Genomic DNA, 72,089 nt, shown 5'->3' with positions numbered 1-72,089 from the left:
GCTCTTTTAAATTCCGATTCTAATACTGGATCCCCTATCTCTTCTAAATCGACTCCTGTTTCTTCTTCTATCACATCAGACAAATCTTCACCTTCATAGAGGCTTTCAATGTATTCTTTCCACCTATCTGCTCTCTCCTCTGCATTTAACAGTGGAATTCCCGTTGCGCTCTTAATGTTACCACCGTTGCTTTTAATGTCACCAAAGGTTGTTTTGACTTTCCTGTATGCTGAGTCTGTCCTTCCGACAATCATATCTTTTTCGATGTCTTCACATATAGCGATTTGATGACTGCTCTTGCTGTACACACATCAGCCAGAACTTTATGACCACGTACTTAATACCCGGTACGTCCACCTTCGGCACAGATAACGGCAGCGACGCGCTCTGGCATGGAAGCAATGAGGCCCATGTAGGTCGCTGGAAGGAGTTGTCACCACATCTGCACACACAAGTCACTTAATTACCGTAAATCCAGGGGACGTGGGCGACGAGCTCTAACGCCACTTTCAGTCACATGGATAGTCACATCGATCGAGTTGGCGGGGGTACGGGGCGGCAGCGCATCAACTGGAACTCGCCACTGTGTTCCTGGAACCACTCCATCACACTCCTGGCCTTGTGACAAGGCGTATTATGTTGTTGAAATATGCTACTGCCATCGGGAAACATGAGAGTTGTGAAGGGGTGTACGTGGTCTGCAACCAGCGCACGATACTCTTTGGCCGTGATGGTGCCTTGCGCGAGCTCCACTGGACCCATGGATGTCAGCGTTCCTCACAAGGGAACCTCCCCATCGCACCCCCCTCAGATTTAGTTTTAAGTTGGCACAGTGGATAGGCCTTGAAAACCTGAACACAGATCAATCGAGAAAACAGGAAGAAGTTGTGTGGAACTATGAAAAAAATAAGCAAAATATACAAAGTGAGTAGTCCATGCGCAAGATAGGCAACATCATGGATTTTTTGAGCTCAGCAGCGCCGTGGTCCCGTGGTTAGCGTGAGCAGCTGCGGAACGTGAGGCCCTTGGTTCAAGTCTTCCCTCGAGTGAAAATTTTATTTTCGCAAAGTTATGATCTGTCTGTTCGTTCATTGACGTTCACTGTAGCAAGCTTAGTGTCTGTGTTTTGCGACCGCACCACAAAACCGTGCTATTAGTAGACGAAAGGAGGTGCCTCTCCAATGGGAATCGAAAACATTTGATCGTAAGGTCATAGGTCAACCGATTCCTCCACAGGAAAACACGTCTGATACATTCTATACGACACTGGTGACGGCATGTGCGTTACATGACAGGAATATGTTGTCGACCCACCTAACTTGTACACTTGGCGAATGGGTTTTACCTTGCCCGATTTAGGTTTTCTTGTGCATGTGACAATCACTCCCAAAAAAGTGGGGAAAAACATAAGAGTGTGTCACATAAACTGCAACAAATGAATGCAACAGTTTCACAGTCGCACAGTTTTCCCTGTGCTCTGTCAAAACATACGTTTTTAACGGTTTTTAAAGTTTTCAAATTTTTGCTTGTGTAACCGACAAATCCTGCATATGTCCAAGCAAATCTGAACATGTCCTGGAATTTTGGAGAGCGAAGTTGATTATGTGTGAGTGCCTGAACTTTGATAATTGTCTGAAAATAAAATGTTAATCTTTTCACTCGAGGGAAGACTTGAACCAAGGACCTCTCACTCCATAGCTACTCATGCTAACCACGGGACCACGGCGCTTCTGGGCTTAGACTTGTCCCTGATGTTGCCTATGTTGCGCATGGACTACTCAGTTTGTATATTTTGCTTATTTTTTTCATAGTTCCACACAACTTCTTCCCGTTTTCTCGATTGATCTGTGTTCAGTTTTTCAAGGCCTATCCACTGTGCCAACTTATAACTAAATCTGAGGGGGGTGCGATGGGGAGGTTCCCTTGTCAGAGGATATTGGAGACCCAGCCAGCTTGTCCCCTACCCAAAGTATAGGTGTCAAAGGAGCTGTCCCCCTGGAAGACGACGCATTCGCGCCCTCCCATCGGCATGATGCAGAAGGTATCGAGATTCATCGTTCCTGCAACGCTCTGGCACTGTGCCAACTTATAACTAAATCTGAGGGGGGTGCGATGGGGAGGTTCCCTTGTCAGAGGATATTGGAGCCCCCGCCAGCTTGTCCCCTACCCACAGTACAGGTGTCAAAGGAGCTGTTCCCCTGGAAGACGACGCATTCGCGTCCTCCCATCGGCATGATGGAGAAGGTATCGAGATTCATCGGTCCTGCAACGCTCTGGCACTGTGCCAACTTATAACTAAATCTGAGGGGGGTGCGATGGGGAGGTTGCCTTGTCAGAGGATATTGGAGCCCCCGCCAGCTTGTCCCCTACCCACAGTACAGGTGTCAAAGGAGCTGCTCCCCTGGAAGACGACGCATTCGCGCCCTCCCATCGGCATGATGGAGAAGGTATCGAGATTCATCGGTCCTGCAACGCTCTGGCACTGCGCCATCGTCCAGTGCCGATTTCAGTCACAGGTGCCGGCGTCACGGTGATGACGTTGGCACATACGTGGCTCGTCGGCTGCGTAGGAACAGCGTTAGAAACGTTCATTGCACTGTGTGTTCAGACAACGCTAAATTCTGACGTTGGTTCTGCCACAGTTCGCTGCCTGTCCTCCCAGTCTGCCCAGCCGACGACGTCCGACATCTGTAATGACGGGTAGCTGCCCAACCTCACGACGTCTGGACGTGTTTCCACCCTGGTTTCGTCACGTGTTGAAGACACTCCTCGAGCACCCGACAAATCGTTCAGATTTCGAAATGCTCGTGCCGAGGCCCCGGGCTCGGCACGAGCAGATAGACTTCGCGCCTTCCGCATTCTGCACACGGACCGCACACTTTCTGATACTACATGCACCGTGCGTGTGTCTGACTAGCAGTCATTCCTCGTCAGGTGACACTTCTATCGCCTGGATGAGTTTACATCGACAGCAGGCCAGTGGTCATTATGTTCTGGCTGAACGGTGTATGACTGATTAAAAAGAATCGCGGACTTCTTCTTGAATGATTAAAGGCTCGATTCGTAGTCGTACACTAACCGAAAACGAACATGGAAAGTTAGTAATGAAATCACGCCATTGTCGGATAGATGCCATAACGAAGTATTGCGTCTTTCCCGCAAGAAAAGCTGGAAAATAAAACTGTAACACAACAAATGTGGAGATAAACATGTGATCTGGAGAAATACACTACTGGCCATTGAAATTGCTACACCACGAAGATGACGTGCTACAGACGCGAAATTTAACCGACAGGAAGAGGATGCTGTGATATGCAAATGCTTAGCTTTCCAGAGCATTCACACAAGGTTGGCACCGGTGGCGACACCTGCAACTTGCTGACATGAGGAAAGTTTCCAGCCGATTTCTCATACACAAACAGCAGTTGACCGGCGTCGCCTGGTGAAACGTTGCTGTGATGCCTCGTGTAGGGATGAGAAATGCGTACCATCACGTTTCCGACTTTGATAAAGGTCGGATTGTAGCCTATCGCAATAGCAGTTTATCGTATGGCAACATTGCTACTCGCGTTGGTCGAGATCCAATGACCGTTAGCAGAATATGGAATAGGTGGGTTTAAGAGGGTAATACGGAACGCCGTGCTGGATCCCAACGGCCTCGTATCACTAGCAGTCGAGATGACAGGCATCTTATCCGCATGGCTATAACGGATCGTGTAGGTACGTCTTGATACCTGAGTCAACAGTTCGGGACGTTTGCATGACAACAACCATCTGCACGAACAGTTCGAAGAGGTTTGCAGCAGGATGGACTATCAGCTCGGAGACCATGGCTGCGATTACCCTTGACGCTGCATCACAGACAGGAGCGCCTGCGATGGTATACTCAACGACGAACCTGCGTGCACGAATGGCAAAACATTATTTTTTCGGATGAATCCAGGTTCTGTTTACAGCATCATGATGGTCGCATCCGTGTTTGGCCACATCGCCGTGAACTCACATTGGAAGCGTGTATTCGTCATCGCCATACTGGCGTATCACCCGGCGTGATGGTATGGGGTGCCTTTGGTTACACGTCTCGGTCACCTCTTGTTCGCATTGACGGCACTTTGAACAGTGGACGTTACATTTCAGATGTGTTACGACCCATGGCTCTACCCTTCATTCGATCCCTGCGAAACCCTACATTTCAGCAGGATAATGCACGACCGCATGTTGCAGGTGCTGTAGGGGCCTTTCTGGATACAGAAAATGTTCGACTGCTGCCCTGGACAGCACATTCTCCAGATCTCTCACCAACTGAAAACGTCTGGTCAATGGTGGCCGAGCAACTGGCTCGTCACAATACGCCAGTCACTACTCTTGATGAACTGTGGTATCGTGTTGAAGCTGCATGGGCAGCTGTACCTGTACACGCCATCCAAGCTCTGTTTGGCTCAATGCCCAGGCGTATCAAGGCCGTTATTACAGCCAGAGGTGGTTGTTCTGGGTACTGATTTCTCAGGATCTATGCACCCAAATTGCGTGAAAATGTAATCACATGTCAGTTCTAGTATAATATATTTGTGCAATGAACACCCGTTTATCATCTGCATTTCTCCTTGGTGTAGCAATTTTAATGGCCAGTAGTGTAATTAACTACAGCCCACGACGCGTAGATTCTGATGGCTGGAAGAGGAAAAACAATTGCGAACAGCCACGCTTCTCCCGGCTGCTCTCTGAAAAAATGGAAGGCCGCACCTTCCTCTGTTTGTACAGGTAACGTAAATATGAACATAGACTGGTCATTTACAGCACAGAGAGAAAGGCATCCGAGTTCATTGAATACGCATATCTGTTTCCTGTTGTTTTTAAATGCAGAGATATGACATGAAGATGAGAGGCTGAGTTTCCTGGATAGTGCGTATCTCGGAGTTCGCATTTCTCTGAGATCGTGTTCCTTGTGAACATCGGAAGCCGAAATATGATGCTGCTTCAACAAGACTGGACTTGCAGACTAATTTTGAATGTTTTCTTTTTTTGCGTATTGAAACTTTCTTAGTATTATCGTGTGCTATAAGAGCCGAAAGACGCTACGAGTGGCTTGTCATTGTTATTGCACTGCCAGAGCCGCCATCAACATCGAAGTCGCCACCATTGTCCATTCATTTCTTCATTTTACACGCATAATGTACGTACATCATTCGCTATATGCTGCTACTAATAGAATCTATATATTTTGCTTATCAAATACTTGTTTAATACAAGAAAGCAGTGATTCTGCTGCTTGCATATTACAGAATCTGAGGTGTTTAAGGAGCGTAACACCCACTGAAAGACTAACGGCGATGACGAAGAGGCAGCACCATCCAATCCTAAGCGTGAGAAGTGTCAACACCAAATTTGGAGCGGTGGTGCTAGTTCATCTCAGACACTGCAAAATATATCTGCCACCAAGACTGATGTTGAGGAGTCATGACCTCTACAGAACACAATGGATCCCCTCTTGCCCTGTCGCAGCGGGTGACACATTACGAGAGGAAGACAGCTGAAAACGTAGTAAAGGCTAAGCGTAGTCGTTCGCAGGCAATGAACCTAAGGTTTATCAACATCACGTAGGAATGCGAGACAGACAGTGAAACTTATTCCCTTCCAAATAAATGCATAAGTAGAGCAGAACACTTCATACAATCCTCGGCAATCGCTGACTTGGTTGCCTATTTCAGACTGGTGTGCCTTTGTTGTTCTTTGCACCTGATGTCAAAAATCCTAGCCGTCTGGCAGATGTATGCCATACCACATTCACCTCGTATGTGGTAAAAGCCCGCAGACCCACATTGTCCTTCATACTACCTAGCGGAACCTTAACCTTGGCGGGTGATGGATGTTTGAGGAGGATTCTGCTGATTGTGGCAGATTTTGGCTGACTTACGGGAAATATGCAACCTTCTTCATTTCTTCTGGTATTTTTTCAGTAATCTGTGACAAGGAAACAGGGCAGTCGTAGCATATAGTATATCGACGTCAATGCGTGCCTCAATAAGTCCAGGAGAGCACCGTCGAACTTTTCACCAATCAGCTCAAGAGAACCGTTTAGTGGTACGCGGGTGAACAGGGAGACCACGTCGAAACTGACCATAATGTCAGTGTCCATGATCTGTAGCTGCCTGAGGCGTTGCAGTAAATCCTCTGAATGTGGTGGGCACATTTCTCCACATATGGTGAGAGCATCTTCTTAAAGTGTTGAGCAGTAAGGTAGGTTGCTGCGCCAGTGTTGCTGACTATCGGACGGAGAGAAACTCCTTCCTTGTGCACCTTAGGGAGGCCGTTAAGTCTGGGTGCTACTGGTGCTTTTTCCCTTAGCCGCTTCCTTTCCAGAAGGCCAGTTTTGTTTCGAAGAGCACTGGTCTTCTTATCCATCTTGTCTGTGGCGACCCTTCCCCCTGGCCTGCACGCTGGGTCACCCAGAAGTCGTCGCACCTTACTGTCATAATCTGCCTTCTCTAGCGCGAGGGTAGCACTCTCCTCATCTGCTGGCAACATCACAAAGCTGTAATCTTTCGGGAGTTGTTTGAGGGCCAGCCTCTCATCACCAGGGGTTTGATTTGGGCAGCTTGGCTATGGTGAGCGCCCTACTCGTCTCTCGTCCGACTTTTTCAGCCTCAATGGCAGGACGTATCAGGGCAACCTGCTCCACTACACAGGCGAAGTCCACAACGGTAACATTTCTGGTGATACACTACCGGCCATCAAAATTCCTACACCAAGAAGAAATGCATATGATCAACGGGTATTCATTGGACAAATATATTATACTAGAAGTGACGAGTGATTACATTTTCACGCAATTTGGGTGCATAGATCCTGAGAAATCAGTACCCAGAACAACCACCTCTGGCCGTAATAACAGCCTTGATACGCCTGGGCATTGAGTCAAACAGAGCTTGGATGGCGTGTACAGGTACAGCTGACCATGTAGCTTCAACACGATACCATAGTTCATCAAGAGTAGTGACTGGGGTATTGTGACTAGCCAGTTGCTCCGCCACCATGACCAGACGTTTTCAAATGATGAGAGATCTGGAGAATGTGCTGGCCAGGGCACCAGTCGAACATTTTCTGTATCCATAAAGGCCCGTACAAGACCTGCAACATGCGGCCGCGCATTATTCTGCTGAAATGTTGGGTTTCGCAGGGATCGAATGAAGGGTAGAGCCACGGGTCGTAACACATCTGAAATGTAACATACTGTTCAAAGTGCCGTCAGTGCGAACACGAGGTGGCCGAGACGTGTAACCAATGGCACCCGAAAAAATGTTGTTCTGCCATTCGTGCACTCATGTTCGTCGTCGAGTACACCATCGCAGGCGCTCCTGTCTGTGAAGCAGCGCGAAGGGTAACCGCAGCCATAATCTCCGAGCTGATACTCCATGCTGCTGCAAACCTCGTTGAACTCTTCGTGCAGATGGTTGTTGTCTTGCAAACGTCCCTATCTGTTGACTCAGGGATCGAGACGTGGCTGCACGATCCGTTACAGCCATGCGGATAAGATGCCTCTCATCTCGACTGCTAGTCATACGAGGCCGTTGGGATCCAGCACGGCGTTCCGTATTACCCGCCTGAACCCACCGACTCCATATTCTGCTAACAGTCATTGGATCTCGACCAACGCGAGCAGCAATGTCGTGACACGATAAACCGCAAGCGCGATAGGCTGCAATCCGACCTTTATCAAAGTCGGAAACGTGATGGTACGCATTTCTCCTCCTTACACGAGGCATCACAACAACGTTTCACCAGGCGACGCCGGTCAACTGCTGTTTGTGTATGAGAAAGCGGTTGGAAACTTTCCTCATGTCAGCATTTTGTAAGTGTCGCCAGCGGCACCAACCTTGTGTGAATGCTCTGAAAAGCTAATCATTTGCATATCACAGCATCTTCTTCCTGTCTGTTAAATGTCGCGTCTGTAGCAGGTCATCTTCGTGGTGTAGCAATTTTAATGGCCAGTAGTGTAACTGCGAAATTAAGATCCTTGTTCAGTACATTCAAGGTGGTGGCGTGGAATTCCTTCTCGCTCAGGTTGACAACTGTCCGAGCATCCTCGTTCTGCTGAGCCTAGTTGTTAAGACGCTCAAACTTGGCTATTGACAGGACGCTCATTTCTTCCTCGTGCACTCCGCTAGGGACCGACAGATGCCATCAACTCTGTCCCAGTCTGGTCCAGTTTGCTCTCTCGGAGTGTCACATCAACTCGTACTGGAAATTGGAAAGTTGTGGTAAGGTATTATGGGACCCAACCGCTGAGGTCATCGGTCCCTAAGCTTACACACTACGTAACCTAACTTAACTTAGACTAAGGACGACACACACTGCCATGCCCGAGGAAGGACTCAAGTTGGCCGCTATGGAATTGACGTGATGTTCAATTTTAGCAAATACTAGAAGCACATCGTCGGCATCTCAGCAGGAAACAGAGAGGACTGAGCATTCTCCCCTTCCTTTGCCGAAGCTCCTCCCGGTGGAGTCTTCTAATGTAATTCTTCAGGTAGATTGTAGATGTCCCATCTCCGTCAGGACCTGGTAGAGTTCTTGCTGGGTGAACCAGAGTTCCAACTGAGCTTCCAGCTGAGCTCTACCTGCAACAAGGCACTCGATCTTCTAAAGACGGGACACAGCCAACATCAAGACCCCAGGGACACACCAGAGACACAAGAAAAGATGGAGTTAGACAAAACTGCTCATTACTTGTAACAAAAGGCCGCAGTGGAAATGGTACCTCAGACAACAGACTCAACACCTGAGGACGTCCTCTCGAGTCTCAAGTGGCTGTTTGAACCAGCGCCCCACTGTCTAGGGCGCCTTGCCGTGGTTCGCGCGGATGCCCCCGACGGAGGTTCGAGTCCCCTCTCGGGCATGGGTATGTGTGTTGTTCTTAGCGTAAGTTAGACTACGTAGTGTGTAAGCCTGCGAGGTGCCGGGGCTAGCAGTGTATTTAACACTAAATTCTTCTAGAATCTACATACGTAAATGATGCTCTAAGCCCCCCCTATTCTAACTCCGACTTTTGCTGTTGCACAAGGATTAAAAAAAAAAAAACGCGAACTGACTCTAATCAACCCCGCCAGCGGAGTAGAAGAGAGTTTGGCACCTGCAATAATTTAATTTGATAAATAAGTTAAATAAACGAAGGTTTCATTAACATAGTGAGGAATGATAGGGTTGCTCTACCGATTAACAGAATGAAAGTTCTGTCCAAAATAACAATATGATTTATTAAGACTAAACACAAAATAATAAACAAAAACACATGAAACATTTACAATACATCAAATTAGCTCAAATTGGATACTCAAACAAACGCTGTGAATGTGAAGTTGTGCCTAAACTATGATGAAGTGGTATGTGGAGCCAATTCCTTACAACTCAAATCTTAAGAGAAAACACATAGCCAACCCAACATTAATTGCTGCTACCCAAGACAGAACAAAGTTAGAGAAAGACGAACAGGCGCGCTCTGCTGAGCTCTGATTATCACCTAGGAAAATCCCTGTCTGCCAGTGCTGCGGACATACATTACCAATCTGTCTTCTTAACTGCAAGAACACGATTTGGCGTACCAGAGGCGATGGTTGGTTGCTTCGACGTCCCGTCGTGGTGATGATAACGTCGCGAGTATAGCCCGACACAAATTATCCTGGCCTGGTTGTTCCAGACTAAAGACTTCCTAGCAATACAAATGCGCCTCTGAGGGAGACGAAGAAAGCTCGCCACACAATCCCTGACGGTACAGTGATTGATTTTAACAAGCGAAGTCACCCAGTCACTCCGACACAGTCAACATTAGCCAAAACTACTCAAGACAGACAACAAAGGCCTCTTGTACACAGAACGCTCAATTGCCAACTGTACACGGAAAGTTACGTTGAAGTCGAAACTTCAGCAACTTCGTCAAACAGTTACAATTAAATAAAAGTATATTAGGCAGCCCACGGAAGGCAGGCTGACCCGAGCAGCGAGAGCTCAGTCTTGTAACCTACTTCCACCGAAAGGCGAGAGACGACAACTCACAAGAGCACCCGTACAGGCCGAACACACAACATTCCCGCCCCCGCGACAGTGGCCGTGGTTAAACGTTCCAATCAGCAACTCTAAAACCGGCGGAAAATTCCACTCTATTGCCGGAGCACTACCATTCCACCAATGGAGATTCTTGGCGCCAATTTCTGCGCTGATTTTGCTACGTCACAGAGCTATGCCCTGAGCAAGCCAATCACAGTTACTATTTTGCAGAAAGCGCGGGAATTTTCCCGCCACAACTGCCTGGGTACACAAGTCATTCCTACGCCTCGCTGGTAGCCCGCCAGAAAGTGTTTTCGCTAAGTTTCTGCGAAGTAACGGAACCTCTAGCCCAGCCGCTACTTCAGACCCCTCCGGGCGTGTCTTTTGACAATGTCGGCGTCTGCAAAGCATTCACTCGACTTCCTTACACCCGTCGGCGTAACCCTTTCCAGATCAGGAGAGCCCGCCTGTCACTGGACCACCCGGGTGACGAGAGACGCTGTGTGGGAAGTCCGCGTGTGAAGGAATAGCGACTTTTCACTGCATGCAATTAGAGAGGAAAATCGTAAGATAGAAATATGAGAGGAGGCTCATGCCACCTCTCAAGCCTAGAGACCGGTAACCTCAGCAGTTTGGTCCCATTGGAACTTACCACAAATTTTAGAAAATTTGGACATCAGCGGCCTGAAAATAATACTGGAGCCCTTCCTGGGGGACACGGGCCTTGGCCAGAACGCTTGACACTGCACGCCACTGGAACGTCCTAGAAGAGGGCTTAAATGACGACAGTCGGAAGTTATATTGTCTAGCACGACTTGAACGTCATTCAGAACTTCTTACAGCAAGTCTGACAACGGATAACGACCACAAAGTACGCGCACAGCATTCGGAACCGCCACGGCTAGAATAAGGCACTACAGTTGCCGCTATTGGTCGGCGCATACCATGGACAGAGCGCATGATGCGGCGCGGACCGCAAAGGGAGCGCCTAGCACAACACAAGCATCAGTATGAGACAGCACCGGAAGAAGACTGCGAGTCACGCGCCGATATACCGTGAAGAAAGACGCGAGTAGCCGGCAGAGACCCGACTATTCAACGTTACAACACCTCTTCGGGAAATCTTGATGAATTACACAATTAAACCAGAGCCTCCTCCCCCCCCCCCCCCCTCCGTCACCCGGCGATTATTTACAGAATCCAACAGCCATTCATAAAACAGCTTTGAATGTCCGATTAACGTGTTAAGCACGTAGAGTAATGAAAAAGTCAAAAATAACTCTGCTAATAAATTAAAACGCCACGCTTGTCGCCGCAGTTTTACCTCATGAACGACGATCAGCCTCAATACAAGCACGACATTGGCGAACGAGATTCTGACAAATATCTCCGGTGCGTTTCGAATCATATCACAGGCAGTTATGATTCTGGCAACTAGTTCCATCTCCGCTTCCACTGGGGTCTCAGACACAGGTGAAGTTAGATATCCCCATAGGAAAATTATCAAGGAGATTCAGGTCAGGTGACCTCGCAGGCCGTGCAATGGAACTTCCCCGTCCAATCCAGCATTGAGATGGTTGCGGACATCGACAATGAAGTGAGGCAGTGCACCGTCACGTTGTATCCCCATCCCCTAAATAACAGCCAAAGGTACGTTCTCCACAACTCACACAGAACACTTCCGCACGAACCTCAATTACAGGTGGCCAGTCAGACGCCCAGGTAGAAGATATGTAGGCTCGGCTTCCTTGTTTCCTTGCAGGAAATTAAGGATGTACATGTACACTACCGACCATTAAAATTGCTACACCACGAAGATGACGTGCTACAGATGCAAAATTTAACCGACAGGAAGAAGATACTGTGATATGCAAATGATTAGCTTTTCAGAGCATTCACACAAGGTTGGCGCCGGTGGCGACACCTACAACGTCCTGACATGAGGAAAGTTTCCAACCGATTTCTCATACACAAACAGCAGTTGACCGACGTTGCCTGGTGAAACGTTGTTGTGATGCCTCGTGTAAGTAGAAGAAATGCGTACCATCACATTTCCGACTTTGATAAAGGTCGGATTGTAGCCAATCGCGATTGCGGTTATCATATCGCGACATTGCTGCCAGCGTTGGTTGAGATCCAATGACTGTTAGCAGAATATGGAATCGGTGGGATCCGGAGGGTAATACGAAACGCCATGCTGGATCCCAACGGCCTCTTATCACTAGCAGTCGAGATGAGAGGCATCTTATCCGCATGGCTGTAACGGATCGTGCAGCCACGTCTCGATCCCTGAGTCAACAGATGGGGACGTTTGCAAGACAACAACCATCTGCACGAACAGTTCGACGACGTTTGCAACAGCAGGGACTATCAGCTCGGAGACCATGGCTGCGTTTACCCTTGACGCTGCAACACAGACAGGAGCACCTGCGATGGTGTACTCAACAACAAACCTGGGTGCACGAAAGGCAAAAAGTCATTTTTCGGATGAATCCAGGTTCTGTTTACAGCATCATGATGGTAGCATCCGTCTTTGGCGACATCGCGGTGAACGCACATTGGAAGCGTGTATTCGTCATCGCCATACTGGCATATTACCCGGCGTGATGGTATGGGGTGCCATTGGTTACACTTCTCTGTCACCTCTTGTTCGCATTGACGGCAGTGGACGCTATATTTCAGATGTATTACGACCCGTGGCTCTACCCTTCATTCGATCCCTGCGAAACCCTACATTTCAGCAGGATAATGCACGACAGCATGTTGCAGGGCCTGTACGGGCCTTTCTGGATACACAAAACGTTCGATTGGTGCCCTGGCCAGCACATTCTCCAGATCTCTCACCAATTTAAAACGTCTGGTCAATGATGGTCGAGCAACTGGCTCGTCACAATACGCCAGTCACTACTCTTGATAAACTTTGGTATCGTATTGAAGCTGCATGAGCAGCTGTACCTGTACACGCCATCCAAGCTCTGTTTGACTCAATGCCCAGGCGTATCAACGCCGTTATTACGGCCAGAGGTGGTTGTTCTGGGTACTGATTTTTCGGGATGTGTGCACCCAAATTGCGTGAAAATGTAATCACATGTCAGTTCTAGTATAATATATTTGTCCAATATGCATTTCTTCATGGTGTAGCAATTTTAATTGCCAGTAGTGTAAATAAACAGCACAGTACGTGTAAGCTTGTACGTGTAGACAAGCTGACTTCCATATCTCCTTAAGCTGGCTTCCCTAGCTCAAACTGTTCAGTTCAGCATTCTCTATGTCAGGTTACATTTTTCCATTCTCCTATGGAAACAGCCTGCATATCTTTAGAGGGCAGAAGGCGAGTAACTTTAGAGCTTTTATGACATGTTCACGCGCACCCTGTCGTCCGATGCATTCTGTCAAATTCTACCTCTAACTTCTCTTTCGGACCCGCCGCAGTAACCACAAACGGGTCTAGTTCAGTCCGATTTTTTAAAACTGGGCCGCGCGGGATTAGCCGAGCGGTCTCAGGCGCTGCAGTTATGGACTGTGCGGCTGGTGCAGGCGGAGGTTCGAGTCCTCCCTCGGGCATGGGTGTGTGTGTTTGTTCTTCTGATAATTTAGGTTAAGTAGTGTGTAAGCTTAAGCCGTCGGCACACGGACCGTGCATCCGAACGTTGAGCGTTGAGCGTGCCGAGTTTCTGACGTCATAGCGTGGAATAGCACGTTCGGGAGTCTTTCCGAACGTGCAGAGCGTTGACCAATGAGACTGCACAACGGCACTTACGTCACACGCACGCCGTCTCCCTTCAGTAGAGAGTTGTGAGGTGCCATATTGGCGTTCATTCCAATCTTACACCTATATACAGGGTGTTACAAAAAGGTACGGCCAAACTTTCAGGGAACATTCCTCACACACAAATAAAGAAAAGATGTTATGTGGACGTGTGTCCGGAATCGCTTAATTTCCATGTTAGAGCTCATTTTAGTTTCGTCAGTATGTACTGTACTTCCTCGATTCAACGTGATCAAATTGCAAATTTTCGCAATCGACATGTGTGGGCTGACGAGAATCCGCACGCAATTGTGCAATCACGTCATCAACACAGATTTTCTGTGAACGTTTGGGCAGGCATTGTTGGTGATGTCTTGATTGGGCCCCATGTTCTTCCACCTACGCTCAATGGAGCACGTTATCATGGTTTCATACGGGATACTCTACCTGTGCTGCTAGAACATGTGCCTTTACAAGTACGACACAACATGTGGTTCATGCACGATGGAGCTCCTGCACATTTCAGTCGAAGTGTTCGTACGCTTCTCGACAACAGATTCGGCGACCGATGGATTGGTAGAGGCGGACCAATTCCGTGGCCTCCACGCTCTCCTGACCTCAACCCTCTTGACTTTCATTTATGGGGGCATTTGAAAGCTCTTGTCTACGCAACCCCGGTACCAAACGTAGAGACTCTTCGTGCTCGTATTGTGGACGGCTGTGATACAATACGCCATTCTCCAGGGCTGCATAAGCGCATCAGGGATTCCATGCGACGGAGGGTGGATGCATGTATCCTCGCTAACGGAGGACATTTTGAACATTTCCTGTAACAAAGTGAAGTCACGCTGGTACGTTCTGTTGCTGTGTGTTTCCATTCCATGATTAATGTGATTTGAAGAGAAGTAATAAAATGAGCTCTAACATGGAAAGTAAGCGTTTCCGGACACATGACCACGTAACATATTTTCTTTCTTTGTGTGTGAGGAGTGTTTCCTGAAAGTTTGGTCGTACCTTTTTGTAACACCCTGTATGTCGTCTCTGACCACCAGTAAATTGAGAATCATTTCGAAAACCTGTTGTAAATTGCGTGACTCGCTGCAATAAAATAATGAGAGACATCATATTCGTGGCAAAAGAATTATTGTAACTTGCGTATTATGAGAGTATATCGTTTGAAGGTAGCGACACACTGAGGATCCACAAAAACACTTTGTTCTTGGTACAATTTGTTATAATTAAATTTCAGTTAGTATCATAGCTATGATTAAAGCTTCTAGCAAGTGGCAAGACCTTATAACAGGAAAATTAACAAATTGTTGCCACTATAGCATAGTGAGTAGCGTCGATGATTCCAGGCCAGTCCGCCTTTAGCCGCGGAGCAGCTCGGACTTGTTTACGTCCCGGCTGCGAACGTTCGCGGAAGAAGCGATGTTTACACCGCCGTCACTCGCGTGTGTTACTGTTTGAATCGAACGCAATGGCGCACAATTTCCGAAAAACCACGATACAGTTCACGTTCTGTAACGAGTATGCACGACCGAAGGCATTCGAAATCGAACGTTTCTTGAGGGACGAAGTGCAACTTAATTACACGGAGGTTATTGGAATTCATTTATCGATCGTGAGCAGCACTCTTTACGTAAAGATGATTGACGACGCAGCATGCGATAAGATCATTGAAGCCGCCAAACGAGGATTCCAGTTCCGACACTCCGATGGTCATATTGGCGAAGTATTAGTCGCTCATTCGGGCCTGGGCGTGCTTTCGATTCGAGTCTTCGAGCTGCCTTTCGAGGTACCAGAATCCTAGGTCACTGAATCGCTCCAGCCATATGGCAGAGTTATCAGTCATACGGCCGAACGTTGGGCAAGTTTTAGCACGTATCCAGTGCTCAATGGTGTCCGACAGGTGCGAATTGCGCTTACGAAACATGTGCCATCGTACATCAACATCGGCGGCTGTCGAGCTATTGTCATCTATGATGGACAGCCCCGGACATGCTCCGGGTGTGGTGGTGAAGGACATCTTCGATCTGCGTGTATGCAGAGGAGACTCGTGCAACTCCCCAGCGGACACCTCCAGAATCCGGCTACACCAACGTCACTGCCGATGACGTGGCGGCGCTTCGCGGGGAGGTGACGCCGAGGTCGGAGCGCACTATCGAACCGACGCCGCAGTTGATTGAGGCGCCTTCGGACCCTACTGAAGAAGGAATGGCTCCCACCAACCTCCAATACCAGACATTACAGGTGGTGCAGAAAGAGGATGACAGCATCATAACAGGCATGGAAGTTGAAGTGGAACGGCCCCAGGGCGTTGTGGCGGCGGCGAGAGCGCAGGTGATGCAAGATTCGCCAACACCAGAGGCCGATGTTAGGGCCCGAAAACAACGCTCGCCAAAGCGCCGCAAGAAGCGCCGACTAAACTCTGCGGAGACGCTCCCTTCTCTTCTTGGGAGCTCAGGTGAGTCTAACACTATGGAACTGTCTGACTTGGAACCACAAGCTTCGGATGTCGCAGACCATATGAATTCGGACAGTGAAAAGATGTCATGTCGCTCAGAAGACGCATCCGCTCAGGGGCCTGCTACCCCTTCTGCGGTGGAGTCTAATGCTGCGAAAGAACAACAGATGTCACACATCAATGCCGCACAGGAGAATTTGGAGCACCCCAATAATATCAGCTGGTATGAGCAGGACGACGAAATCACCGATGCGGGCCACTCTACTGGTGGGGACTCGCACCCGTCCGCATCTCAAAAAACCTAATGCCGCAGGGACACGTCCGTCGGGCGACCCTCTGCGGATGTGCAAAGGGACTATCGATACGGTGAAACTTTGTCTTTTTAACATTATGTGGAGATGACAGCTACTCCCCAGGCATACAGAATAGGGACAGTGAATGTACACTCCTGGAAATGGAAAAAAGAACACATTGACACCGGTGTGTCAGACCCACCATACTTGCTCCGGACACTGTGAGAGGGCTGTACAAGCAATGATCACACGCACGGCACAGCGGACACACCAGGAACCGCGGTGTTGGCCGTCGAATGGCGCTAGCTGCGCAGCATTTGTGCACCGCCGCCGTCAGTGTCAGCCAGTTTGCCGTGGCATACGGAGCTCCATCGCAGTCTTTAACACTGGTAGCATGCCGCGACAGCGTGGACGTGAACCGTATGTGCAGTTGACGGACTTTGAGCGAGGGCGTATAGTGGGCATGCGGGAGGCCGGGTGGACGTACCGCCCAATTGCTCAACACGTGGGGCGTGAGGTCTCCACAGTACATCGATGTTGTCGCCAGTGGTCGGCGGAAGGTGCACGTGCCCGTCGACCTGGGACCGGACCGCAGCGACGCACGGATGCACGCCAAGACCGTAGGATCCTACGCAGTGCCGTAGGGGACCGCACCGCCACTTCCCAGCAAATTAGGGACACTGTTGCTCCTGGGGTATCGGCGAGGACCATTCGCAACCGTCTCCATGAAGCTGGGCTACGGTCCCGCACACCGTTAGGCCGTCTTCCGCTCACGCCCCAACATCGTGCAGCCCGCCTCCAGTGGTGTCGCGACAGGCGTGAATGGAGGGACGAATGGAGACGTGTCGTCTTCAGCGATGAGAGTCGGTTCTGCCTTGGTGCCAATGATGGTCGTATGCGTGTTTGGCGCCGTGCAGGTGAGCGCCACAATCAGGACTGCATACGACCGAGGCACACAGGGCCAACACCCGGCATCATGGTGTGGGGAGCGATCTCCTACACTGGCCGTACACCACTGGTGATCGTCGAGGGGACACTGAATAGTGCACGGTACATCCAAACCGTCATCGAACCCATCGTTCTACCATTCCTAGACCGGCAAGGGAACTTGCTGTTCCAACAGGACAATGCACGTCCGCATGTATCCCGTGCCACCCAACGTGCTCTAGAAGGTGTAAGTCAACTACCCTGGCCAGCAAGATCTCCGGATCTGTCCCCCATTGAGCATGTTTGGGACTGGATGAAGCGTCGTCTCACGCGGTCTGCACGTCCAGCACAAACGCTGGTCCAACTGAGGCGCCAGGTGGAAATGGCATGGCAAGCCGTTCCACAGGACTACATCCAGCATCTCTACGATCGTTTCCATGGGAGAATAGCAGCCTGCATTGGTGCGAAAGGTGGATATACACTGTACTAGTGCCGACATTGTGCATGCTCTGTTGCCTGTGTCTATGTGCCTGTGGTTCTGTCAGTGTGATCATGTGATGTATCTGACCCCAGGAATGTGTCAATAAAGTTTCCCCTTCCTGGGACAATGAATTCACGGTGTTCTTATTTCAATTTCCAGGAGTGTAAATACCATTAGATCGCCCGTGGAACAGCAGTTGTTTAGGGACATGATACACGCGTCGGATGTGGATATACTGATGGTGCAGGAAATTTACATTCCTGAGTTCCAGGAAGTCCATGGATACATCTCCTACATCTCACCGCACTCGAACAACGACAGTGGAACGGCGATATTGGTTCGGGGCGGGATTCCGGTTCGCGACCTGGCTTATCTACCTTCGGCACGAGGACTGGCGATAACTGTTAATGGAATTCGCATTCTCAATGTTTATGCCCCTTCCGGCACAGACAACAGACGGGCGCGTGCTAGATATTATTCGGAAGAGATTGTGCCCTTATTTACCGGTAGACTCGATCATTTCTTTATAGGTGGTGACTTCAATTGTGTTTTAGCGCAAAAAGACCAGACTCCACATTACAATACCTGTCGTGAATTGCATGTGCTATGCCGGGATCTGGAGTTAAGCGACACCTGGGACATGATTCATAGGAACCGTGAGGGATATACTTTTTATACCAGTCACTCGGCGAGCAGACTCGGTCGAATATATGTTTCGGTTGGCATACAGGATAAGGTGGTCGACGCGGAACGATGGCCTGCGGCAATTACTGATCATCTGGCTTACATTTGTACCATATCACTCCCTAGGCAAAGTGTGTGGGGAAGCCGCGGGACATGGAAGCTCAATTCGTCACTTTTGGCGGACCCCGAATGTCGTCAGAGAGTCGAGGAGGTATGGGCCATATGTCAACGCCGTCTACCAACATATACCTCCGTGCTTCAATGGTGGCTCGAGTGTACTAAGCCGGCAATAAGAAGAGCTCTCATACAGTATGGTCGGGATAAGACGAGATGGCAAAGAGACACTCTTGATTATTATTACACCATGCTTCGTGAGCTGTCCTTCCAGGTACCGTCTGCAGAACATCATGCGGAAGTTCATCGTGTCAAGGCACAAATCCTATCGATCACGCGACGACGACTGGGTGGCATCCCAATACGGGCACGATGTCTCGACACCATCACTGGGGAACGTACCTCGATGCACCATGTGTCGCGGCAACATAAACGTTACCGCCGGGCATTGGTAACAGTGCTCCACGGTTTAGGTGGTCGTCAACTGACAACACAACAGGACATTGCAAACGAATTTTTAGAGCATTTCCGCCACCTCTATGCCGGTACACCGACGGACCATCTGGTGGGGGAAGAGATACTCCAACATCTGCAAACGACACTGACAGAGACGGATAAGGCAGCGCTTATGGAGCCACTCACAGAAGACGATATAAAGGTGGCACTCACAAAAGGAGCGGCCCATAAATCACCGGGGCCAGATGGGATTACGCTAGAGTTTTATCGAGAATTCGTGGACATGATGATGCCACAGTTGGTGTCGATGTACAATGAGGCGATGCGTCCGGACATGCGCCTACCGTCGGATTGTGTGAGGGGCTTTCTTCTTCCCATCCCGAAGACGGCGGGGAGTCGCAGTGTTAATCAATATCAGCCTCTCACTATGCTAAACACCGACTATAAAAACTTTGCACGACTACTAGCGTCTCAAGCTGGCGATATCCAGGACAATATCTCCTGATCAGGCTTGCCTAGGGGTGCGAAGCAACATCTCCTCGGCGTTAAGTGAATACCGTGACGTTATTGCCCTTGCGGAAACGTGTAAAATGCGAGCAGCGATGATATCTGTGGACTTCGATCGTGCGTTCGACAGGATAAACCATGACTTCTTGGTGTCAGTCATGAGCCGAATGGCGATTCCTCCTGTTTTCATCTCCATCGTTATGAGGCTAATACGAGGGGCAACATCGAAGGTGATTGTAAACGGTCGGGAAGCGGGCTCGATTCCTATTAACAGCTCAGTCCGACAAGGGTGCCCACTCTCCATGATGCTGTTTGCGATAGCGCTTGAGCCGCTGATGTGTGTTATGAGGCGCTCACTTACTGGGATAGCGCTTAATGAGAACTCTATCGTTTGTCGCGCATATGCGGACGACCTGATCCTTCTTGTCAGATCAGGACATGAAGTGCGTCAGGCTGTTGAACATCTAGACTCTTACGGGACGGCGGCAGGCAGTGTCGTTAACATGACGAAATCCAAAATTATGCACATTGGACGGGGTCTGGAAGACGTAGCGGGACCGTTTCAGACGGTGGAATCGCTGAGATGTCTGGGGATTACATTTACCCGTTCACTACGGCGGTCAGCGGCGGCGAGTTCTCGGCGGCTTCTGTAGAATGTTCGTCTGACGATACGCAACAACTCACTGAGAGCCTTTGACATGATCCAACGTGTGGCATACACCAACGTTCACATAGCGTCACGACTGCCCCATTTAGCGCAGATCCTACCAATGCCGCAGGGTATTGCAGACCGCCTCATGGCTGCCTTTGGTTACTATGTTAGTACTGGGATGTTATTTAAAATCAAATATGATACGTTAACGCTACAGTTCCGGAACGGTGGCCTCAACCTCACAAACGTGCGAAACAAAGCTCTGGCGCTTTACATGAGAGCGATGATACGAAATTGGCAACAAAGAAAGCATACCATAACGTCAGCTCTGATAGAAGTACTTGTTCCGCCTTCGTACGAACCCCCTATTGCGGTGGGCAATATTTCGCCTTCTCTTGCACACATTGCCTCATTTCTTGTTGATTACAGTTATGTTCGTCTGAAAGTACCTTCGACGAGAATACCCACGACTCGGGAGATCTATAGATGCTTGATGGATCACCATGGCCGCAACATAATGGAATTCAAATACCCGTCGAGAACGTGGAACCACATTTGGTGTGCAGTGCATACTCCATTACTGTCAACAGCACCGAGATCGATGTGGTACATTCTTATAAACCGTAAACTTGTGACCAGGAGTCGATTACATACAATTCATATGGTCGATTCTCCTCTTTGCGGAAACTGTGGACTGTTAGCAACGGAAGAACATGGTTTAGTGTGTGGCGCAGCGAGGGACGTCTGGATGCTGACGCGTCGAATATTGGCCTTCCTTCGGCGCACTAACTACACAGAAATCACATCGGATGTACTTTTTCTACCGGACAAGACCTTTTTTCCGAAACAAAAGACGAATGCGGTCAATTGGATCGCTGGACATGCGACGAAATATTTGTATTCGTACGATATTAAGTCCGTGATGGATTATTGGATGTATTTACAAGAACAACACGAGCTCATACGGAGTCATACGAAATACAGGACTTACTTTTCCAATTTTTAGGAAGTGTTTTTCACAATCCGCCCGACAGCTGGGGTGTCCCAGAACTGGGAAGACTCCTGCAGCAGAACGACTAGAGACAGTACTGCGCGGTTCAATTATATTGGCCTATAGCACACTGAGAAGAAAACTGGCCCCTACCTGTTGGCGCCAGTTATGACTGCATTATGTTAACGTGAAGAAAAAAAACACACACACACACACAACGATGGTAAACACCGAAACCGCCTCAGATAATGGTCCTTCGAATGGTCGACGCAGGAGAAATAAATACCGCCCACATTGGCAGAAGTGGTCAAGATTATACGGCTTTCTGCCAGGTTTATGATGCGACACCGCGTGCTGCAGGGATTGTGATGCAGATGATAACTTCATTTTCACTCCCGCCCGTGACTAGGATTGTCATTTACTTTATTCCTGTTACAATAAAAAAAAAAAAAGAGGGCGGCCTTTGCGTTGATTTTATGGTTTCCAAATTGTTTTTGCTCCCTCGATACTTTTCTTATCGCTAGGACAGCACAATTGTACGAATAAAGATTGTTTGTTTGCCCTGCCTTCCTGTTCCCAAAAAATAAAAAAAAATAAAAAAGTGGTCGCGTTTGGACCATAAAGCGGAGGAACCGCGTTTTTATTTTTATTTTATTTTAAAAAATTAAAATAAAATGAAAAAAGGCCAGATATGTGATATGGTAATGGCTCGCATCTCGCCAAGGTTCAATATTTTTTTTCATAATATTCACGTGTATAACAGGTTCTGATGCTTTATTATTAGTTAATGTAAGTATGTACTACAATATTTGATGTTATGTAAATATAAGTTCACCTTTTTTTGAGGAGTGAATTTGTTCTATTGGCTTAATCTGCAGAATAGCTTGCGCTACTTGCATAAAGATATTTTGTTCCTTTTTCTTTTGAGCTTCGTGATTTACATGTTGTAAAGTTTCTGCTACTGGGTAGGAACAGTGATCAAGTAAGAATGACTTTACGGTTTTACTAAAATGTGGGGAAGATAAAATAGTGTTTATCTTATGTGGAGAACTACTGCAAATTTGTGTCGCACTGTTTGTAATGGAACTCTTATAAGCCTGTGCCCTTATTGATTGGACATGGTACTTTCCTTTTTGTCTTAAAACATGTACACCGATACTGAAGTTTTTGTTTGCGTATATTACGTGACTAGGATATGAACGATGGAGGAAACGTGCGTTTTAATGGAGCTGCCTGCTGAGTAATCATTGTGGTTTACGAACTAGAAACATCCCACAACTGGCGCTGGAGTGCGTTGCGATCGTGTATACCACGTTGCGGCCAACGTACCGTATCCACAAGACGCATCGTTCCTGAGCGTTCAGCAGCACGTTGAACTTGGCACGCTCAACGTTAACTTTCGACAGCACGGTCCGTGCGCCGAGGGCCTTAGGGACTGATGACCTTAGCAGTTAAGTCCCATAAGATTTCACACACATCTAAACATCATCATTTTTAAAACTGGTAATTCCGCTGCAAGCAGAATTCCTGCACAAGTACTTGGTTTTTGCAAAGTCACAGTGAAATGAAATGACGTGTGGCTAGGGCCTCCCGTCGGGTAGACCGTTCGCCTGGTGCAGGTCTTTCGAGTTGACGCCTTTCGGCGACCTGCTCGTCGATGAGGATGAAGTGATGATGATTAGGACAGCACAACACCCAGTCCCTGAGCGGAGAAAATTTCCGACCCAGTCGGGAATCGAACCCGGGCCCTTAGGATTGACAATCTGTCACGCTGACCACTCAGCTACCGAGGGCGGACAAAGTCACAGTGAAGAGGACGGAAGTACCGCGTAGTGACGCCTGGTGCACGCTTCGTGTACGAGGCCGGCGGGAGGCTGCGCTTTAGCACGGGTCGGCCGTGGAGCGGCGGGTGAGTACGAGCGCGTGGCCGCGACCTTGGGCACGCGCCGCTGGCCGCCGATCTTTTCCGGCAGCGGCACAAAAGGCCCGCACAAAGGCCGGACGCCGGCCGGCGCTTATCTGCGCACCCAGCCGCAGCCCGCCGCCACCGGGCAAACAGCTGCTGCACCTGCCGCTGCCGCTCAGACACTTGTCCTCCCGTCTCGTCACATCTGGCCGACCACACAACAAACACCTGCGCTGCCGCACACCTCGTCTGCGGACGTCCACTAATTTAGGGACGGGTATTCTTTAAAATTTGGGACCCAACGAGGTGGTGCAATGGTTAGCGCACTGGACTCGCTTTCGGGAGAACGACGGTCCGTATCCTCATCCGCCAGTCCTGATTTAGGTTTTCCCAAACTCCCCTAGTCAATAGCTTCGTTGACAAAAAAAAAAATAAAAAAATAAAAAAAGATTGACGGAAGGACTGACTCGGCCTACAGGAAAGTCAAAACAACCTTCGGTGAAATTAGACGCAAGGTTGGTATCATTAGGAGTGCAACGGGAATTCCGCTGTTCAATGAAAAGGAGACAGCGGATAGGTGGAAATAGCACATCGAAGGTTGTAAGTAGGTTGTTTGGGTTTTTATGTTGGTAACGCCACGTAGCGCTCTGTATGAAAATCACTGGCTGTGCTGTGTGCAGTCTGTGGCTGGTTGGCATTGTTCGAATATTCGCTACTGCAGTGTTGGGCAGCTGGATGTGAACAGCGCTTAGCGTTGCGCAGTTGGAGGTGAGCCGCCAGCAGTGGTGGATGTGGGGAGAGAGATGGCGGAGTTTTGAGAGCGGATGATCTGGACATGTGTCCATCAGACACAGTAAATTTGTAAGACTGGATGTCATGAATTGATATATATATATATATATATATATATATATATATACTCCTGGAAATGGAAAAAAGAACACATTGACACCTGTGTGACAGACCCACCATACTTGCTCCGGACACTGCGAGAGGGCTGTACAAGCAATGATCACACGCACGGCACAGCGGACACACCAGGAACCGCGGTGTTGGCCGTCGAATGGCGCTAGCTGCGCAGCATTTGTGCACCGCCGCCGTCAGTGTCAGCCAGTTTGCCGTGGCATACGGAGCTACATCGCAGTCTTTAACACTGGTAGCATGCCGCGACAGCGTGGACGTGAACCGTATGTGCAGTTGACGGACTTTGAGCGAGGGCGTATAGTGGGCATGCGGGAGGCCGGGTGGAGGTACCGCCGAATTGCTCAACACGTGGGGCGTCAGGTCTCCACAGTACATCGATGTTGTCGCCAGTGGTCGGCGGAAGGTGCACGTGCCCGTCGACCAGGGACCGGACCGCAGCGACGCACGGATGCACGCCAAGACCGTAGGATCCTACGCAGTGCCGTAGGGGACCGCACCGCCACTTCCCAGCAAATTAGGGACACTGTTGCTCCTGGGGTATCGGCGAGGACCATTGGCAACCGTCTCCATGAAGCTGGGCTACGGTCCCGCACACCGTTAGGCCGTCTTCCGCTCACGCCCCAACATCGTGCAGCCCGCCTCCAGTGGTGTCGCGACAGGCGTGAATGGAGGGACGAATGGAGACGTGTCGTCTTCAGCGATGAGAGTCGGTTCTGCCTTGGTGCCAATGATGGTCGTATGCGTGTTTGGCGCCGTGCAGGTGAGCGCCACAATCAGGACTGCATACGACCGAGGCACACAGGGCCAACACCCGGCATCATGGTGTGGGGAGCGATCTCCTACACTGGCCGTACACCACTGGTGATCGTCGAGGGGACACTGAATAGTGCACGGCACATCCAAGCCGTCATCGAACCCATCGTTCTACCATTCCTAGAACGGCAAGGGAACTTGCTGTTCCAACAGGACAATGCACGTCCGCATGTATCCCGTGCCACCCAACGTGCTCTAGAAGGTGTAAGTCAACTACCCTGGCCAGCAAGATCTCCGGATCTGTCCCCCATTGAGCATGTTTGGGACTGGATGAAGCGTCGTCTCACGCGGTCTGCACGTCCAGCACGAACGCTGGTCCAACTGAGGCGTCAGGTGGAAATGGCATGGCAAGCCGTTCCACAGGACTACATCCAGCATCTCTACGATCGTCTCCATGGGAGAATAGCAGCCTGCATTGCTGCGAAAGGTGGATATACACTGTACTAGTGCCGACATTGCGCATGCTCTGTTGCCTGTGTCTATGTGCCTGTGGTTCTGTCAGTGTGATCATGTGATGTATCTGACCCCAGGAATGTGTCAATAAAGTTTCCCCTTCCTGGGACAATGAATTCACGGTGTTCTTATTTCAATTTCCAGGAGTGTATATATATATATATATATATATATATATATATATATATATATATATATATTTTATGACTTTTGGACACTATTAAGGCAAATACATTGTTTGTTCTCTATCAAAATCTTTCATTTGCTAACTATGCCTATCAGTAGTTTGTGACTTCAGTAGTTAGAATCTTTTATTTAGCTGGCAGTATTGGCGCTCGCTGTATTGCTGTAGTTCGACTAACGAAGATTTTTGTGAGGTAAGTGATTCGTGAAAGGTATAGGTTATTGTTAGCCAGGGCCATTCTTTTGTAGGGAATATTGAAAGTCAGATTGAGTTGTGCAAAAAATATTGTGTGTCAGTTTATTGATGATCTGAATAAGTAGAGAGAGAAATGTCTGTGCACATTCAGTTTTGCTCAGCTGTTTGAAAATCAAATAACATAAGGGGTTTATCAGCGTAATAATTCATAAATTTTTCCAAGGGGACGTTACAAGGTCTCTGTTAGAGAAAGATTTGTTTGATATAACAGAAGAAGAAACACGAGTTGATTTCGGAGAGATAGGGTATCCAGTATTAGAATCAGAATTTAAAAGAGCTTTGGAGGACTTAATATCAAATAAGGCAGAAGGAATAGATAACATTCTATCAGAATTTCTGTAACCATTGGGGGAATCGGAAAAAAAACGACTATGGTGTGTAGAATGTACGAGTCTGGCCACATATCGTCTGACTTTCAGAAAAAAATCATCCACACTTTTCCGAAGACTGCAAGAGCTGCCAAGTGCGAGTGGTAAATCAGTGCCCATAAGATCACCGAGGTTAACCGCTGTTGGCCTGGGCTAGCACATAGATGGGTGACCATCCGGTCTGCCACACGTTGTTGGCAAGCAGGGTGCACTCAGGCCTTGTGAGGGAAACTGAGGAGCTACATGATTGAGAAGTAGCGACTCTGGTCTGATAAACTGACGTACGGCCGGGAGAACGGTGTGCTGACCACATGAATCCCTACATATCCGCATCTAGTGACGCCTATAGGCTGGGGATGACTCAGCGGTAAGTAGTAAGTGGGTATGCTGGGTGCAGGCTTGGATAATTTTCCGAGCAAGCTCAGCCCACCCACAAAAATAGGATATAAGATTTAAATGAATAAAAATTTATTCAAGCAACGAACTCTAGATCACGAAATTCATATCAATGATTTTAGTTCTCTTCATTCATTTGTACTTTAGTTTAATATCGCCATCTTTTAAAAAATGAAAGTCCCTGTTCGTTATTATTTCATTAAACCAAACAGGCAAAGTAACTTTAAATTTCTTATCGAGCTCAAAACAAATTTTCTTCCCATATATGGTTTTTAAACATTCACAGTCACTATCATAATACAATTCATTTGCTTCTAGCTCACTAATCTTCTTAAGCAAATTAGATTTGCTTAAATTATTTGGCCTCTTCAATAGAGTATTCATTTACATACAACAAAGTTTTAATTATCTTTTTAATTTTTTAATCTTATAAATATGACTAATGTATGGGATGAATTTAAATTTGACATTTTTGTCGATATAAATAATAAACCGTATGGGAGACAAGATGAATGTAAGATTTCTAACAAATATTTTAAACCATCTTTAACTATAGAACATTTGAAAAGGCAGACCCATGATTTAAAAATAAGTGATATAGGAATATGGGAGGAAGCAGAAAACTCAGAATCTCTCTTTTTTATGGATGTAAAAATAATAGCAAATCATAATTCATCTATAAATAATTTACCAACAAAATTATATTAAAAACTATTCATTATTTTTAAAAGTTAGGTAACAGAGAAGACAACAAATGGCAACGAACTAATTTATTCTATTTGTATCAGGAATGTTGCAAAAATTTTTTCTTTACATTAAAAGATATAGAAAATTTGTTATAGCATAAATAATTTTCAATAATTATAACAATATATAATAACAAAAATATGATAGTGGTCAATCACCAACTACTACTTTATCTTTATTTACCCAAGTGTTGTATGAATTGTCAATGCCCAACCATTTAACATAAACTTTAAGTCCTTTCTTTCTCAAAACTTTTTCAACTAGGTACATATCTGGATATTTTGTTTTATGTAGCTCTTGCTCATAAAAATCTATATTGATATCTTTCAATCTGTATGTGACTGGACTAGAATGAATAACATCTTGAATTTCAAACATTTCTGTTGGCTATTGGCAGAATATCCTTTCTCAAAAAGTCCTTTAAGTTTCCTAATTCTAACTAACCTCCTTTTTTAAATTTTGCAGATGCTAGATCCAACTCCCAGACAGGCCTAAAATTTTTCACATTAATGTGTATTGGTTTCAATTTTATAGTATTGTGTTATTGTATTCATCAACTAAATTTTAACGAAGTCAACCCACTTATAATTCCCTTGAAGAGCAAATCTCTTCCACATCTTTTCTTTCAGTGTTCTGTTAAATCTTTCAACAGCAGATGCTGTTAACTCAGTAAAAGTTGAATAATGATTAATGTTGTATTTTTTCATTAATTCTTTAAAGTCTTTCTTATAGAATTCTTTTCCATTATCTGTTTGCAAATTTTTTGGCTCACATCCATCACTAAATGTTTTATCGAATTCACAACAACATTCTTACCTGTCTTATCTTTAACTGGGATAGTCCAAGCAAATTTTAAAAAGGCGCCAATAACATTTAATAAATATTTATAACCTCTATTTATCTTCGAAATTCCTTTCAACTTCCCAGAATCCATTTCTACTAGATCTGCTTGCCATAGATTATCAATGCAAAGGGAAACAACATTTCTTCTCTTTAAATGTTTTCTCATTGTCTTATGTAATTCATTTATAATTTGATCACAAATATTGTTAGACCTTCACCGACTGCTGAACTAGACACTGATGCAGTCTGAAGACTGCTTTGGCAGCTGCCAGTCTAAAGACTGTTTTGGCAGTTGCCTACAAATTTTTTTTAATGAATTTACTTTTCATCTTTTAACAAATTGTACAAAGACATTCAATTCTTTATCTTCCGCTTTTAGTGATAATTCTGTGAGGTAAATTTCTTACACTTCAAACAAAAGGTGTGTTCGGCCATTTACATAGATAAAAAATACATAATGTTTAAATTAATCTAACGACCTCAAAACGTCTTGATCTTTGTCAACTTTCTTGTCTAAACCTTTATTAATTTGTGGATCTTATGATTTAAGTTTAATTTGTAGTGAATCTATTTTATCTAATACATGAAGGAGACTTGCTCCCATTTTAATTACTTCTTTATTATGATGTTTCTTTGTTTTAAATCTGAGAGAATCTTATTGTGTACATTTTTTATAACAAGATTTTTTAATTCTTCTTTATTGACATAATTACCCAATTGTGTTAGAGGACTTGTGTATTCAGGTTTGTAACATATTCTTTTTCTAAATATTGTTTAGTAACAGAATCATAACCATTTATTGTTTTTTTTATATCTGCTATTCTTCTACCTTTAAAATCGATATAAACTGTAGTTGCTTTAAAAATGTTTTTTAATTGTTTCCAAAATTGTGTGATTAAATTAGCAATTTTTTGATTTAGTGATGATAGAAAATTTCTGATTTTTGACAGAAAATCTGCAAATTTTGGTTCTGATGACTGAAAATTCTTAATGAGCTTCTTTCCAAAAATGTCCATTTACTAAATCTAAAATACCACTAAACATATAATTTTTACATACCAATTCTAAAAGAAACAAAAACAAATGACCACAAATAAATTCATCAAAATTTTGTACTCTCACTTTTATAGTACAGATCATTTTTCCCAAATAGTTAATGAGCTGTTTGGGAATATTTCCTCCATATGAATCAAAAACTAATTTTTCATACTTATTTTTATAGTAACAAATCCAGTGACTGCCAAGATGATCAGAAGTATCTAAATTTACTATTCCTGATTCTAAATTTTTCACTTCATTTGGCAATTCTTCAATGATAAAAACTAAATTTACTATATCAAAATTAGATAAATGATTGATAAATTTTTAAATCATTTTTGGATTTTTTTGTTTTTTTTAGTTTAGTAGCAGCTTTCTTTTTTATGTCCAAATCATACCTTTTTTTCTTCTAACTCTTTATCAGCTTTGTTCTTCTTTATGACTGCATTAGTGATTGCTGCAGATCCACCTGTGAGAGAACCAGTTGCTGCAAGATAAGGTAAAGCTGCTGATAGTAAAGGAAGAACGCCATCTTCATGTTTTGTTTCTTTCTTTTTTGTTAGCTATTCAAGAATTTTTTCACAACTGAAATAGTTAATCTAATAAGCAAATTTCCACCTGTTTTCTTTGTCTTTTGAGCATCTCTTAAAAATGGCTCAATTGTATTTAATTGTTCATTATTTAACCTATGATTTGGGCTTAGTTTTACTACTTGGAAGCAAAGTATAAGCAATCGAAAAACTTTTCATTTGTATACATTAAAAGTTTAGAAAAAGATTAACTCCCCAGCCATTGTCACACCTAAGAACATTCCTAATTTTCGTTTTCCACACATAATTCTGCAAACTGCCAAAAATGAGAAGACCAAAAATAATTTGAATCTTTCCAACAAGAACGTAGAGATTAATATAAAGGTTGGAGATGGTTGGTTTCATCCTAACCATGCCCAATTATACATTAACTTCAGTATTATTGGAACTGATGGTACAGATTATCCAACTTATAATTGATTATCGAATAAAAAATTAATCGATAATTATGTAGCAAAACTGTTCAATGTTATCACCATAAAGAAAAGAAACTATACTTTGTCAAGAATAGAATTTCTATTTATTTCTTCATCAGCTCTTATTCGATTGACTTCGACTCTAGCCAATGAGCTAACCATGGAATGACCTTCTTAATAATGGAATGATAAAAAGTAAGGAAAATGAAGTGCTTTATCTATTAAAATTAGTTGTCGGATTTTTTAAAGATTATCAAGAAACACTGTGGGAAGGTGATTTAACAGTAATTTTTACATCCTTATAGAGTGTTGGAGATTCCAATCTTCATTGGGCAGATCGTAACCAAGCTGGAGTTAAAGATGTGACAACACTTCCAAAAGAGGGTAAAATTGTTGTAGAATCGATTGAAATTCGTGTTCCTGTGGTTAAATTTGAACCAGAATATTCGCTTGAATTAGAAAAAGGTAGACTTATAAATCTGAAAATTCCCATATCTTTCTTTGAACCACAAACTGTAGAGATTGCTGGATGGGATGAAAAGAAAAATTTTGAGCTAGGTATTACAAATTTCTATAACTCTGCAGAATTTGATATGCCTTATTTCATCTTTGTTGTTTTCCAGACTAAAAGGTAAAATAATCGGTTAGCTGACTCTTCCTTATTCGATCATGTTAAATTACAGAATATCTATATTAAAAATGGAAGAAATGAAGTTTTTCCTCAGTAAATGTGGAATCTAGGTCCACCAAACAATTATGTAAAAGTATATGATGCTTTCCTAGATTTTAAGAGAACTACATAATTGAATGGTGATGTTAATTTGAGTCCATTCAATTATATTGAAAATTACCCTGTCCATGTCGCAAATATGTCTAGGAGAATGAATGTTTTCACTATGCAGAAAACTACAGTAAAATTAGTTGCCATTTTTAATGACAAAACTCCAAAAGACACAATTGCATATTTAGTAATGTCTGGTAAGAAGAAGTTGACATACGATTCTCAACACAGAATTTTGGTTGAAAATTTACAATGTAATAATTTTTTCATTGTATATAAATGGATACTCTACTGAAGAAACTAAATAATGTAAGCAAGTCTAATTTGCTTAAAAAGATTAGTGAGCTAGAAGTAAATGAATTGTATTACATTACTGATTGTGAACATTTAAAAACTATATATAGGAAGAAAATTTGTATCAAGCTTGAGAATAAAGCCTGAAAGGTTTAATAAAATAATTCCTAACTGGGACTTCCAATTTTTTTGAAGATGGTTATATTAAACTAAAATATAAAGGAATTAAGAGAACTAAAATAATGATAATGAATTTCATGACCTATAGTTCATTGTGTGATTCTGATTATTTTTATTTCTTATTTTTGCAGGTGGGTTGGGTTTGCTCAGAAAATTATCCAAAAGTGTACCTAATGTACCCACATATTACTGTTGCGAGTCAGTACCATTGGACCCTGTTTGGGCGGAATTTAGTTTTAGTTTTTAGCAATTCCCCTAAATCACTTTAGGCAAATGCCGGTATAGTTTCTTTGAAAGAGCACAGCCAACATCCTTCTCCATGCTCCCCTAATCTGATGAGACCGGTGAGATTGCTGATTGGTCCCCTCCCCCGAATCAACCAACCAATCTAAAGTTTGGACCACCCATTTCCCCCTCTGTGAAATTTGGTTAGTGTGGTAGGACACTGCCCCCACTCTCATCGTCACATGAGGTTAACCCTGTATCTGGGTAAAAATTATGCAAATGAAATTTGCTATTTGTTTTGAAGAGATGAACAATAGTAAAACCTACAGACTGCAGGGATGCATTCCTGACTGGAAATGGAGGAAAAAGGGTCCTATGAACATGTGTCTGGAAATGCATTGTTACCACAATAGATGGCGCTGACGACTGACAAAGTTGCTCTGACCATGTGTTGCAGGCAGTGTTGAAAGTGGCTAATTAGATTTCGTTTTATGCTAATGTATAGTTATATTTACTGGCATTTTGGCTGTGTGGGAATGTGACGTTAAACTCATGATTAGAGAAACAGTTAAGCTCATATTTTAGTTTGTAAGTAATCAAGTAATTCTTGAAAAGTGATCAGCAATACAAAAGTTAGACAGAGATGCAACATTAGGCTGTGTACTTCAACCGTCATGGCGAGAGAACAGTCTGCTCTGTTAAGTTTAAGAAAACTGTCGTGTTAGCTATAGTGCAAGCAATGTGATAGCGAGAAAAATAACTACAAAAAATGCCCTGCCTGAAATGTATGTCACTGTTGAAATGTTAACTGTTTGATCGAAAATTAAAAATTGCATAACCGTTGGGGCAATGAACAAATACTGTGCTGCTGCTATCTTTAAACAACTGCGACTGATGCTGCTATGCTAGTTAAAAAATAAAAATTCAAACCACTAGCAACACAATATGCAATATGTGCTTTAAACTATAGAGACATTCACAAAACTTCTTTTCTAATAAATCTCATTACTGCAATGATCATTGTCAATGAAAGTTCTGTTACCGAGAAACCCAGGAAAACCAAAATTATATATTTGAAAATTGAAATAAATGCTGATTGATTGAAAAACATTAATATAGCTGTATTAATAAATCTTTACATCACTAAGACAAAATATTTTAACACTTGAAATATTAAAAATTCACTTTACATTAGTAGTAGAAATATTTGTGCAAATTCTCTTTACTTTGGTACAAAAATGTATGCTATCATCTTTGAAGAAGAATCAATAAGTCACATATTTTACATAATCATAATAAATCTCCAGTTCTGAAACACTGACCAAATTAATTAGTATGCTTAGTATGCTTGGATGTCTCGGCAAATGTGCTATTACAGTACCTTTTGAAGCCTTCTGAATGAATTTACAAAATATCTCTACATAAATGAAAAATAATACAAGAAAATAATTGCCAGCACACAGCACGGCCTAAACACATCTTACTCCATCAGAAGATACAACTCGACTCCTTCTTTCTCTCTCTCTCTCCAAGACTGCACACCACTCGCAAGCTAAGGTACAACTGACAGCCTCTCGCCGTGCAACCTCTTTGGCAGAGATGTTGCTCGCTATTACTCACATGCTACTGAAGCTATACTTTTCATCCAAAATACTACCAAAATTACAATTTTCTGTATGAAACAAAAGCCTCTTACAGTGTGATTGACGCAGCGTTCTGCAAGCAGCAGAATGAGTCGTTATTCATGTCGGGAACAAGTCGAGATAGTGTTTCTGTATGGCCAAGCAGATGGAAAAGGTTGATAGGCAGCACGGTCTTCCACATCTGGTGTACGCACCATTCGCCGCCTCCCTGCACGTCCGTCTGCATGGAAGGACCCTTTGATCACATAAACACCCAAAAAGGGCTTGAAATTTTGTGTGATATGGCTGGCGTCTGTGAGGGTATTTGTCTTGGTATAGCCGTGCTGCCTCTGCTTTGCCGTCCAGTAACACCATCTCGGCTTGTAGCCGACATGTATACGGAACGAGTCTCTTGCTTTCAGTACGCTGCGTCAAAGACACGGCCTGGAACACAGTAGGAACACACGGCACGTGGTCAGAGGCAGTGTCATTCGTCAGAGCCATCTACCGTGCCAACGATGCATTTCCAAGCACATGTTCTTACGACCCTCCATTTCCACTCAGAAATCCGTCCCTGCAGTTTGTCAGTGTTACTGAAGTTCGCCCTGTGCTAAAGATAGTTTTTAACGCGTGATTAAAAGCACTTTGTGTTGAACATACCATTCCTGAGCAGTGTTCTGAGGTCGGACGCAAAGACAGACAAAAATGCACGAAAATGGTATTAACTGTTTTGACGGATCTCTAAAACAATACACATTCAGTGTCACGGAACCTTTACTTACTATGCGTATGAAAGATAAAATTGTTTAGATCTTACTTTGGACCGTATGATTACGTAGATTTCTAGTCTCTTCAGTTATACACTGAAGCGCCAAAGAAACTGGAACAGGCATGCATACTCAAATACAGAGAGATGTAAACAGACAGAATACTTCGCTGCGGTCGGCAACGCCTGTATAAGGCAACAGCTGACTAGCCTAGTTGTTAGATTGGTTACTGCTGCTACTATGGCAGGTTATCAAGGTTTAAGATAGTCTGACAGTGGCATTGTAGTCGGCGCACGACCGATGGAACACAGTATATCTACGCTAGCGACGAAGTGGGGATTTTCCCGTAGGACCATTTCACGAGAGTACCGTGAATATCATGCACCCGGTAAAACATGAAATCTCCGACATCGCTGCGACCGGAAAAAAGATCCTTTAAGAACGGGACCAATGACGACTGAAGAGAATCGTTCAACGTGACAGAAGTGCAACCCTTCAGCAAATTGCTGCGGATTTCAATACTGGGCCATCAACAAGTGTCAGCGTGCGAACCATTCAACGAAACATCATCGATATGGGCACTCGTGTACCCTTGATGACACCACGACACAAAGCTTTACGCCTCGCCTGGGCTCGTCAACATCGACATTGGAATGTTGATGACTGGAAACACGTTGCCTGGTCGGACAAAACCTCGTTTCAAATTGTATCGAGCGGATGGACGTGTACGAGTATGGAGACAACCTCGTGAATCCATTGACCCTGCATGTCAGCGGGGGAATGTTCAAGCTGGTGGAGGCTCTGTAATGATGTGCGGCGTGTACATTTGGAGTGATATGGAACCTCTGATACGTCTAGGTACGACTCTGATAGGCGACACGTACGTAAGCATCCTGTGTGATCACTCGCATCCATCCATGCCCAGTGATGTGCATTCCGATGGGCAATTCCAGCAGGACAGTGCGACACACCACATGTCCAGAATTGCTACAGAGTGGCTCCAGGAACACGCTTCTGAGTTTAAACACTTCTTACTGGCCACTAAATTTTCCAGTCATAATCTTTATTGAGCACATCTGGGACGCCTTGCAACGTGCTGTTCAGAAAAGATCTACACCCTCTTAAACTCTTACGGATTTATGGACAGCCCTGCAGGTTTCAAGCTGTCAGTTCCCTCCAGCACTGCTTCAGATATTAGTCAAGCCCATGCCACGTTGCGCTGCGGCATTTCTGCGTGCTCTGGGAGGGGCGGCGGGGGGGGGGGGGGGGCGGGGGGGCGGGGGGCACTAACTACACGTTGTCAGGCGGATGTACCAGTTTCTTTGGCTCTTCAGTGTATGATCACTAAGAGAGCTTTTTTAATTCATTGGCATTTGAGACGTGCCCAAACAGCCATCTCAATAGTTTATTGTCAATTATGACAACACGAATGTAAGGAAAGCACAACACCCGCCCTCCGAGCGGAGGAACTCTCTGACCCAGTCGGAAATCGAACTCCGGCCCCACTAAGAGAATTCTTGTTGCTGAACTTCAGCTTAGCTTCTTTTCTGAAACGATTAACTTCTTGCTCGTATTTGTATTTTAACTTGTAGCCATGCCGCTTATACACAGTGCAAAGCTTTTAATACGAGGGTTGGATCTTTAATAGTGGCAACTATTTATTTACAGCTCGTACAAAATAGATGCGTGTTTCAAAGTTTTACCGACCTTCAAAGTAGTCATCAGTATTGTGTATAACCCGTTACCGGTGATGTGGAAGCCGAAGGATACTGTTAGCAGTGCCAGTTGTGTTGACAGTTCGAGGGGCGCTGTCTATTGCCCGACGAATTTGCAGCACTTCTCAAGCAAATGCCGTGAAGTGTTACCTTCAATTTAGAAATCGAGTTGAACTCACGAGGGATAAAGTCAAGGGAGTGCAGTAGGTGGTATAGCACTTAGCAGCGCCACCAGTGAACCAAATCATAACAGCTTGCACTGTACGTGCTTGAGAATTGTCCTGCAAAATGATCGTCAGGTCCTGCAGAAAGTGTCATCACTTCTGTCTCTATGCTGTTTATTTTTGGAACGCAACCCACGACCAGTGGTGAGTAAAAGTGACATCTGACCATATCTTCTGGGTGCTTCACTTTTTTGTCAGACAGTGTATAACTTGTTATCGGACCGACTGAACACATATTACAACAGTTGGTACATGTGTGCAGTCGGTTCGATGTCTAATCCTCGATATACGCTCCAACTGGAGCAGATATCGGGTGCTGACATTAGCAGTCTGTGCACATATTTCGCTTACCAGACCATGTCAGGGGACTGGCATCGAGCTGACTGTATACCCACGATGACTATTGAACCAGATGTTGTGGGGGAGGTGGTGGGGCGGCATTGCACCAGCTGTACACATATTATGACTATTACCCAACACATTGCTCCACCTGTACACATATAGTTATCAGATGCTATATCTGAAGGTTAACTTGAGTCCACCAGTACACACATTGCAACTACTGGGCTAGACTCTTGGGTAGCTTACAATGAATCGTGCTATGACCTGACGAAACTACAATTTTCCGGTCGTAGCTGTAGGAGATGTTGGAATCGAATTACACTACTGGCCATTAAAACTGCTACACCACGAAGATGACGTGCTACAGACGCGAAATTTAACCGACAGGAAGAAGATGCTGTGATACGTAAATGATTACCTTTTCAGAGCACTCACACAAGATTGGGGCCGGTGGCGACATCTACAACGTGCTGACATGAGGAAAGTTTCCAACCGCTTTCTCGTACACGAACAGCAGTTGACCGGCGTTGCCTGGTGAAACGTTGTTGTGATGCCTCGTGTAAGGAGGAGAAATGCGTACCATCACGTTTCCGACTTTGATAAAGGTCGGATTGTAGCCTATCGCGATTGCCGTTTATCGTATCGTGACATTGCTGCTAGCGTTGGTAGAGATCCAATGATTGTTAGCAGAATATGGAATCGGTGGGTTCAGGAGGGTAATACGGAACGCCGTGCTGGATCACAACGGCCTCGTATCACTAGCAGTCGAGATGACAGGCATCTTATCCGCATGGCTGTAACGGATCGTGCAGCCACGTCTCGATCCCTGAGTCAAAAAATGGAGACGTTTGCAAGACAACAACCATCTGCACGAACACTTCGACGACGTTTGCAGCAGCATGGACTATCAGCTCGGAGACCACGGCTGCGGTTACCCTTGACGCTGCATCACAGACAGGAGCGCCTGCGATGGTGTACTCAGCGACGAGCCTGGGTGCACGAATGGCAAAACGTCATTTTTTTCGGATGAATCCAGGTTCTGTTTACAGCATCATGATGGTCGCACCCGTGTTTGGCGACATCGCGGTGAACGCACATTGGAAGCGTGTATTCGTTATCGCCATACTGGCGTATCACCCGGCGTGATGGTAAGGGGTGCCATTGGTTACACGTCTCGGTCACCTCTTGTTCGCATTGACGGCACTTTGAACAGTGGACGTTACATTTCAGATGTATTACGACCCGTGGCTCTACCGTTCATTCGATCCCTGCGAAACCCTACATTTCAGCAGGATAATGCACGACCGCATGTTACAGGTCCTGTACGAGCCTTTCTGGATACAGAGAATGTTGGACTGCTGCCCTGGCCAGCACATTCTCCAGATCTCTCACCAACTGAAAACGTCGGGTCAATGGTGGCGGAGCACCTGGCTCGTCACAATACGTTAGTCACTACTCTTGATGGACTGTGGTATCGTGTCGAAGCTGCATGGGCAGCTGTACCTGTACACGCCACCCAAGCTCTGTTTGACTCAATGCCCAGGCGTATCAAGGCCGTTATTACGGCCAGAGGTGGTTGTTCTGGACACTGATTTCTCAGGATCTATGCACCCAAATTGCGTGAAAATGCAATCACATGTCAGTTGTAGTATAATATATTTGTCCAATGAATACCCGTTTGTCGTCTGCATTTCTTCTTGGTGTAGCAATTTTAATGCCCAGTAGTGTACAACGTATGTAATACCAGTTCACTTTATTCTAAGAATGATAAAGAGATTTACTTAACTTTATAGTGAATTGCCACACTGATGTGCCGAACATTTGCAACTGTCTCTGAATGTTAAAGCGTCACTTGATGCACACATTTATTGAACTCCTCCTCTGAAGGACAAAGCTCCCAGTGTTGAATAGTACAGTTCCAGCTAAGGCATAAATAACACATGAACCCTAACTAGTGGATATTGCCATCTTCCTCTGCTCAGCTGCATACCAACCTCCGCGCAGTGACGCTGCGAACCTCGGAGCGAGGGAGTGGCTCAGCCAGCGCCTCCCACTCGTTGGTGCGGATTGCACGGACACATCGCTAACTTCTGTTTAATCGATGCGAGCTGTCGACTTTGCTATTGCACCGCGATCTTTGGCCGATACCCATGCATAAACTGAAGCAGGTTGCAATCAATTGGAGATTTTGTTGTTCACTGTTGCTCTATCGATGATGTTACAATATCCACTTCTGTGGTACTTGCCATCGCTCTGAAACAGTCACCATCTGATTAGTACTTTCATTTCTTTCCGCTCATCAGCATGATGTCACCTGCGAACGGAAGATTCTTCCCGTCGAGTAGGTAAGTTCTTCTTCGATGTTCAGTGGCGTTTATTATTGATACAGCATGAATTTTCGACAACGAGTCTTGTTGCTGATAGCTCCTCACGTGACTTTAGACGAATCATCAGCACTCACCTAAAGAAAGCTGCAAGCTTTACTGCCAAAAATTCTTTCAGTATCAATACTAAATCCCATTTAACACGACACAACAATTTAAAACGATCTTATAGTTCTTGGACAAATATTCCGTGCAGACGCGCTTAGGAGTGAGATAATGTCACGTCATGATTTTCGAAAGCTTATACGAGTTTTCAGCTGAGGATACCGTATGCGTAGGATTTCCTTGCGTCCAAAAAATCCCAGACGTTCAAAAATGGTTCAAATGGCTCTGAGCACTATGCGACTTAACTTCTGAGGTTATCAGTCGCCTAGAACTTAGAACTTATTAAACCTAACTAACCTAAGGACATCACACACATCCATGCCCGAGGCAGGATTCGAACCTGCGACCGTAGCGGTCGCCCGGCTCCAGACTGTAGCGCCCAGAACGGCACGGCCACTCCGGCCGGCTAATCCCAGACGTGCTTTATATTTTAACCTGCAGTCGAACACCAAAGGCGAACTTGAGAATTAGCATAAATACGCTACATTGCGTGTAATTTTAGTTTGAATGTGTATATTATCAGTAACTGTCACTCTCCAGTCACACTGTAGAAATATTTGGGCATATCGTTGCAAAGCGATATGAAATTGAACGACCGTGTGAGGATATAACTACTTTTTATCCACAACGGTAAATGTTTGCTCTGAAACATTACATTACAATACTTTAAAATTAAACCTCAGTTATAACAGTAATCTACTGAAAATAACGCTGTACCACATGACTAGATTTCTCTATCGTCTGCAAAAATACGAAACTGGCTATCTCACTGATTCTGTGCACACTCCTCTAAATACTATTCAGATAGGTTCCTTTTTTGTATGAAGCTTTCATGCGTTCCTTTTCCTGTATATCAGATCCGATAATATTACTATAGATTTCATTTTCCCATATATATACAGAGAGTTTTAGACCTCATTTCGAGTTCCTCTGCTGTGATACGTAAGTTTTACCTGATCCAGTGGACTCTTGAACTCTTTCCAGCATTTAGTTAGGGCAATAACTGAACTCTTATTACCAGATGGATCCACATCAAAGACAGTGAAACGAAAATAGAATGGAAAACATCTACGAAAGGGTATGAATGCACGCATGACATGAATGTGTACGAAAGTGTGTGTATGCAGGCACGGCTTGAATGTGGTAAAGCGTGTCGCAGGGTGCTATAGGCGGGAAGCATTATTTAGAAATGCTAACACACGCTGGTCAAGAGAGAAACCATGTAGTGTCGGGTTGACCCATTTGGCGGGAGTCAATACATCGGACCCCAATATCAGGTCGGAGAAATTGTACTGCCTGAAGGGGTCTGTACCGTGATTCTTCCCTTCCACGTGAGTCGACCATTGCCACTGCTGAAGCTGTCGTCAAGGAAGGAAGCGAAAGCTATCAGGCAAAGCAGTGGTATCCATTGTGTCTGCTGAGTGTTCAGGAACACGTCACACCAACTGTACTCAGCAACGTGACACCCAACTGCAACTGCAGCACTCTTACTGGCAGTTGTCGGCTACATCTGGTGTGTTTATCACGCAGATTTTGCTTAAAAAATGGACGTATGTGAAATTGCTGCATTAAGTTTAGTATACGTTTTCAGATATGTGCATGTGAAATCTGGAAGAATATTGTGAAGGTGGCAAAGCTTTCGTAGAAGTTGAAGACTTTACGATTCTTTAAGCATACTCCATTTCTCCATCATTAAATGACTGTGTTAGCATATAGGAAAAAAACAACTAAAATGTTTCGAAGATTTGTGAGAACTTAAAATTTTGTGTGTGTGCACGTATCGAACACAGGCCCCATTTTGGGAAAGAATTGTACTACCCAATATGTTTGCACATGAAACAAAAGTTATCGAGGTTTGTGTTTCTACATGTTTCTCTCTTTACGTTTCATGTTAGCCTCAAACAAAGTTTTCATTCCTACATAATCACTGGAAATGCACACAGACTTTGGTTAAGTGAAACAGTTTGAGGGGCCATGTTCCTCTCCTATACCCGTGTATTTAGCTGGTTCAAAATGGCTCTGAGCACTATGGGACTCAACTGCTGTGGTCATCAGTCCCCTAGAACTTAGAACTACTTAAACCTAACTAACCTAAGGACATCACACACATCCATGCCCGAGGCAGGATTCGAACCTGCGACCGTAGCAGTCGCACGGTTCCGGACTGCGCTCCTAGAACCGCGAGACCACCGCGGCCGGCATTTAGCTGAATACTAACAATTTTAACTACCGACATACCATTTCCCAACTTTTATTTCTAGCTCATCGTACTAAAAACGATGTTTTTGATATTTCTTCAAGGTGCCGATAGTTTCATCTGCATCTAGATGACCATTCCGCAGTTCACACTTAAGTGATGGGAGCGCGGTTCATAGAACCACTTTGAGCGTATTTCTAGACCGTTCCACTCTCAAATAGCTGGTGATACAAATGTAGACATAAAGCTAACCGCAATTATTTATCACAATAATCATTTCTGCCTCTGCAGACGAGAGTCAACAAAATATTTTGGCATTCGAACGAGAAAATTTGTGAGTGAAATTTCGTGAAAATATCTCGTCGCAACGAAAAACGCCTGCGTTTTAATGACTGCCACCCCAATACGCTAATTATATCGGTGACACTCTCCACTATTGCACCAAAAAACAAAAAGTGCTGCCCTTGTTCTGGCATCTAGTGCGATCAATCAACACTCCGTCTTTCATAGTTGAAAGCTGGTGACCCATCACAGAATTCTCTCAACAGTCGATCTCCACATTTCACAGTTTCCTGCATATTTAAGTAGCTGACCCAATCTTAGGCGTACCTTCTTCTTTATCTGGTCTATCAGTTTCGGTGGTCTTCCCTGCAGTATTTTCGCTTCGACTTTCTCTTGGTTGATCATCTTTTCCTAGTTATCCTCCTGTCGTCGATGTCAAAGGAACTGCAGAATTCACTGGAAACAAATACTGGGCAACTTCTTCTCCACCATGAGTTCTTCACGTCTTAAAAGCATCAATTATTTTGTGGTCCCCTTCAGTTATTCTCTATGCTTCAGCGCTATACAGAAAAACTGGGAACATCAGAGATTTCCGAATTCTGAATTTAGTGTGTGTGGTTAGGGTTCATTCTTTCCAAATCACTGTCAGCTTCGGTGTAGCATCGCTAGCCAGAACAATTCTACTTCGTATTTCCGGTGTAGAGCCAAGCTTATTCTAAATCACTGTGCACAGATAGACAAAGTGATAATCTTCTTCATATTCTTATAGTACATCAGTAGCTGTTAGTGACAGTTCTGTTAATTATCATGGATTGGTCTTTTTCCTGTTAATGTACTTTTCTCTCTTCCTCTCTTACTTCTGTCCAGTAGTTCCTTCATTCCCACATGTGATTTTGTGCGAAGTGTGGTGTTATCAGAAAATCTTGAATTACTGATTTCTCGTCCACCAATTCTGATCCCACCAGGCCAGCCATCAAGACTTTTTTCTCGTGACATATTCTCCATAGATGTTAAGTAGAACCGCCGATAGAATACAACCCCGCCTAACTCCTATACACGGTTCCAAAAGGATTTGAAATAGTTGTATGTAGTCTGATTATTGCCTTACTGTCTGACTAGAGATTTCTGATCAGGGCAAGAAGATGATTAGGAACGCCCATTCTGCTAGCACACTCCGCAGTTATTTCCACCGAACACAGTCCAGTGCCTTGCAGTAGTCCCAGAAAGAAGCGAAGGACTGATCGGGTATTGAGTTCCCTATACTTTTCACTTAGCTGTCTGACGTTGAGAATCTACTCTCGTGTTTCTTTAATCTGCACAAACCTAGCTTTCTCTGGTGGAATGTATTCATCGAAGTAGGTTCTCAGGCGTTCATGGGCTACATTTACATGAATCTTGCTGGCATGTGAAACTAATGATGTGGTTCTGTAGTTCTCACGAAGCTGTGTGTTTACTTTCTTGTGAAACGGAATCTTTGTCGACATGGTCCAGTCCTCTATCCTTGTTGGATTATTCCATATGTTGTTTCATATTTCAAGCATGATTTTCAAACCAAAATCTCCAGATACTTTGATCATATCAGGAAAAATAAAGTCAAGCACAAGTGCTTTGTTATTTTTCAGTTTAGCTATAGCTTTTCGGAATTATTCCTTCCAGATCAGCTTAATTTTCCACTAGAATGTTTGCACAATCAATTTTTCCATTTTTATCCCTGTACAACTTGATGCAGTATGTACTCCACCGATGAGCAGCTGGTTCTATGTTGGTTAGAGGTGTGCTACCTTCATTTCCTACTATCCATGTTCTTGGTTTGAAGGATCTTGTTCGTTTCTTTATCTAAGCGAACATACACCTGGTCTCATTGCAGTCGCGGAATTTCTCACTTCTCTCACATGTTTCATTGATGTAATTATTTTTGTGTCTTCATCAGTTTGTCTCTTGACGCGGTACAGCTGAGTTCCCTGTAAACCCCTCATCTTCAGAACTTTTCTGTCCTCAATAATTTCTATGGTTTCATTAGTAAACCAGTTATTTCTATTCTTCACTCTTTTGCTATACTTGACTATTTCCTCAGCTTCATTAATGTCTGCTACAGAAAATTCCATTTCTCTGCAGATATATTATCTGACCGATTGGTCGAAAATGTTTCTTGGGCACGATTCCTAAAAATTTCAGTTTCAGCCCTTTGCTCTAATCTCCTTGTTTTGGAGGTTTCCCTTTACATTTCGACAGTGTCATTCTCAGTTCAAGACACAGAAGCTGATGCCCATTACAGACGGAATCAGGAAGAATCTTAATGTTTGACTCATGGTCTTCATCTTAAGACAAAGAATAGTCAGTAGGATTACGGTATGTTCCACCTGGTGAGGTCAAGGCGTAAATAAAGTCTTCGTGGATGGTATTTGAAGCAGATGCTGGTTAAAACAAACTTATTTTCCTGACAAAACTGAATCAGTGGATCTCCAAGTTCATTTCTTGCTAACAGACTTGTTCTGCCAACGGCCTTGCCGCAGTGGTAACACCGGTTCCCGTCAGATCACCGCAGTTAAGCGATGTCGGGCTGGGCTAGCACTTGGATGGGTGACCATCCGGTGTGCCGAGCTCTGTTGGCAAGCTAGGTGCACTCAGCCCTTGTGAGGCAAACTTTGGAGCTACTTGATCGGGAAGTAGCGGCTCCGGTCTCGTAAACTGACACACGGCCTCATGTGCTTACCACATGCCCCTCCATATCCAGCCTGTGGGCTGAGGATGACACGACGGCCGGTCGGTACCATTGGACTTTCATGGCCTGTTCGGGAGGAGTTTAGTTTCAGTTTAGTTTTAACAGACTTGTATTCAGTCACTGCTGCATTCCATCCCTTGCGTACTAATAAGATAACACCACTGGTGGAGTTTTCTGATCTACCAGAAAAATATACTATATTTCCATTAGCTGTTTTGAAGGACCAGCGCCTTTCCAGTTAGTCCCAGCTAATCCTAATATCCCAGTTGCAATTCGTTGGTATTCCCTTCCACAATCTGTAATTTTCCAATTTAGCACAAATCTTTTATATTCCAAGTCGCAATCTTGAGTATATCCCTTTGGATGTTCATAGTTTTGCTTGATGCTGTCCCATCTGCTTCCGCCCCCCCCCCCTCCCCCGACAACCTCGCCCGACGGGGCCACTGTTTGCATCTCCGGACTGTTTAACAGCAGGCAAATCCATGATGGATTTTCTTGGGAACAAAACCCTGGGATGGTTTTCTGTTGCCTTCCCCTGTCGGTTGAAAATGTACAGGAAAACATAAAGGACAAACCAAGCGCTTACACAGGCAGGGTTGCTAAATCGCTGAAACAGGACTTCACTTCACTTTAACTCGTTAATCCCATTTGGTAAGGAGCCTACACGGTGCAGCAGTACTTGAGAAGAGGGTGGACAGGCGTGGTGTAGGCAGCTTCCTTAGTAGATTCGTTGCATGTTCTACATGTTCTGCCAATAAAACGCAATCTTTAGTTGACCTTCCCCACGATCTATATGACGGGTCCAATTTTTCCGTAGTTGGCAATCCTAATAGGAAAATTTCCAAATATGAAACTTTAGCATATGTTGTATCCGAGTGTCTCTCATGCTTAGTTAAGCCTGTGACGTAGCTAGCGATCTTGAATCTTGTTGGCTCACATACGTACGGTAGCAAGTTGTCGAAACCCGACAGCCCATGACGCGTTTTTCAAACTCAGGAATGCTTCGCAACTAGAAATGCCACCCTGTGATGTCATAGAGCTGAAACTGCTCCTGTTTGAATAGCTGTACAGGAACGGAATCAACTACGCGCCCAGTCCAGTGACCAATGACTTCTTAAGCAGAGGGAGCAGGACTGATCATTCGGTGTTGAGCAGTATCCTTGCTATTTCCCTGTAGTTCCTCCACGGAAGCATGTAACGCAACGTTATGGAATATCAAAATGGATTTGTGAGCAGGCTGAGGATATCGTGTCAAAAAGTGCTGAACGTAGATGGAGAATCATCAACAGGCACAGAAGTCAAATATTTTTATTGAAGGTATTTTAAATCAGTCTATGCAATAACAAGAGAACGTACTTTTTCTTAAAATACCTGCAACTGCGCAAAAATGAAGCCTTTATATATTTTTCTTTGTGCCCACTAAATTTATTAACTGAAATCTTTTTTCGTGCACGCTTGTATTTTGTTTAACATTTTTAACGTGTCTGTCCTGTGCAAGTCTCTTCATCTCTGCGTAACTAACGTAACCTGCCTCCATTTGGACCTGTTTACTCTAGTCAAGCCTTGCTATGCCTCTACAGTATTTACCTCCCCCCCTCCCCCCTCCCCAATAAGACTAAAAATAATTGTGACCGAGGGCTCATTTGTTTCAATTTTAATTTATAAACGGTCACTGAACCAAACAGCCAAGTTGAAAACTTCGTGAAGATTTTAAGTTTAGGCTAATTTTCACTATTTGCAGGAAGAATGGTATACGAGCCCCTTGAAAACCGTACAAGAGACGTACAGTGAGGTGGCAAAAGTCATGGAATAGTTGTATGCACATAAACAGATAGCTGTACTATCGGGTACTCAAGGTATAAAAGGGCAGTGCATTGGCGGTGCTGTCGTTTGTACTCTGGTGAGTCATGTGGAAAAGTTGCCGACATGATTACTGTCGCACGGCAGGCATTAACACACTCCGAACAGAGAACAGTATTTGGAACTGGACGCATGGGACATTCCGTTTCGGAAATCGAGATGCACAGTGTCAAGAGAGAATAGGACATTTCGGGCATTACTTCTCGCCACGGACAGCGCAGTGGTCGAACGCCTTCACTTAACAGCCGGGAGCAGTGGCGCATGCGTAGAGTTGTCAGTGCTAACAGACAAGCAGCACTGCGTGAACGAAGTACAGGAATCAATTTGCGACGTACGACTAACATATCTGTTAGGACAGAGCGGCGAAATCTGGCGTTAATGGGCTATGGGCTATGACAACCCACGAGAGTGCCTCTGCTGACAGCACATCACCTCCAGCGCCCCTTCTGGGCTCGTGACCATATCGGTTGGACGCTAGACGACTGGAAAATTGTGGCCTAGGCGGATGAAACCCGATTTCAGCTGTTAAGAGCTGATGGTAGGATTCGGGTGTGGTGCAGATCCCGCGAATCCCTGGACCCAAGCTGTGGACAAGGCACTGTGCAATCTGGTGGTGGCTCCATAATTATGAGGTCTGTGTTTACATGGAATGGACTCGGTACTCTGGTACACTGAAGCGATCACTGACTGGAAACTGCTATGTTCGGTTACTTGGAGACTATTTGCATTGATGGACTTTATGTTCCCAAACAACGATGCCACTGAGCCACAGTTGGTGGTGACTGGTTTGGAGAACATTCTGGACAATTCGAGCGAATGATCTGCCCATACAGCTCGCCCGACGTGAATCCTATCGAACGTTTGTGGGACATAATCGAGAGATCAGTTCGTGCACATAACCTGCAACGGGAACACTTTCACATCTACAGATGGCTTTAGAGGCAGATTGACTCAATATTTCTCCAGGGGACTCCCAACGACTTGTTGCGTCTATGCCACCTCCAGTTGCTGCACTGCGCCAGGCAAAAGGTAGTCCGACGTTATATTAGGATGTGTCACATGACTTTTGTCACCTCAGTGAACTTACCCATTCCGAGGCGACTAGACTTAGTTTTGAATGGCGACGCTCCACCTAAACGGTATTGTTGTTGTTGTGGTCTTCAGTCCTGTGACTGGTTTGATGCAGCTCTCCATACTACTCTACCCTGTGCAAGCTTCTTCATCTCCCAGTACCTACTGCAGCCTACATCCTTCTGAATCTGCTTAGTGTATTCATCTCTTGGTCTCCCTCTACGAGTTTTACCCTCCACGCTGCCTTCCAATACTAAATTGGTGGTCCCTCGATCTCTCAGAACATGTCCTACCAACCGATCCCTTCTTCTAGTCAAGTTATCCCACAAGCTCCTCTTCTCCCCAATTCTATTCAATACCTCCTCATTAGTTATGTGATCTACCCATCTAATCTTCAGCATTCTTCTGTAGCACCACATTTCGAAAGCTTCTATTCTCTTCTTGTCCAAACTATTTATCGTCCACGTTTCACATCCATACGTGGCTACACTCCATACAAATACTTTCAGAAACGACTTACTGACACTTAACTCTATACTCTACGTTAACAAATTTCTCTTCTTCAGAAACGCTTTCCTTGCCATTGCCAGTCCACATTTTATATCCTCTCTACTTCGACCATCAGCAGTTATTTTGCTCCCCAAATACCAAACTCCTTTACTACTTTAAGTGTCTCATTTCCTAATCTAATTCCTTCAGCATCACCCGATTTAATTCGACTACATTCCATTATCCTCGTTTTGCTTTGGTGATGTTCATCTTATATCCTCCTTTCAAGACACTGTCCATTCCGTTCAACTGCACTTCCAAGTCCTTTGCTGTCCCTGACAGAACCACAATGTCATTGGCGAACCTCAAAGTTTTTATTTCTTCTCCATGGATTTTAGTCCCTACTCCGAACTTTTCTTTTGTTTCCTTTATTGCTTGCTCAATATACAGATTTAATAACATCGGGGATAGGCTACAACCCTGTCTCACTCCCTTCCCAATCACTGCTTCCCTTTCATGTCCCTCGACTCTTATAACTGCCATCTGGTTTCTGTACAAATTGTAAATAGCCTTTCGCCCCCTCTATTTTACCCCTGCCACCTTCAGAATTTGAAAGAGAGTATTCCAGTCAACATTGTCAAAAACTTTCTCCAAGTCTACAAATGCTAGAAACGTAGGTTTGCCTTTCCTTAATCTTTCTTCTAAGATAAGTCGTAGGGTCAGTATTGCCTCACGTGTTCCATCATTTCTACGGAATCCAAACTGATCTTCCCCGAGGACGGATTCCATCAGTTTTTACATTCGTTTGTAAAGAATTCGCGTTAGTATTTTGCAGCCGTGACTTATTAAACTGATAGTTCGGTAATTTTGACATCTGTCAACACCTGCTTCCTTTGGGATTGGAATTATTATATTCTTCTTAAAGTCTGAGGGTATTTCGCCTGTTTGATACATCTTGCTCACCAGATGGTAGAGTTTTGTCGGGACTGGCTCTCCCAAGGCTGTCAGTAATTCTAATGGAATGTTGTCTACTTCGGGGCCTTGTTTCCACTCAGGTCTTTGTGCTCTGTCAAACTTTTCACGCAGTATCATATCTCCCATTTCATCTTCATCTACATCCTCTTGCATTTCCATAATATTGTCCTCAAGTACCAGGTGATCAAAAAGTCAGTATAAATTTGAAAACTGAATAAATCACGGAATAATGTAGACAGAGAGGTACAAACTGACACACATGCTTGGAATGACATGGGGTTTCATTAGAACCAAAAAAATACAAACGTTCAAAAAATGTCCGACAGATGGCGCTTCATCTGATCAGAATAGCAATAATTAGCATAACAAAGCAAGACAAAGCAAAGATGATGTTCTTTACATGATGTCCACCATCATTCCTCAACAATAGCTGTAGTCGAGGAATAATGTTGTGAACAGCACTATAAAGCATGTCCGGAGTTATGATGAGGCATTGGCGTCGAAAGCTGTCTTTCAGCAGCGCTAGAGATGTCGGTCGATCACGATACACTTGTGACTTCAGGTACCCCGAAAGCCAATAATCGCACGGACTGAGGTCTGGGGACCTGGGAGGCCAAGCATGACGAAAGTGGCGGCTGAGCACACGATCATCACCAAACGACGCGCACAAGAGATCTTTCACGCATCTAGCAATATTGAGTGTATTTTTTAATTATTATTTTTTTTTGTTCTAATAAAACCCCATGTCATTCCAAGCATGTGTGTCAATTTTTACCTCTCTGTCTACATTATTCCGTGGTTTATTAAGTTTTCAAATTTATACTGACTTTTTGATCACACGGTACATCGCCCTTGTATAGACCTTCTATATACTCCTTCCACCTTTCTGCTTTCCCTTCTTTGCTTGGAACTGGGTTTCCATCAAAGCTCTTGATATTCATGCAAGTGGTTCTCCTTTCTCCAAGGGTCTCTTTAATTTTCCTGTAGGCAGTATCTATCTTACCCCTAGTGAGATAACGGTATTAGGCAAGGTAATATGTTGTGTTTGTCATGTTTGTATATTCTGATCTACTCCGTGTACGCCTCGTAGCTTGCGCGCAATCTTCTGAATCCTAACCGTGCGTATTCCGTACGCTAGGGTTGAGCCCTCCGTTGATGTGGCCAGTAAACTCTGCCCTGCACTCCTTGACGGGCACCACACACGAGGAGCACTTCTACAGGGGGGGAAGGGGGGGCAGGCGCATGGTGGCGCGGCGGTCGGGCAGCGGTCGCGGCCCTGTCGTGTCCGCAGAGGCGGGCAGAGGCGGAACGGAGCGCCGTGCGGCCGCATACGCTTACCGGGAGCACCTCATTACCGCGGCACGGCACGGCCTGCTCTCGACTTGCTGCCGCCTCCTTTGTGCAGCTGCGGCCCCCGCGCCGCCTCGCTTCGCCTGCCTTGCACCTGGAAGCGCTGCGCCCGTCCTCCAGTCCTGCCGTTCTGTGGTTACCACTGAGGCTGCCTGCACAGTCAAGAGACACCGACACTTGCGAATGTGCCGGGGGGCTAGCAGTGTAAAGCACTATACCCCTGCAGAACAAGTAGTCCAGCTAATGAAAGGGCCACGTTGATGTTGTACTTGTTGTCGTCTTCAGTCCAGAGACTAGCTTGATGCAGCTCTCCATGCTACTCTATCATGTGCAAGACTCTTCGACTAATTACAGCAACCTACATCCTTCTACACTGCTTAATGTATACATCTCTTGATCTCCCTATACAAATTTCAACCTCCACGCCTCCCTCCAATACTAAATTGGTGATTCCTTAATGCTTCAGAACATGTCCTACCAACCGATTCCTCCTTTTGGTCAAGTTGTGCCACAAATTCCTCTTCTCCCCAATTCTGTTCAGTACCTCCTCATTAGTTACGTGATCTACCCATCTAATCTTTAGCATTCTTTTGCAGCACCACAATCCGAAATCTTCTATTCCCTTCCTGTCCAAACTATCGTCCATGTTTCACTTCCATACATCGCTACACTCCACACAAGTACACTACTGGCCATTAAAATTGCTACACCAAGAAGAAATGCAGATGATAAACGGGTATTCATTGGACAAATATATTATACTAGAACTGACACGTGATTACATATTTCACACAATTTGGGTGCATAGATCATGAGAAATCAGTACCCAGACCAACCACCTCTCGCCGTAATAACGGCCTTGATACGCCTGGGCATTGAGTCAAACAGAGCTTGGATGGCGTGTACAGGTACAGCTTCCCATGGAGCTTCAACATCATACCACAGTCCATCAAGAGTAGTGACTAACGTATTGTGACGAGCCAGTTGCTAGGCCACCATTGACCAGACGTTTACAGTTGGTGATAGATCTGGAGAACGTGCTGGCCAGGGCAGCAGTCGAACATTTTCTGTATCCAGAAAGGCCCCAACAGGACCTGCAACATGCGGTCGTGCATTATCCTGCTGAAATGCAGGCTTTCGTACGGATCGAATGACGGGTAGAGCCACGGGTCGTAACACATCTGAAATGTAACGTCCACTGTTCAAGGTGCCGTCAATGCGAACAAGAGGTGACCGAGACGTGTAACCAATGGCACCCCATACCAACACGCCGGGCGATACGCCATAGTGGCGATGACGAATACACGCTTCCAATGTGCGTTCAAGGCGATGTCACCAAACACGGATGCGACCATCATGATGATGTAAACAGAACCTGGATTCATCGGAAAAAATGACGTTTTGCCATTCGTGCACCCAGGTTCGTCGTTGAGTACACCATCGCAGGCGCTCCTGTCTGTGATGCAGCGTCAAGGGTAACCGCAGCCATGGTCTCCGAGCTGCTGCAAACGTCGTCGAACTGTTTTTACAGATGGTTGTTGTCTTGCAAACGTCCCCATCTGTTGACTCAGGGATCGAGACGTGGCTGCACGATCCGTTACAGTCATGCGGATAAGATGCCTGTCATCTCGACTGCTAGTGATGCGAGGCCGTTGGGATCCAGCACGTCGTTCCGTATTACCCTCCTTAACCCACCGATTCCATATTCTGCTAACAGTCGTTGGATCTCGCCCTACGTGAGCAGCAATGTCACGATAGTATAAACCGCAATCCCGATAGGCTACAATCCGACCTTTATCAAAGTCGGAAACGTGATGGTACGCATTTCTCCTCCTTACACGAGGCATCACAACAACGTTTCACCATGCAACGGCGGTCAACTGCTATTTTTGTATGAGAAATCTGTTTGAAACTTTCCTCTTGTCAGCACGTTGTAGGTGTCGCCAGGCGCGCCAACCTTGTGTGAAAGCTCTGAAAAGCTAATCATGTGCATATCACAGCATCTTCTTCCTGTCGGTTAAATTTCGCGTCTGTAGCCCATCATTTTCGTGGTGTAGTAATTTCAATGGCCAGTAGTGTAATTTCAGAAAAGACTTCCCGACACTTAGATCTATACTCGATCTTAACAAATTTCTCTTTTTCAGAAACACTTTCTTTGCCATAGCCTGTTTTCATTTTATATGCTCTCCACTTCGACCATCATCTGTTCAAAAAATGGTTCAAATGGCTCTCAGCACTGTGAGGAAACAGTACAGGTTGAAATGGCTCTGAGCACTATGGGACTTAACTTTTGAGGTCATAAGTCCCCTAGAACTTAGAACTACTTAAACCTAACTAACCTAAAGACATCACACACATCCGTGCCCGAGGCAGGATTCGAACCTGCGATCGTAGCGATCGCGCGGTTCCAGACTGAAGCGCCTAAAACCGCTCGGCCACCACGGCCTGCCCCATCATCAGTTATTTTGCTCCCCAAATAGCAAAAATCATCTACTACTTTATGTGTCTCATTTCCTAATGTAATTCCCTCAGCACCTGATTTAATTCGACTACATTCCATTGTCCTCGTTTTCCTTTTGTTGGTGTTCATCTTATATCCTCCTTCCAAGACACTGTCCGTTCCGATCAGATGCTCATCCAAATCCTTTGCTGTCTCTGACAGAATTACAATGTCATCGGTAAACCTTTTCCATGGATTTTAATTCCTACTCCAAATTTTTCTTCTGTTTCCTTTACTGTTTGGCCGGCCTTTGTGGCCGAGCGGTTCTAGGTGCTACAGTCTGGAACCGCGCGGCCGCAACGGTCGCAGGTTCAAATCCTGCCTCGGGCCTGGAAGTGTGTGATGTCCTTAGGTTAGTTAGGTTTATGTAGTTCTAAGTTCTAGGGGGCTGATGACCTCAGAAGTTAAGTCCAATAGTGCTCAGAGCCATTTCAACCTTTATTGTTTGCTCACATACAGACCGAATAACATCGGTGACTGGCTATAACCATGTCTTACTCCCTTCTCAACCACTGCTTCCTTTTCTTGCCTCTCGACTCTTGTTACTGCAGTCTGGTTTCTGTACAAATTGTAAATCGCCTTTCGATCCCTGTATTTTACCGTTGCCACCTCCAGAATTTGAAAGAGAGTACTCCGGTCAAGATCGTCAAAAGATTTCCCTAACTCTACAAATGCTAGAAAGGTAGGTTTGCAAAGGTCACGTATAACACTAAACTATAATAATGCCACGTACAACACCATTACATGGGGAATTGTGCATATAGTGTACTACCAGCCCTTTTACAGCATTTGACCGTGATTTACGAGTAATATATATGGAAAACAGACAGTTAGTTCCTTTTCCTAAGAGTTCTCTTGCTGTTAAGAAGAAACGCTGTAAAAATGGAATAATACTGAATCTAAGATCTTTCTGTAACAAGCTCATTAAGAGGTTTTTCTAATAGATTTACTGTCGCCAGCGTGTCTAGGCATTGAAATAGTTAAGTTTCAGAAAAGCTCAGGAAGTAAATTTGGGCTACTTTCCTGCTGTTCACCGATATAACTCTAGAACAAAATATAACTCTGAGGATATGATTCTGAGAATGACATAGGAATCTTTTAGCTGAGACACCCACATACATGTATAATTTTGATCTGTAAAGGTCCCAGAACTTTTAATCATAACTATGCGCTAAAGAAAAGTTTGTCCATGGGGGACATCTATGTTTGCATTCTGTATAGCCAACAAATTAAATACTTGAAAATTCTAATAGCATGATATGCACATTTAAATTTATTAAGATACTTTGTTTATATTTATGTCTTAACAAATGATCTGTCAAAAGCCAATTGTCATTAAGGATTTTTATGCAACTCTACTTCATTGTTACTGAGCCACACAAGCAATTTCTTTTCATAACGCTTTGTACTTTGCTGAATTGCATTTACGACTAAAAGAATTTTATTTGTCCTTTACTCAAAACTTACTTACTCACTTTCACTTTACTTATTGCTACAAAGAGAGTAAGAATATTAAAATCTTTAAATCTGCATGAAAATGTCTACTTCACTACTTAGCAAAATTTCACTTCAGCACGTCTATTATGTAATCATACAATACTTTTACCTTCACTTTAAAAGTTGTTTCACAACAATTATCTTCAGACATTTTATTCAAAGATGAAAATTAGTGCCTGTAGATAATGAATAAATCACTTCAAATGTTTTTATAGCAGGTTTACTCGGAATAATCAAACACCAGGAAAGTGCCCTATGTAGGTGAATGATTAAGAATAAATAACAGGGTGAACCAAATTTTAGGTTTGATACAATAATTATTCACTAATTTGCCCATGGTACGGCGTACAAGCTTCTTGAAGTATGAGCTAATTAATTCTTCTTAGCGTCGTTTTAACGTGCATGACATAGCCCAACAACTTGTACCAAAGCCGTAACCATTCAGGCGTCGTTATCTGAGGCTATTGTGCAACAATTTGCAGGCGAGGCATCGCCTTCTCTGTCCAAATATTGCCTCTTTTGCTGCTGCCTAGAGACCGTGTCTTCTCGTTCCCGCTCGCTCTGCAGATAGCGCGCCAAAACCCCAAGCCACTTTTTGAGCTTCCCACAGTAACTTCCGTACAGCACTAAAGCCGTCCATCTTTTATACATCACATATCCTATGTATTGCCCGTAAGAATGTACCACTTTATACAAATGACAACTTCCAAAAACATATAAAATTACACACACAAAAATTTTCATGGCATTCATCTGTGACAAAATATTATTTAGTAAATTATATATTTCACATCGTCCCTTGTATAAGGTACAAGCATACATTAGCGAAGCTCTCTAACATCATATGTATCATACTTTTCAAATAGTCCTTGTGTATCAAAGTTATATTACGACAAATTTTAAATTAAAAAACTTATAAATTTAGAGACTGAATAATAGTGTTATAAGTATACCAGCCTTGGCAGAGCCAGTCCTGACAAAACCCTACCATCTGGTGAGCAAGATGTATGAGACAGGCGAAATTCCCTCAGACTTCAAGAAGAATATAATAATTCCAATCCCAAAGAAAGCAGGTCTTGACAGATGTGAAAATTACCGAACTATCAGTTTAATAAGTCACAGCTGCAAAGGACTTGGAAGAACGGTTGAACGGGATGGACAGTGTTTTGAAAGGAAGCTATAAGATGAATATCAACAAAAGAAAAACGAGGATAATGGAATGTAGTCGAATTAAGTCGGGTGATGTTGAGGGAATTAGATTAGGAAATGAGACACTTATAGTAGTAAAGGAGTTTTGCTGTTTGCGGAGCAAAATAACTGATGATGGTTGAAGTAGAGAGGACATAAAATGTAGACTAGCAATGGCAAGAAAAGCGTTTCTGAAGAAGAAAAATTTGTTAGCATCGAATATAGATTTAAATGTCAGGAAGTCGTTTTTGAAAGTATTTGTATGGAGTGTAGCCATGTACGGAAGTGAAACATGGACGATAAATAGTTTGGACAAGAAGAGAATAGAAGCTTTCGAAATGTGGTGCTACAGAAGAATGCTGAAGATTAGATGGGTAAATCGCATAACTAATGAGGAGGTATTGAATAGAATTGGGGAGAAGAGGAGTTTGTGGCACAACTTGACCAGAAGAAGGGATCGGTTGGTAGGATATGTTCTGAGGCATCAAGGGACCACCAATTTAGAATTGGAGGGCAGCGTGGAGAGTAAAAATCATAGAGGGAGACCAAGAGATGAATACACTAAGCAGATTCAGAAGGATGTACGAGGGCAGTTCAATAAGTAATGCAACACATTTTTTTTCTCGGCCAATTTTGGTTGAAAAAACCGGAAATTTCTTGTGGAATATTTTCAAACATTCCCGCTTCGTCTCGTATTGTTTCATTGACTTCCGACAGGTGGCAGCGCTGTACGGAGCTGTTAAAATGGCCTGTAACGGATGTGCGTTGCAAACAACGGGCAGTGATCGAGTTTCTTTTGGCGGAAAACCAGGGCATCTCAGATATTCATAGGCGCTTGCAGAATGTCTACGGTGATCTGGCAGTGGACAAAAGCACGGTGAGTCGTTGGGCAAAGCGTGTGTCATCATCGCCGCAAGGTCAAGCAAGACTGTCTGATCTCCCGCGTGCGGGCCGGCCGTGCACAGCTGTGACTCCTGCAATGGCGGAGCGTGCGAACACACTCGTTCGAGATGATCGACGGATCACCATCAAACAACTCAGTGCTAAACTTGACGTCTCTGTTGGTAGTGCTGTCACAATTGTTCACCAATTGGGATATTCAAAGGTTTAATCCCGCTGGGTCCCTCATTGTCTAACTGAACACCATAAAGAGCAAAGGAGAACCATCTGTGCGGAATTGCTTGCTCGTCATGTGGCTGAGGGTGACAATTTCTTGTCAAAGATTGTTACAGGCGATGAAACATGGGTTCATCACTTCGAACCTGAAACAAAACGGCAATCAATGGAGTGGCGCCACACCCACTCCCCTACCAAGAAAAAGTTTAAAGCCATACCCTCAGCCGGTAAAGTCATGGTTACAGTCTTCTGGGACGCTGAAGGGGTTATTCTGTTCGATGTCCTTCCCCATGGTCAAACGATCAACTCTGAAGTGTATTGTGCTACTCTTCAGAAATTGAAGAAACGACTTCAGCGTGTTCGTAGGCACAAAAATCTGAACGAACTTCTCCTTCTTCATGACAACGCAAGACCTCACACAAGTCTTCGCACCCGAGAGGAGCTCACATAACTTCAGTGGACTGTTCTTCCTCATGCACCCTACAGCCCCGATCTCGCACCGTCGGATTTCCATATGTTTGGTCCAATGAAGGACGCAATCCGTGGGAGGCACTACGCGGATGATGAAGAAGTTATTGATGCAGTACGACGTTGGCTCCGACATCGACCAGTGGAATGGTACCGTGCAGGCATACAGGCCCTCATTTCAAGGTGGCGTAAGGCCGTAGCATTGAATGGAGATTACGTTGAAAAATAGTGTTGTGTAGCTAAAAGATTGGGGAATAACCTGGTGTATTTCAATGCTGAATAAAACAACCCCTGTTTCAGAAAAAAATGTGTTGCATTACTTATTGAACTGCCCTCGTAGGCTGCAGAAGGTACTGGGAGATGAAGAAGCTTGCACAGGATAGAGTAGCATGGAGAGCTGCATCAAACCAGTCTCAGGACTGAAGACCACAACAACAACAACAAGTATACCAGTGTCACTTTCCGCTTAGAATACACTCACTTTCAACAACGTTGACTGGATGACACTTGTAATTTATATACTTCCAGCTGCCTATGTGAAACCATTCACCAAGACTGTTGGGCTTTCAGTGTGTACACTTGCTACACTCTATGCAGCCTTAGTGAAGCCTACGGATGTGATCTTTTATACCTTATTGCTGCATAATTGTATTAGCTGTGTACGTAATCTCTATACTTGAACTAATGCAGAAGATTCACACAATCTTTTAGCTGTAAAACATTGGTATGTATATTACGAAATTTATTCCGTGCTTGTGAATTCTTTGACAATGGCTGTATTAGGTATAGATATACCATCTACTAGTGACACATGTAAAGTTGTGCTGGATCGGGACTGGAACCCGGATTTCCCACATGTCGCAAGCGCTCGCCATAGCCACTTACGCTATCGCTTTTTCCGCTCTCGGGTCATTTTGACCCATTCGTTGCAAAGGGAAGGTATGTTAACCGAACCAATGTTTACATACGTAGCTGTGCAATATTCTTGCATCATCACTGAACAAATCTCTAAATGTAAATTGTACTGCTATGAGTACAGGACAACAGAATATTTCTTTTATTAATATAGTACTCTGAATACGATGGTTCATTTGACCTAACGACTGTAATTAACAGACATACTGGTTTGTTGGTTGATTCCAGGTTAGGGACCAAAGAGCAAGATCATCAGTCCCATCGGATTATGAAATGATGGGGAAGGAAGTCAGCCGTGCCCTTTCAAGGGCACCATCCCGGTTTTTGCCTGAAGGGATTTTAGGAAATCGCGAAAAACCTAAATCTGGATGGCCGGACGCGGGTTTGAACCGTCGTCCTCCCGAATACGAGTCCAGTGCGCTAAACGTTGCGCCAACTCGCTCAGTAGACGTACTGGATAAACATATACTGTACCTGAGGGTAATCAAAATCTGTGCAAAATGAATACACACTCTCTGTTCCTTAAACGCAGTATTCAATGTCTGAACCTGGTCGTCAGAAAGATACGTGTCACCTGTGCAACAACAGAAAGGAAGCTCTACTCCGCAGTACAGGCCTACCTTGATAACAATCATCTGCAACAAGTGAAACGTCCCCTTAGAAAAATTAATGAATTACTCTGCTGATAAACCTCTTACGTAATTTGATTTTCAAACAGCTGAGCAAAACTGAACGTACTCAGACATTTCTCTCTTTACTTATTCTGATCATCACTAAACTGATACACAATATTTTTAGCGCAACGCTATCTGACTTTCAATAAGCCCTACAAAAGAATGGCCCTGACTAACAATAACCTATACCTTTCATGAATCACTTACCTCACAAAAATCTTCGTTTCTCGAACTACTGCAATACAGCGAGCGCCAATACTGCCAGCTAAATAAAAGGTTCTAACTACTGAAGGCACTAACTATTGATAGGCATAGGTAGCAAATGAAAGATTTTGATAGAGAATAAACAATATATTCACCTTAATAATGTTCATAAGTCATCTCATATATCAGTTCATGATATCCAGTATTACAAATTTACTCTTTCAGATGGACACACGTCCAGATCGTCCGCTTTCAAAATTCTGCCATCTCTCTCCCCACATCCACCACTGCCGGCTGCTCACCTCCAACTGCGCAGCGCTACGTGCTGTTCACATCCAACTGCCCAACACTACAATAGCGAATATTCCAACAATGCCAACCAGCCACAGACCGCACACAGCACAGCCAGTGATTTTCATACAGAGTGCTACGTGACGTTACCAACATAAAAAGCTAAACAGCCTACTTACAGTGTGTTAACTATATGCAAAATTTTCCTACAATTGGTCTGATAGTCCATATGCTCTTACTTTCTCCATTAAAAGACTGTGGGGAACTGTATCGAAACACGGCATCTACCTGGGAACCCGTGTCTATGGCCCTCTGAGTCTCGTGGACGAATAGCGCGAGCTGGGTTTCAGACGACCGTCTTTTTCGAAACCCAAGCTGATTCCTACAGAGTAGTAGATTTCTAGTCTCCAGAAAAGTCATTATACTCGAACATAATACGTGTTCCAAAATTCTACAACTGATCGACGTTAGAGATATAGGTCTATAGTTCTGCACATCTGTTCGACGTCCCTTCTTGAAAACGGGGATGACCTGTGCCCTTTTCCAATCCTTTGGAACGCTACGCTCTTCTAAAGACCTACGGTACACCGCTGCAAGAAGGGGGGCAAGTTCCTTCGCGTATTCTGTGTAAAATCGAACTGGTATCCCATCAGGTCCAGCGGCCTTTCCTCTTTTGAGCGATTTTAATTGTTTCCTTATCCCTCTGTCGTCTATTTCGATATCTACCATTTTGCCATCTGTGCGACAGTCTAGAGAAGGAACTACAGTGCAGTCTTCCTCTGTAAACAGCTTTGGAAAAAGACATTTAGTATTTCGGCCTTTAGTCCGTCATCCTCTGTTTCAGTACCATTTTGGTCACAGAGTGTCTGGACATTTTGTTTAGTGGTAGTTTCACTGTCGTTCGACTTCTTTCCGTAGATACTCACGACAGTAGCACGTGAACAATCGACATCGTGCCCGTTTTCGAGATACTCGTTCACACGCTCTGCTTAATAATAATGCGCCCTTGGTCGAAGTCGCCGGCCGCTGTGGTGAGCGGTTCTAGGCGCTTCAGTCCGGAACCGCGCTGCTGCTACGGTCGCAGGTTCGAATCCTGCCTTGGGCATGGATGTGTGTGATGTCCTTAGGTTAGTTAGGTTTAAGCAGTTCTAAGTCTAGGGGACTGATGTTAAGTCGCATAGTATTTAGAGCCATTTTTCTGGTCGAAGTCGCTTATCTCGATGCATCTCCCTATTTTCAGCCCTCATCTTCGCTAGGATAATCCCCGTCCGTGTCTTCTCTGCTTGCATACTTTCGTTACCGCGCCACGTGCCCGAAACGCCACCACGTGACATCCAACATCGCAGTGGGCAGTGGACATAATGTTTTGGCCTATCAGTGTATTACCTCATTTGATACGAGGTATTCCAAGGTGCAGCCACTGAGTTCCGAAATAATTCGTCCACGCCAGCACGGCCAAGACAATACGACCGATTATGCCAGCCCTCGGCAAACAATCTAGCTAGCGCGGACAGATTACGCCAGAAGAACTACGGTATCCAAAGAACATCCTCTATACATGTGCTCCGGAAATACTATCTCTGTGGGAAATATTAAGAACAAAACTGTCAAATCTCATATATAGAAACCTTACGCTCTCTTTGAAATTCTGACCACAGAAAGGATAACATATGACGAAAGGTTGTCTACAACTTCTGCAGAAATAGGATTGCAGTTATAACAGTCGAAGAACATGAAACGGAGGTACTAGTTGAGAAAGAAGCTGTAGCCTCTCTCTACGTGAATCAGTCTCTCTATCGACAACTAAATAAACTAAATAGGAATTTGGAAAAGCAGAGGAAGATAGAAACTTTGAGGTTTGCCAATGACATTGTAATCCTGTCAGAGGGTAATGTCCTGAAAAATACTACAAGACGAACATTACCTCAAAAAACAACGATAACGGAATGTAGTCAAGATCAGTTAGGTGATGGATATTACATGCTAAGGATGTTAGAGTAGGAATTGAGGCAGTAAAAGTAGCAGACGATATACACACATCAAAAAAAGTTTTGCGTCACCTCGGTTCCAAGAGTACTGGAACGTGTACAGAAAATTTGAATAGAGATCAACAAACATCATTTCTGCCCTTTTTACTGCTCCTGAAAACCACACATTGCATGTTGTACCACCATACAGCGAGACCTTCAGAGGTGGTGGTCCAGGTTGCTGTACACAGCGGTAGCTCTAATACCCAGTAACACGTCCTCATACATTGATGCATGCCTGTGCTGATACGCTCTGACGCAGGCAAAATGTTTCTTTATCTGTCGCTGTTAAACAAAACATTGCTTTTTACATTATGTACTGAACAATATTCATTATAATTTTCATCTGTCTACAGTTGAATGTTAAGTAGCCAAGATGTACCTGCGGCTACTAGATGGCACTCTCTATGCAATGTCATGTTCACCTGCCCACACTTGTCAACGCAGTCGCCTCAGTCCGTAGCAACCTGTGGCTGTACAGGTACGAACAGCCCATAGAGGCTCGCTTTCACGCATTCCTTTTTATATATTTTGTGACTAAAGCCCATCTGGCCTGTTAATTATTTTATATGTGACATGTAAGCATGGCATCTTCTTTTACTGTTAGTCAGTACGTACACTTTTTATATGAAATATGTCTTTTCCTATAAATTTGTAAATATGTTATAGGCCATTTTAATTGTTTTAATTCTGATGAAGGCACTTTTAGAAGTGTTGAAACCTGATCAATAAGACTAAAAGTAATTGTGACGTAGGGCTCATTTGTTTCAATTTTAATTTAAAATCTTCATTTTATATAAGAGACACTACAGCTGATATCTTATTCAACAGCAAGAACAAAACAGATTTATTAAGTTACAGTAGTGTTTGTAAAAATCAGTTAATATTACTGCAACAAACTGTGTATTGGTCAAACAGACATGGCTGCAGCAGCTAGGCTGGTTGAACACGAACGCAGCTGGAGATTGCGTAAGTGAGAGTCCACCTTTGCCGAAGACGTGCTGAAGGAAGGACAAAAACGTTCAAATGTGTGTGAATTCGTAAGGGACCAAACTGCTGAGGTCATCGGTCCCTAGACTTACACACTTCTTAAACTAACTTATGCTAAGAACAACACATAAACCCATGCCCGAGAGAGGACTCGAACCTCCGGCGGGAGCAGCCGCGCAATTCGTGACATGGCACCTCAAACAGCGCGGTCACTCCGTGCGAGGGACAAAGATACAAAGTCCACTCAGAGGTGCTTCATATACCCAACAAAAGAACAAAAGTAAGGCTGTCAGATGCACTTGAAGTAAACAGACATTGAACTCAAAAACCCCAGCTTGTTCCACGTGATAAATTACAGCTGATCACATCCCTGCTTTTCACATGATGCAGTCACCAAGCCACTTACCCACACACCGTTACAATGACAAATACTGGTACACAAAATTAAAACACAATATGGTAGAATTTCATATTCCTTAGCTTGCTTACTTCACAGACTTCAAGATTATACTAATACTAGTTGTAATACTGCAATATTCTGTGTTATAATCATTTACTGTTTTTAACATTGGTCATTGTGTAAACTGTAATGTACAACGTAAAACATGTTTGTTGCACAACATAAGGGACAGGTGCCAGACAGTTCTCAATCAATGTCACAACCACACAAACTACAGCACCATTAAAAGATAACTTGTAATAGACTAATACTGCGTATCTTAATTATTTCACTGTGTAATGTGTGATTTACAATGTTAAAAAAGAAGTTTCATGCACAATATTCTGTGCAACTGTTTTGTATCTTTGCTTATAATGTTAGATTACCTAAGTACTTGTGTCCCTAGTGGACGCATATCAGTTGTTTCATGAAAATAGTGAAAGGGTCCTGTAGCCACCTTCCATTAGTCCGGTAAACCATTTTCACTAGCATTTCTCTTTCTTTTCCTTTTTTCTCTTTTCTCTTAACTCTCATAGTGGTGTGACTGAATGAATGCGGCTGTGTGTCACGGTGGGGTAGTCTGTTGCAGAAAGTCTGCGATAGTCATACAGATTCAGCAGCAGATGTACAGAATAGCCAACTCTCGTAGTGGTCAAGTAGGCAAAGAGGTTTGCACTCTTGTGAGAAATCCACCTGCGTTAGGTTGTCGGCGGAAATGGCATCTTTCGGTTTTCCGGGCCACACGGGGTGTGGAAGAGGCTGGAGAAGAAAAAGGGAGGCAGTCTGCCGCCGGTACGGGAATCGTCCACAGCTGTGCTCCAGTCGAAGAAGGGTGAGTTAGACTGACCGCGTGGCGCGTTGTTACTTGGCGACAGGAGAGCTGTTAGCTTTTGGTCTCGCTTTTCAACTCTGAAGAATTGCTTTGCCTTGTCGCAGCAAGGAACGCAAAACTTGGGGAGATTTTTCTTTTAGTCAATTTCTATAGCAGACTTGGATCCGCCAGAAGAGCGCCACACAAAGGTGTCGATAAGAAGTGAGCACTCACTTCTGTGTGAATGTCTGTTTGCCTTCAGCTGTGCCTGTATACGCTTTCATTTTTCTAAATATTGATAGCTTTGCCTTCTCGTAAATTTTCCTTGCTTTATGTATATTTCGTCCGTGGGGAGCCAACCACGTGGTTGAACATTAGAATTTGTTGGGCTACCGTCATCACTAACCGTCCGATCTCATGTTTGTTTTAAACAATGTTAACTGTTCATGATTGCGTGATGTGATATTGTTGCATCTTGGCCACGATACCTAGAAATTGCGTCTCCACGAACCACGTGGGCACGCGGGTGTACTGCGAAACGTGTACCGTTTTACGAGTTATTGCGATCAGTTATCAGGCAACACCAGTTGTATGAATGATTCACACCAATGATTTTGAATGTAGATCATAACGGTGAACGTATCGATGCTTTTATTTAATATTTTAGGAATTAATGTTATCAGGAATTGTGTACATGCCTCACATCCATGTCTTAGAAATAAATGATTTTATCCACAACTTTCTCTTGTATTCCGAGGTTACGTTTTTGCACCTAAGCCACTCACCTCATAGCTTTGCCGGTTAGCATATCCAAGCGTTTCCTTACGCACAGGTCCAGTAATTAGTTTCCCCTTTTATTTTAAAACAAATGCTTTAGATTAAGTCTTATTTTCAGGTGCGTTGCTGGGAGCTGATCTTATGCACAGTGTTCATGCATTTTCTATTTTATTTTAAATGCTTGATTCTCGTGAACAGTGCACGGGCAATACTAATAATTACATCGCATCCCCTATGAGCGACATCACAACATATGCATTTTTATGAGTTTTTGGTCTGTGATCAAATTAATTTATGACTCGGCCAAACCTTTGATTAGTTGTATGGTTAGAGTCGGTGGCGACCCTAATCTTAACGTAATAGCCCGTAGAAACAGTTTAGTTAAAATAGCCGAATAAGCCATAATACATCTTATTCGATCTTAAATAAGGAATTGTTTACCAAGACGTGACGCAAGAATCAGTAAATAAAAAAATAGCCGCAAGTTCAGCTAACGATGATGCAGATGGTCAACCATCACGCACACCCTTCCCTGCAAATCAGACCACAAAGGCTCAGTAATGCCAAGATCTGGTGACTGTGAAGGCCAGGGAGATGAGACAATCCACACTGCTGCTCTCTCAACACCAATCCTGGACGATGTAAGCTGTGTTTTACCCTGAATGGACGTGATAAGAAGTCCGAGAACGATTTATATTACATTGGCCTATGGCCTGCAGCATGGTTTCAGCTGCTGAGCAGCCGTCCCAGCAGCCGGTGTATGGGCCAGTACATATCACATGCATCTGCTGTCCCAAATACTATCCTGCCTGCAGCTTCTATCCATCCCCATTTTACCCTTCGCCTTCCACACGGCACTACTCCCACTACTTCCTACATCTGCTCCTTCAATCACCCATATGCCATGGACAACTGAAGAGCGCGCCGCAGCGCATAGTGTGTGCGCCCCCGGTAGCTGAGTGCTCACTGCAACAGAATGTCAATCCTAAGGGCCCGGGTTCGATTCCCGGTTGGGTCGGGGATTTTCTCTGCCCAGGGACTGGGTGTTGTGTTGTCCTAATCATCACCATGTCATTCCCATCGACGCGCAAGTCGCCAAAGTCGCGTCAAATCGAAAGACTTGCACCTGGCGAACGGTCTACACGACGGGAGGCCCAAGGCACACGACCAAAAAAAACGCGTAGTGTAAAGCAGTCGCCTTCCGTTTCTGGCGGAGGCGCCGCTGTGGCAATCGCAGCTTTGGTGTCTCCCTCTGGTGGGAAAGGGGAAACGTTGCCTGTTCACGTGCATTTAAGGGGCGCGATGAGCTCGCTAGTGATCCGTATCCGCCTTCCTTCCCCCACATGGCTCCTGTATGAACTGATCCCCTTCCCCCACCTCCTCCTGTTCCTCCAACATCTCCGCATCCTTTACATTGTTTGCGGGCTTGATCCCCCCCACCCTCTGGTTTCCTCCTTCCTCTCCACCCTCCGCCCGTTGCCGCGCCTCTATCGCTGTATCCCTCCCTCTCTCCACCTCCACACCCTCCATCTCCTTCATCAGGGCAATTTCCAACGCCTCCCCCTCCCGGATGACGAACTTTGCCGTGACATCTACCCTTCCTTCCAACTATAACCTGGTCTTGTTCCCCCCCTCCCCCCCAGGGCCCCCTTTTCCTCTTTCCTCCTTCTCCCGGAGCGGATTTTCCTCCGTCCCCCCCACCCCTGAGCCCTGCACCCCATACTTGCCTCTCTCCTTCCCACATCCCCCCCTTCCTGGCCCTCTTCCGTGCGCCCCCCGCTCCCCTCCCCCATCTCTTCCCCTCCCTCCCTTCTTCAGGTCTCCCTCATCTCCTAGCACCTGGCAGATCCTCTGTATTGATCATCATCAGTGTGCCACATCAGTGTTGTGTTTAGTGCTGTTTCTCCTGTGCGTCAAGAGGTGTGATTTTAATTGTGTACTGCCTTGAGGTTCGCCGTCAGTGTTACGTTATGTGCTATGCCATCTGTCAACACCTTTATGCTCCAGTCATACTGTGTCTTGTGTTCTTTTAATCGTCGCAGTGTGTGGCTTTTTGTGTGTGCTACTTTTAAACAGTTTTTTTATCTCTATTTTACAGTCACCCCGTTTTTTGTCTATTGCCTTCCATGATGTTCCCCCTTTTTTATATCTATGTTCACCTTATTCTCTCCTTTGCTGTTTTTAAATGTCTTCTATTGTTTTGTTCTATGTCTTTCGGCTGAAGAGCAGCGCCTATGCTGCTGCCAGCCCGCCCTGATGGGGAATTGAAATACAATAAAGAAAAAAAAAAAACTCGCTAGTGACGAGTCGGGTCAGTCTGTCAGTGTGGGCGGGTCTGGTCAGTTGGTCAGCCAAGTTAGTCTGGGTCTCGTCCGCATTGGTGAGGCGGTTAGTGTCTGTCTGTCGTCCGGAGTCCTATTATGTGTTAGACCGCCAGTCTGCTCGAGTTTGCTCAGGCAATGGGCATTGGCGGTTGGATCGATAGGTTGGTCGGTCGCGCACTGAGACACGAGATGACTTGTCCGCCTGGAGCGTCGGCGCATGTGAGGTCGCCACGTGAGTCCAGTGGGACGCGCCGTATAGCGGGGCGTAGTGGCTTTGCGGTCGACACGAGAGCAACAGGAGTCAAGCCCACGACATCGGTCTGGCCGGGGCGAGCTGCGACGCCGTGAGACGGGAGGTCGGCGCGCCTTCCTGCGTCCGTTGAAGAGGCTGGCAGCGGACGTTTCGGGAGAGCGGCAGGTCTTCGCCAGAAACCGCAGTTATTAGAAGTTAAGTGATTCGTGATATGTTGTTTCAGTTATTTGTTAAATTCTACTTTTCTTGGTCAGTCTCACGTCCCCAGCATGCTCGTCTGTCTCCCATCCGCATTTGTTAGGCAGTTAGTGTCTGCCTGCCTGTCTGTCTGTCGTACGTTAATAGCTGCCTCTGTCATGTTTGTCGGATTCGGTGTTAACGAATTTATAGAAGTAAGGTGTAAAAGCCGAATTTCTGAAATATGTTTTTATCTTGCATGTCACCTTGCGAGGCGGTATACGTGTAATGTAGAGCATGTTCTACATTTTATGTAAGTCTGGATTTAATGGGTTTTATTTAAATAGCCATTTTTCTAAAGTTGCCACCATTCCACCGTAAGAGTCTTTTTAAAAACAAATGGCACTTTCGGTGGCAAATAATTTCTTAGTGTGAGTATTTGTACCATTTCCATCCCTCTTACGGGGTGCACAGTTAATGTGTTTGTGTGATTTGTTATAATTTTTAGTTTAAAGTAATCTCGTGTGTTGCATATTGCACCAGTGTAGACTTTCAGACGTTGTTGTGAGCGGTCGTGACTACGGCCGTGTTGAAAGGGAGCGGCAAGCTTCTCAGCCCGAAGGCTCCTCCTGTCAGTATTGTTCTTTCTGCCTGTAAATAAAATTGTAACTTGATATTTCGAGGGTGCTTTTCTGCTTATAAATTTTAAATCTGTTTTGAAAAGGATTTTATGAATAAAATTCCCATTTGTTAAAGGTAATTTCATTTTCATCAGTTACTCCCTGGCAACTACTTCCACGCTCACCTAGTGTGATTAAATGTGTCAATGTTCTTGATGAATCGCTAGTAAATAAAGCAAATTCTCTAAGAAAAGGTTTCTAAAATTTAAAATCACGGTTCAGTTGTAATGAGTCATATGATGCCACGCTTACTGCCCGGTGGTATCTTGACTCAATGCGACACCATAATACTTAACAAATAGTTCCAGTTGTACTAAAACTAGATAGTGACACTACATTATTTTGACCGTCCAGTGGAAATGTTTGCGTTCTTCCAGTAGCAAGCAGTAATTCAGACCGCCTGTTTGTTTGTGTGTTTGCCTCCTTAGCACAGCATTTCCACCAATGTGTTTTCTGCAGTTACAAACCTCGTTAGGTTACTTTTACTATATCGCCCAATTTATGTCTAAAATCAGTGTTTCCTGTGTGTTTTGGATGTTATTTTTTTAGCCACAAGTGATCTGTAGCCGTTTTAGGTATTGCAATTGCTTTGGGGCACTTCATTTGAGGTTTAGGTTGTAGGCACCAATTTTGAGTCATGTGTGCTTGTGGGGCTGTTAACACTGTGACACTTCATATAAACATTGAACTTTTTGTGCTCCTGACATATTCTTGTAGACATTTTAGATGCTGAATCAACATTTTAATATTTGACAAGTGTCACAGAATAATTTAAATGTGGGAAATATTTAAAGTGAGGGTCTGTTGTGCCTTACATCATATGTATAGTGCAGTGATCGAACTCTGGACATTTACTAGTGCTGATTATCTTGTAACTTCTTGGCATAGACTTCGTGTGTTGTGTGTGTGTGTGTGTGTGTGTGTGTGTGTGTGTGTGTGTGTTTTACTAAAGTATTTTTTATGTGGAAATACTGTAAGTTCACATTGTACGTAATTTTTTATATGATTCAAGTGAAGATTATGTTAGTTTCCAATATGGAAATAGTGTATATTGTTGAAAGTTGTCGATACAAACTGTTTGGCGTGATAATTTTAATGCCGACTAAAATACTGCACCATGGCTGGCTGTTTCATGGTAAAATACTGCACTGTGATTGGAGGAGAATAACATGGCTTACTGCCATCTTGGTTTGTGATACCATGGATAAGGGGATTTAGCTTGCTACGGGATGGATAAGGAGGCATCGCTTGTGACATTATGGGAATTATACCTATGGCGTATCTAACCCACTTGCACATTTCGTGGTTATTTTAGTCCAAAGTGCATGTCACTCCTCATGGATATACTACACAGTATCTTGAATTAAGTAAAGGGGGTGATGAAACATAAAAATTATTTGAAAAGCTTTATTAGCTATTAAGTAAGGTAATTTGATTAATAGTTTATGCATTTCCCTGAGGCAATCAAGATATTATGTTCTTAGGAATACAGACGTTTCAGGCATTTTTTGTGGCTTAATAAGTACTGGCATTAATAAGTTACACATTATTGCTAGGATGGCGATATTCACTAGAATGGAGCCTTTGTGTGCGAGAATCCACCTTCAGATACAGGTATATATCAGCAAGGTAAAATTGGTGGTAAAATGTCGCTGGAGCACGGCAACCTGACGTCAAAAATTGGTTCTTCAGCACTTGCTGCAAAAACAGAGACAGTTCAATTGGTCACAAGAGCTAGTTACTCTTTGAACATGCTACTCAGATTGAGAGCACTCTGAAACAGCAGCACAAATCTAGTTGTAGGGGAAGCTGCTGTCGACATGAGATTCATTGGTCGGAATACTAAGGAGATGTAATTCATTCACAGTTGCCCTGGAGTAGGCTGCGCGCAATAGCAGACGAAATGTCGGCAGTCTTTTTTATCATATCATGGCATTTTCATACACTCAGAATAAACTTACTTAAATGGGCTCCAGGAGTGTAGCTTAGTTCATATAAGACAACATCATTTTAATAAAATAATGCACAAGTGGTTGAGGTGCAGTGGCGTAAACGTTCTCTGGGTTCCATCACATCAAGGTGTCCAACGAATCAAGTACGTTGCGTTCATCACACAGAAGCCAACGCTCAATGGACGCTTAGGTTTCCTCTATTTCAGTGCAGCCGACCACATCCAACTCACAGCGAGGGTGTATAATGCAGAGGGAGAAGTCTCCGAAGAAACAAAAAAAAAAATTGACGGCAGAGATGGCATGGGTACTATAACTTACAACCAGCTACTCCAAGAATACGGTGGTTTACCGATGCGGTAGATGATATCTGACACCGGTGACAAGGATGCGTTTTCATCGCAGAAATTTTCTCAGTCGTCTGCACAGGACAGGCTTTAGAGGCACCACACTTATTTCTGTGGCTCAGCATCAGAAGGTGATTTAAAACACACATTCCTTACGTGGGATTCGTATAGTAATCTGCAAGTCAATTTTTACATGACGTTAATATCACTGCTATGATCGCGTCAGAAAATGCAGAAACAGAGTTTTTAAGAGACTGCAAGCTACACACACAATTATCTGGAATTACAGGCTCTGTATAGACTAACATAAATTTGCACTAATCACCGGACTTACTGCTAATGTAATATGATGGTGCATTGCCTACACAATTAAATGGAAAGTTAGAAAAAAATGTTTTCGGAGAAGGTCAGTTTCCAACTACAACAGGCTCGAAATTTAAAGTAGAACGCGAAACAATGTAGAGCTGATCAGCTTGCACACAGGAAGCGCTACCAAAGTAAAGTAGGGTAAAAAAGCTCTACGATAAACTTGTGATCGAACGGTTAAGTATATTTGCAAACAAAGCAGGAGTGCAATGTTGCTGGCGATTTTTCATTTATCTATGTGCCATTAACTTCCCACCACCTATTGGAAGGGTGGCAGGCAGGGTCCCTTGTTGTCGTCCTTCAGTGTCCGATTGTATTAATTAATGAACTGATATACAAAGGCTGACAGAAACAAAAAGAGATTGTCTTAGGCTTGACGAGATGGTTGTGTGTATGTAAGGACGATAGTGCAGTGGTCTTCTGGTAATATTTCCTAGCTGAATGATCTGGATACAGCTGGGACTGGAGAGGAAGTACAATTTGTTTCTTTTACTTCAGCCTACGATCTGTCTTTAGAAAATCGATTTCAGTCAGTGGTGACCTTCTGTAGTTCTACAGAAAAAGCGGAAACCAAATACGACTAATGGACAGCTACGTCTTACAAGCAACAAACTCTGACATAATGAAATGTATTACTTTCATACATATGGAATAAAATAAAGCATCCAGAATGAGATTTTCACTCTGCAGCGGAGTGTGTGCTGATACGAAACTTCCTGGCAGATTAAAACTGTGAGCCGGACAGAGACTCGATCTCGGGACCTATCCCTTCCTCGGGCAAGTGCTCTAATTTTTTTTTTGTTATTGTTGTATTTGGTCGTTGCGTACGTCACATGACATCCGTTCAAGTTCGTTGTTGATCCTTTCACTCTGTTTTCTATCACAGAGGCCAACCAGCTCTCTGAGCGACCGTGCCGGCTCATCTGTGGTACGCAAGCACGACTCACGCCCGGTGCTCACAGCTTTACTTCTGCCAGTACCTCGTCTCCTACCTTCCAAACTTCACAGAACTTTCAAAATAAAGTATGTCTGTAGAGGAAGACAGAGATCGGAATATATCCAGCAAATAACTGAGGACGGAAGTTGCAAGTACTATTCTCAGATGAAAAGATTGGCACAGGAGAGGAATTCGTGGTTGACCGCATCAAACCAGTCAGAAGACTGATGACTCAATAAAAGAAAGTGTCTCAAAGCCTTGAGTGTTCAATTCACCTGGCTGCAGCTGGAGTACAGCCCCTGTCCGCTCCGGCACTAGGAGGGGGAGGGGGCGGTTGTCTGTTACCCCGCCACCTTCTACCCTCAGGAAAGATCCCCGTTACTCATTTGATACTAGACTGAATGGACGTCAAGCCGTCCTAGATGGACTGGAACGAGGAAAATTTTCCCGCCTCTCTCTGGAACTGAACCCAGGATCTGCTCGGATGATATCTAGTGCTCTACCCCGCTACACCACAGCCACACAAAATATATGATAACAATGGGAAAATGTGACCTGTGACATCTTCGAGAGTTACAAAACGAAATCAGCTGCATCTTGTAAGATAACTGAAAGTAACTAAAAGTGAAGAGAAAGTTATAGAAGAAAGGATGTGGGATGAGTATTTGAGAAGGGTTCAAAGAGGGCGTGTAGGCGACGGGAGGCAGGTAGAATAGCAGTTATGAAGGTAAAGTGTGAGGTAGAGCCTTCTTTTGTAAAACAAAGACATAATGTAGCTTATAGTCGGTAGAATGGTTAGATCACAGGAAGTGTAAGACGGTTGAAATTTCCTGGGATAGGTCACAGAGCTTGTGGATAGATGACAAAGTTGGGAAATGTTAAGCCTGCAAGGTCAGGTATTTTGCGGGAGACATAGTAATGATGTGTTTCTTCAATTTCTCCAGGTGTATTTTATGACGAAATAAATCTCGGGTGAACAGCCTGGGCCGGCCGAAGTGGCCGTGCTGTTCCAGGCGCTGCAGTCTGGAACCGCGAGACCGCTGCGGTCGCAGGTTCGAATCCTGCCTCGGGCATGGATGTGTGTGATGTCCTTAGGTTAGTTAGGTTTAACTAGTTCTAAGTTCTCGGGGACTAATGAGCTCAGAAGTTGAGTCCCACAGTGCTCAGAGCCATTTTGAATAGCCTGGTATGAAACTTCCTGGCAGATTAAAACTGTGTGCCCGACCGAGACTCGAACTCGGGACCTTTGCCTTTCGCGGGCAAATGCTCTACCAACTGGC

General features: G+C 44.5%; 1 pseudogene; it reads left to right on the top strand.

Annotated features, from left to right (window-relative positions):
• Positions 1–43,906: 43,906 nt before the first annotated feature.
• On the top strand, positions 43,907–44,024 carry LOC124790752 (annotated as a pseudogene).
• The last annotated feature ends 28,065 nt before the right edge of the window (positions 44,025–72,089 follow it).

Source organism: Schistocerca piceifrons, chromosome 3 (assembly GCF_021461385.2).
Source record: "Schistocerca piceifrons isolate TAMUIC-IGC-003096 chromosome 3, iqSchPice1.1, whole genome shotgun sequence".
NCBI lineage: Eukaryota > Metazoa > Arthropoda > Insecta > Orthoptera > Acrididae > Schistocerca > Schistocerca piceifrons.
The sequence above is the reverse complement of the archived record's forward strand: the minus strand, read 5'-3'. Positions and strand labels throughout refer to the sequence as shown.